Source organism: Canis aureus, chromosome Y, assembly GCF_053574225.1.
Source record: "Canis aureus isolate CA01 chromosome Y, VMU_Caureus_v.1.0, whole genome shotgun sequence".
NCBI lineage: Eukaryota > Metazoa > Chordata > Mammalia > Carnivora > Canidae > Canis > Canis aureus.
The window spans coordinates 6,102,025-6,174,113 of record NC_135650.1 but is presented as its reverse complement, the minus strand read 5'-3'; positions in this window follow the sequence as shown (position 1 = coordinate 6,174,113).

Here is a 72,089-nt window from a genome sequence, read left to right as displayed (position 1 = left end):
TTCCTGTTTCTATGCTCAGATACGTCTTCTTATGACACACACCAGTTTTACACAGCACAGCAAAGCACAAAATGGTAACTGAAAAAGACAGCATAAGGGGACCTAAAGGAATAGTCTGATTCCATTAGAATCCAAAGAAGTGGGAACCAAAACAAGATCCAGGTGCCATACTGAGAACAAACAGCCTTAGAACTGCCTCAGAGAACACATTTCAGATCAAGGGCTCTCTCTTCATGGGAGGGCCCCTCCCATGGACTCAATAGCTGCCAGGAGCAGGGCACAGGGGGCCTCTATGAACACTACCCTTGCTCAAACAACAGGAGGTTCTGAAGATGTCCTGTGGATACCGTGTGATTGCCTGTACAATGATCAATGGCCAACCAAATAAAAATAACAAAAAATATTGACTCAGTTCTTGTTAGAGCAAGGAAATCAGCTGCTATTATTTTTGTTGAGCAGAGCCCCAGCATCAGAAGGAAGATTGCAAACCAATTCTAGACAAAGGCTTCAATTATGCCTTGATGAGAAGCTATTGTATGAAGAGGCTATGGTGAGCTGTCCAGAAGTGAGGCACCCTATGTGATTATGAATGGTGATTCTTTCTGATTGCTGGGTCCTAGGTAGGAAATTGGGACAAGTGTTAGAAACAAGTGTTAGAAAATATAACATACATAGGTCTAGGTGGGACAGGTGTTATGGTGAAGAATCCTGAGCCTTTGGCGAGAGTGGTATATGGGTTCTGGGATAAAAGGCTGAGACAGTTGTTTCAATGGTTATGATGTAAACCATGCACCAGATGCTGGATATAACCTCCAAACATCATACACTCTTTATAGCCAAGGCCTTTTCCTTTGACTGCCTACAAGATAATGGGCTCAAGGATTGGCTGTGGGTCAGAAATCTCTTTGAATGAACTATCTGGCTATGATATATACTTTCAATTTTTCAAGTAGACTTGGGACCACTTACCAGGACATACTAGGGAAGTATTTGGGCAGGGAAGAAAAGAGAGATTATACATTTAAAGATCCCAAGTTGTCAAGTGCCTGGATGAGAGCAAACGCTGCAAGATTAGGATTATCAATAGGAGCATATCATTAAGAGAGAGAATGGTGGTGCCTGGTGACTCAGTAGGTTCAGTGTCTTATTCAAGGGGTTGACTCAGGTCCTGAACTCAGAGTGCTGGTCTAAGCTTCATAGCAGGATTTGCATGCAATCTTCGTGGGATTCTCTCTCACCTTCTGTGCCTCTCCCCACAGAGACTCTCCCTCTCGAAATGTAGTAAAAACTACATACAAACTACATACAAAAAATAGTTTAAAAACCATGAGAGGAATAAATTACATATGATGTTGATTTAAGGTTATGAGTCTTCAAAGTCAGTAAAATAATCTTCCTTGTGGATCAGCATAGGAATGGTGATGGGTGGCCTGAGGAAAGAATAGGGTACAGTTAAGCAGACAAGAGGATGAATCACAGCTCATAGGATCTATGTCTTCGACCCCGGAACTCAATTTTGCCTTCTGCTCTAGTCTTCTTACCTAAACACCCCTAGCAACAGCACCCTTTCAACTCTATAATGGGAATGGCCTCGAGTCTCTGTGTTTTCCCTGGTCTCAGGTTCCATATCCTGAACCTGGAAACAAGGCCTGTCATCCCATTCTTCAAAGAAGCCACCAAATTTTCTATGAATTTCTCTTCCCACGTTTTGCTCCCTCTTTCTGCTCACTCCTGCTTCACTACATCTTCCTTCTCCTAAACATTAATTGCTCATTTCGCTCCTCATTCACTTACAACAGAAATTATATTCTATGGCATGGGAATGCTCAGGGAATGATCAGCTTTTTATGCGACCCTCCTTAATCAGCTGATCAAAGAGCCAAGCCAGGCAACTCTGGAGTAGTTGCAATTGGCCTGTGGGCCTATGCACAGGGGTTGGGTGTGTCCATGAGGGTGACATCCACTGGGCTATATTGACTGCTTTGTGCTTTGGGTGCTCTTAGGTATTTGACACAAACTTAACCGTTTTATATATTTTTAAATGTTTATTTATTTAGTGTTCTGTAAATTCAATTTTCCAATGTATAGTATAGTATCCAGTGCTCATACCATCAAATACCCTCCTGACATATAAGAAATAGTGAAAGGAATTATGAGGGAAAGGAGTGGAATTGAGTGGGAAAAATTAAAGAGTTACACAAACCTTGAGAGAACACACTGAATCTGTGTTCACACAGAATCTGGAACACACTGAATCTTTAGAACAGCTCATACATATCGTAGCCCATAGAGGAAATGAATGTGATACTAGAGGTAAAATATCTTCTGCAATATCCTTTAGTCTAAATTTGGACAATGGGTTTTCTAAAGTAGGTGAGGCCACATCCATACTAGCTTGAGCCAGAATTTGCCCTGATTCTAGAAGGAATGGGCCATGGGCTCCAGGCAGGCATGAGGGAAAGTCTGAGGCTGGGCCAAAACCCTGGTATGGGGAGCAGGCTCAGCACTCTGTAGTTACAGTAGTGAAATCAGACAGGAACAGAATCACTGGTCACCCTGCCTAGAGCCTGTGTCTCACTCTGCTGGACCTTTAGCACAAATGTGTGCCAGCAGCCCAGCAGCTTTCACACAGTCCTCTAGATTCCGTGCACCCAGCAAAGTCCTAGGGTGGCTGCACTCCAGCCTCTCTCACAGGCAGGCAAGTACAGATTTTGTTCTTGTCCCAGGACTGAGGATTGTGCAAGGAGGGGAGGGGGAAACTGTGATTCTGGCCATACCTCCCACCTCACTTCTGCTGGAACCAGAGGCATGTGCTGTGAGGGACTATTTCTAGGATGCCCATCCATAGAGTGTCCTTACATCCTGGCCAGAACTGAGGGTAGCACCACACTACTATGGTGTGACACATAGACGCATAGGGAGTGGGTCCCCAGCTCTAACAGACTTGGCACCAACAGAAGCACTCTGTGCAAGTTCAGATCTGCATGGCAGTGTGCATTTCATAAGATTGGCTCCATCTAAGACAAAAGGCAATAACCTGAAACAAAACCTCTCCTGCTGTTTTCCTAAGAAATTCTAACCAAACATAAGGTAGGGCTTTAATGCTTCCCAGTGACAAAGGGAGCAGGAACTTGTCTTCAGGAATAATAGTTAAATAAAAAGAAGAATATGACCAACTGCATAACCCTATCCCAGGACAGAATGTTTCTTCTCAGTTTACCCAAGTAACCCTATTTATGATACAATAGGCCAAAGAAGAGCAACTTCGTGGCTCAGTAAGTTAATTATCTGACTGCAGCTTACATCATTATCCCAAAATCTTAAGAGCAGGACAGTGTTAGACTCACTGATCAGTGCGGAGTCTGAATTTCCCTCTCCCTCTGATTTCTCTCATAGTTAAATAAATAAATAAATAAATAAATAAATAAATAAATAAATAGGGATCCCTGGGTGGCGCAGCGGTTTAGCGCCTGCCTTTGCCCCAGGGCACGATCCTGGAGACCTGGGATCGAATCCCACATCAGGCTCCCAGTGCATGGAGCCTGCTTCTCCCTCTGCCTGTGTCTCTGCCTCTCTCTCTCTCTCTGTGACTATCATAAATAAATTCTAAAAAATTTAAAAAATAGGGGATCCCCGGGTGGTGCAGCTGTTTAGCGCCTGCCTTTGGCCCAGGGAACGATCCTGGAGACCCAGGATCGAGTCCCACGTCGGGCTCCCCGTGCATGGAGCCTGCTTCCCCCTCTGTCTGTGTCTCTGCCTCTCTCTCTGTCTCTCTCTCTCTCTGTGTGTGTGACTATCATAAATAAATAAAAATTAAAGAAAAAAAATATTTTTTTAAAAAAAATAAATAATAAATAAATAAATAAACAAGTAAATAAATACTAAATAAATACAATTGAATTACTATACTTAATCTTTATGATATCATCCCACCCAACCTCAGTCTACAAATAGCACATTTAATCCTGCTCCCAGGGACCCTCTCCATTGATTCCAGCCTCATTGTAGTTCCCTACCTAAGGATCTTCATCTGCAAGTAATTATGTTCTCAATATTCTCCACCACCCAATCTTTAGGGACACCAGCAGGAGGAAGTGATTAGAGAGTGGGACCCTGTATTCCTGCTACTCCAGCTAAGGCCTCTTTGGGAGCACTCTCAACACCTGTTTTCCTCCAGATCCTCAGACCTTCCCTGGGCTTTTGGAGTTAGAGCTCTTCAAAAAGACATTGGCCACAGTTCCATCCTTCCTTGAGGGAACAAACCTCCTACACCTGGCATTTCCCCATTTCCAGAAGATCATGAGAGCTCTCACTTGGACATGGATCCACCTGAGATCCACCTGTGATGGGTGAAGGCCACACACCAGGTTAGACGGAGTCCATGAGAGCCACTGTGTCAGACTCAGAGCTGCTGCCCAGGAGAGCCATCTGTGATGATTGAAATAATCTATGTTTACAAATACTCTACTGGGCACTGGAAATGTGGTTGTATGATAAAGGATGGAATGTGTAACTTCAATGATTTTAAGTAATTTCATCATATGCAGGCAAATCTGGCTATCAGCTGCCTCCTTGGATAGCTCAGGTATATCCAAAATTTTGGAAGCTATGACCTCCCTGACCTCGGATTTCATGAAGTGGAATTTGCTAGTCTTATATGACTGTTTATTTCTGTTGGTATCTGGCCTCCTATCCATCAGGCAGGCACAATGTGAGGTCCTGGCAACACTTAGAAAAGATGGTCCATTGTCACGTCCTAGATAAATTCCAGCACGTGCTTCTTGTGGGCATGGACAACACAATGACCCCACACAGCTGTGCTGGTTGTATTCAGATGAATGAATCAGAGAGGGGACACATCACCCTCTTCAGAAGCTCACTCTTTCTTTCCTGATACAGGCTAGAGCCTGGGTAGGTACCTAGTTTAGTGTGGGGCCCAACACCCCAGACAAGGTGAGCACGTACTTTGCAACCTGGAACTGAATCCCTGCCCAGGGGTTTTAGAACAGGAGCTTCTTAATGCTAAATAGCATGGGGAGAAGGAATGAGGGAGGTTTTGCTGATGACATTGCAGTGACAAATTGGAATCAGTGCTTCTGTCACCTTGAGTATGAGAGCACAGAATTTGGACCTGAACAATCTAAGACCACTTCAGGGAAATGCTTAAACTGCTGTCCTGTGGGCCATAAAAGGGAACAGAAAAGAGCACCTTGACTCTGTAATCAGCCTCCATCCCTTGGCTGAACTCACTGAGAACTGGAGTCCATGTCCCTCCACTTCCTCTAATCTCTATGGACACAAACTCATTACCTAAAACATCCTTGCTTGAAAAAAGATGAACATGGGTCTCCACCTGAAAGATTGCTTTTCTAGTGGTTACATTTTTGTATATATTTATATTGGAGTTTGATTTGCCAACATATGATATAGCACCCAGAGCTCATCCCATCAAGTGCACCCCTCAATCCCTATCACCCAGTCACCCCATCCTACCACCAAATCCCCTTCCAGTACCCCCAATTTTTTCCAAGCATAGGAGTCTCTCATGTTTTGCATTCTTCTGTGATGTCTCCTACTCATTTTTTTTTGTTTTTCTCTCTACACCTATGATCCTCATTCCTGTGGGAACCCAGACTCAGATTGTTGCTCCTGACTAAATACAGGAAAAACCTGGTTCCAGAATATGTACTGCTTTCACAAGTTCAGGAGGCCGCCTGCAGGTACAGGAAAGGACACCGTGATTTACCCCGGGGATCAATTCCAGTAGGTCATGATGAATAATCTTCTTAGTATTGTTGGATACTATTGGCTAGCATCTTGTTGAGAATTTTTGCATCCAGCTTCTTCATGTATATTGGCATACAATTCTCCTTTTAGTGGGATCTTTGTCTGATTTTGGAATTAACGTGATGCTGGCCATATAGAATGGCATTTTGGAAGTATTCTATTTCTTTCTATCTTTCAAAACAGCTTTAGTAGAATAGGTATGGTTTCTTCTTAAAATGTTTGATAGAATTCCCCTGGTAAGCCATCTGTCCCTGGATTTTTGTGCTTTGCGAGGTTTTTTATGACTGCTTCAATTTCCTACATGGCTATTGGCCTGTTCAAGCCTCCTACTTCTTCCTGTTCCAGTTTTGATAGTTTGTGGTTTTCCAGAAATGTGTCCAATTCTTCTAGATATCCTAATTTATTGCCGTATAATTGCTCATAATATGTTTTTAAAATCGTTTGTATTTCCTTGGTATTGGTGGTGATCTCTCATTTCTCATTCATGATTTTATTAATTTGAGTCTTTTCTCTCTTCTTTTTAATGACTGGCTAAAAGTTTATCTATCTTATTCTTTCAAATAACCAACTCCTTGTTGTGTTGATCTGTTCCACAGTTCTGGTCTCTAATTCATTGAGTTCTGCTGGAAACTTTATTAACGCTCTTCTTCTGCTGGGTGTAGGTCCTATTTTCAGTTTTATTCTCCAGCTCCTTTAGGTGCAAGGTTAGCTTTTGTATTTGAGTTCTTTTCATTTTTTGGATGGATGCTTGTATTGTGATGTAGTTCCCCCTCAGGACTGCTTTTGCTCTATCCCAAGATTTTGAATTGTTGTATCATCATTCTTCTTAGTTTTCATGAATCTTTTTAATTCTTCTCTTATTTCCTGGTTGACCCTTTCATCTTTTAGCAGGATGGACCTTAACCTCCACGTATTTGAAATCCTACCAAACTTCTTCTTGTGATTTAGTTCCAATTTCAAGCATTATGGTCTGAAAATATGCAGGGGACCATCCCAATATTTTGATACAGGTTAAGCCCTGATTTGTGGCCCAGTATGTGGTCTATTGTGAAGAAAGTTCCATGTACACATGAGAAGACTATGTATTCACTTGCGTTTGGATATAAAGTTTTATCAATATCTGCGAAATCCATCTGGTCCAGTGTATTATTAAAGCTGTGTCCTTGGAGATGTTATGCTTAGAAGATCTGTTGATTGTAGAAAACAGTATATACAAGTTACCAAGTATAAGTGTATTATTATCTAAGTATGTCTTAACTATGGTTATTAATTGACTGACATACTTGGCAGCTCCCACATTTGGGGCATAAATATTCCTGATTGTTAGATCCTCTTGTTGGATAGATCCTTTACGTATTATATAGTGTCCCTGTTCACATCTCACTTGATATAGTGTCCCTGTTCACATCTCACTATAGTCTTTGGGATAAACTTTTACTGATCTGATATAAAGATGCCCATTCCTGCTTTCTTTTGATGATCATTTGAATGGTAAATCGTTCTACAACCCTTTATTTTCAGGCTGTGGTGTCCTTAGGTCTCAAATGAGTCTCTCGAAGACATCAAATTGATGGGTCTTGATTTTTTATCCAGTCTCACACCCTGTGCTTTTTGATGGGGTCATTAGACTCAGACGCTGAAGCCCCTCCTCTGCACAGTAACCAAGGTTCCCAAGCCTGACTAATCACTGCAGTTTAGTTCTCTAATTAGAGTATGAGCTCTGGGACTACAAGCTTCGAATCATATCCTGGATCCTTAATATGGAATTCATGACCCTCAACACTGTGCCTTTCTCCACCCGAAAAGGAGGGAGAATCAACAAAACATCAAATACACGTTTGTTGAACATTGAAGGAATAAATGTAGGGATAAGGATCAGGAAAGTTAAATAGAAACTAAATATCCTGTCTGAGATCTCACATTTTACAAGTTCCAGAGATTGATTGAAATCTGGCAGTCTGAGTTCCTAGACCATTACTCTCCAACATGTAAGAGGTTTGCCTAAACACAATATTTTACCTTAAGACAATTTAGTTTTGACAGAATTAAGAGTGTCAGAAAAAAAACCTATTGTTTTCACCCCAAAATACTCGTAGGACCCCTAATCAAAAATATACATGACTGTCCTGTACAACCTTTCACTCCCTGGGTCATGATCAGCACATCAAATGAGATCAATAGGGGTGTGCAAGAAAGTAGATTCACTAAAATCAAATCTTGTGTTAAAACGTGTTAAACAATGTCATTGTGCATTATTTATTCCTCACGCACACATACATGCCTCAAAACAGTGTCTGAGAACTTGGTATGTCATAGAAACAACCATGCATTACCTTTGGAAAGAGCTCTAAAGGGCAGGTCAGAAGAACTGAGAGACGTGTTATATGAAAATCACTCTAATGAATTCTCTTTCTCTTTTCAAGTGACATTGTTAGGTGCAAATGCATGCCATTCTCCACTTCTATAAAATGTATTGTCTCTCATGTGTGTACATCACCTTTTTTTTTAATATGACCAATAAGTGCTTACATGCTTATCTTTCAGTCATTAAAGCAAATACTTAATTATCCATGTTTCAATGCAAGTAGAAAGACTGGCTATTTGTTGCAAAAATGACAAAAATATCATATTTTCTCCAGCTGACAGGTTAGGGGAGAGGAATGAGATGAGAGTTAGGATAAAATTGATATCTCTATAATGAATAAATAGGGAAAATGCCCATAGTGTAAAAAGAAATGTGTGTTTGGGACAATAATTGAAACATAGACACTCATATTCACAAGGTTACTTTGGGCAACCATTCAGAGGAAGATAACAACATGTCCCCACAAATACAGAACTTGAAACCCATTTTGGAAGACACAGTAAGGAAGATATTATAAACCATTGAAAACCAATGACAAATATCCTCCATATCAACCTTTCTGGATTCACACTTATTTCTGAAATTAATAACGTGACTATATTATTTGGGACAGTACCACAACTTGAAAATATATGTGACCATATTTCTCCCAGTCTCCTTTGTGGTGACAAATGAGGGGTGCAGGATATAGTAGGAAATAAGACATTTTTTCAAAATGGAGACACAATATTCAAGGTACCTAGTTTGGTAGAATAACCAAAAAAATCAATGGAGGACTAGAACAACAACAACAACAAATAAACCACATAGGTATAACTCTGCATGACGATTTGGGGAGAGGAAACTTTAAACAATGAGAAAAATAGTTTGAGAAAGAGTTATCTATTCAGTTGGTAGCAAAGAGCATTCAGAAGATGTTTAGGAACATACCTTCACAGTAGCAGCAATTGAGTTTGCCCATCGTCAAAGATGCTAGGTAGAGAGCTGAGAAGTCATGCAATATCAAATTGGAACTGTTCAGCTCAGAGCTGCAGTTGGGAAGAGAGGCAGAGGTATACTTCTCATCACCTTGGCAATGTGTGACATCATAGTGCTTTCAAAGTGAATGCAGCTGCACAGCAACCAACTTCTGCTGTCTGGATAGGGGTGTATCTGGGGAGATAAGGGTGGTATTTGAGAGGAAACACATGGGAAGCCTGGTTGGCTCAGCAGTTTAGCACTGTCTTTGTCACTGGGCATGATCATGGAGTCCCGGGATGGAGTCTCATGTTGGGCTCCCTGCATGGAGCCTGCTTCTCCCTCTGCCTGTGTCTCTGCCTCTTTCTCTCTCTCTCTCTCTCTGTCACTATGTGTGTGAGTCCCTCATAAATAAATAAAATGTTTTTAAAACAGAAAGGAAATACTTTGTATCAGAAAATCTATTTTAATCATCTGTAAGGCCCTGCAACCTGTTTTCCAGAATGGCAGTTCAATGACTCATTCCCATTATCAATTTCAGAGGGTACCCCTTTCTCCACATCATTGTCATCATTCATTGTTAAACTTAGCCATTTTCACCAGTGTAATGTGTATCTCATTTTTGTTTTGATTTGTATTTTCATGTTTACAAGTGATGGGGAGCATTTTTTCACGTCCTATTTGTCCACGTGTATGTCAATTTTAGAGAAATATTTGCTCCTATGATGTGCCCAGTCCTCAAGTGATATTAAAATATGTCATTAAAATATAAAAGTTTAAGAGGAAAGATTTCAAAAAAGTCGATAATACAAGAAACCAGGGGAGATGGGCTAAATGAAAAAATAGAGTACAATTTTATCTTGAAAGAAAATCAAATCATAAAAGGAAAACCTTGAGTGGCTATGCTACTTCCCTTCCAGGGTGGGTGGTTCCAGTTCTGTTTGGCCAGGAAATGTAGTGGTCTCCTGTTCTTCCAGGTGATCCTTCCAGATGGGCCTGCTGCACAGATTCTCAGGGGTCTCTGCCTGCGTGGTGTTGCACTGCACCTTGTCAGGAGGCCAGGCTCATTGCAAGATATTTGCTTTGTGAGCATTTGGTTCCCTGAAACCTTTCATGCCTCGTTTGGGGGTGAAAGGAAAATAGATCACACTTCGATCTCCAGCCCGGGAGATGAGGGAAGTGGTGATTGACAAATCTGCAGACTCCAATGTTGCCTGTGACTCCAATTCTCCCTTAGCAGATGTGGGGGGATGCTGAAATGTGCAATGTTTAAGTTTCCTCAGGAAGAGTCTTTGCCGCACATGCTACCACCTCCTACTTCTGTAAGAAGTACAGGTTTATTCCTTTCTGTGGTTGCTGGTCCCCCACAAGGAGAACATTCAACGTGGCCAATGGTCATCCAATCTGCCTGTCCCAGAGGAAGGTGGAAGCTGTAATCCAGTCCCTTTTATGGACCCAACATAGACCAGTTTCCTGGCCTGGCAGAGATCGAGATTGATGGTATCTCAAGCTTAGCATTCTCCCTGGCTTGCTGATTTAAACCCATTTCCCTGAGCCAATACTTGGGAACTCTGCTGACTCAGGCACATGGGTACTTTCTGGCCTCCAGGAATATTTAGACCACACTCACTTTCCTGTGGTTCTGCACCCTTTCACCAATGAATCCCTTTCAGGCAGGGAAGTTTCTGGAGGAGCCAACTTCTAAAGGTCCAGTTTTTGAACTTCAGGGCTCTTTCACTTTTCTGCAGCTGACTTACACATATCCCACCACCTCAACACCCATCATCCTCTGATAAATCCATTCCATTTTACTACTCCACACACCACCAGGCAAATATTTTTCATTTTTCTATTTGTAGAGTTAGCCATTCTTGGTGAGATTTCAGCTTGAATTCACTGGTATTCAGGATGGCTTGATAGTTATGTAGCTAAATTTAGGGGACCAGCTGACACAAGGACCACTACTGCATGATCTTCCATCCATGTGAAATTTGTTTTTTAAAACAAATCTGACTCAGATGGTTAGTCCAAGAGACCCGTATTTCCCAAAGAAATTCAAGTTCATTTTCAAAATATATTCAGCATTATTTAGGAACACTCAAGCTAGAGACAACTAGGCTGTCCATCTTTATACGAATGAAAAAAAATAAATAAAACCACCTTCAATTCAATCCATTCAAAGAAATACTATTCTGTAATGAGAAGCGTTTGAGCTCTTGGGGAGCCTGTATGTTTTAGTCGGTTAAGCCTCTGACACCGACATTTTGACAGATTTTATTCTTTTATTTTTTATTTTTAATTTTTAATTTTTTTATGATAGTCACAGCGAGAGAGAGAGAGAGAGAGGCAGAGACATAGGCAGAGGGAGAAGCAGGCTCCATGCACCGGGAGCCCGACGTGGGATTCAATCCCGCATCTCCAGGATCACGCCCTGGGCCAAAGGCAGGCGCCAAACCGCTGCGCCACCCAGGGATCGCAACCTTCTAAATCATAACCAGAAGCACCCAGAACCAAGGGGTATACTGTGCTGGTTCATTCTGTGAGATTCCTCATGCCCATTCTGCTCCCCTCTTTTCATCCCATTTATGTTTCGGTGTTCAATGTTGGGGCCCTATACAAGTATATCTCAATTACTAAATTTGGGACTGAATATCTTCTAACATACAGAACAAAATATACACTGAACAAAGAGGATCAAACTCTCGGACCCCTCAGGGATGCTATATTCTCCCTGAAATGCTACTTCATCACCACCACCATCTCCGAGTCACACCTCCTTTTTGATTTCTTCTATTTTTTTCTTTTTTCTTTATTTTCATCTTTCTTTTGCTTTTTTGTCTTTCATCTTTTTTCCCCCTCTTCTTCTCTGAGATTCCTGGCCTTTTCTTTTCACTACTTTGTTTTAAAATTCGTTTTCCATTTTAGTGGTCCTTTTCTTTTATTTCATTCTCACCTTTGTTTTCAAATTCTGGTCTCTGACCTTGTCAGAATTGTCTAGGGTGAAATTTACTTAGGTTATGGTTGATATTCTTGACTCAGTCCGCCCAAACAGCCACTTTTCATTCAGAAAAATGACTAGAAAAAAGAACTCACCATAAAACAAAGAATCTGAACCAGTACTCTGCCATAGACTTATAGAATTTGGGTTATAATTCATTGTCAGAAAGCCAATTTTGAATTAAAATGATAAATGTGGCTCTGGAAAAAAGCACAAAGGATTCAAGAGACATTATGAATGCAGAATTTAATCCAATTAGGCTGAAATTAAAAATCAATTAAATAAGATGCAAACCAAACTGGAGGTCCTAATGATGAGGGTTAATGGGGTAGAAGAAAGAGTGAGTGACACAGAAGATAAGATAATGGTAAGCATCGAAGTAAGTTAGAAAGAGAAAAACAATTAAAGACCATGAGGAAATGTTAAGGGAAAGAAATGGTATACTTAGAGGGAAGAATTACATATAACAGGTTCCAGAGAGTGCTGAGAGGGACAGAGGACCAGAAAGCATAGTTAAACAATTCATAGCTGAGAACTTCCCTAACATGAGGAGGGAATCAGGAATTCAGATTCAGGAGATAGAGAGGTACCCTTCTGAAATAAATAAAAAACGCTCTACATCTTGACTTTTAATAGGGAAACTTCCAATTTCCAAAGAAATAGAGAAAATCCTTAAAGTAGCAAGAGACAAGAGATCCCTGTTATATGGGGAGAAATATTGTATTAACAGAAGATCTCTCCACAAAACCTGGCTGGCCAGAAAGGGCTGGCAGGATATGTTCAGCATCCTAAATGAGAAGAACATGCAGCCCAAAATACTCTATCCGGCAAGGTTCTTATTTCAAATAGAAGGAGAGATAAAGAGCTTCCAAGATAGGCAGAAACTGAAAGGATATGTGACCACCAAATGATCTCTGAAAGAAATATTAAGGTGGACCATACAAAGAAAGAGGAAGCCCAAAGAAATAAGCCACAAAACAGGGACTGGAGAGGTATTAAAATTACTCTAAATTCATATGTTACAATAGTTACTCTGAGCATGAATTGGCTAACAGATCCCATCAAAAGACACAGGTTTTCAGACAGGATGAAAACGCAATAGCCATCTATTTTCTGTCTACAAAAGACTTATTTGAGACCTAAGGACACCTCCATCCTGAAAATGAAAGGGCAGAAAACAATTTGCCATTCAAATGAAAGTTGGTGTAGCAATTCCAATATTTGATAAATTAAAGATTATCCAATAGACTGTAGAAAAGCAATGAAGAGGGACACTGTATCATACTTAAAGGGTATAGCCAACACAAACACCTAACATGTTGAATATGTATGCCCCTAAAGTGCGAGGTGCCAAATATTTCAATCAATTAATAGCCAAAGTAAAATCATACTTATATAATAACATACTATAGGGGACTTCAACTCGACACTTTTCTACAAATGATAGAACTTCTATGTACAACATCACAAAAGAAAAAAGAGCTTTAAATGATACAAAGGATCACATAGATTTCATACATATATAAAGAGAACTCTCCATCCAAATGCAACTGAATACATATTCTTCCTAAGTGCACATGGAGCTTTCTCCAGAATAGACCACATACTGGCTCACAAATCACGTTTCAAATGCTATCAAAAGATTTGCATTTTCCCCTGACTATTTTCAGACCACAGTGCTTTGGAACTAGAACTCAACAACAAGGAAAATTTTAGATGAAACTGAAACACGTGGAGGTGAAAGAGCATCCTACTAAAAGATGAAAGGGACAATCAGGAAATAAGAGACAAATTAAAAATATTCATGGAAACTAATGAAAATAAAGATACAACTGTTCAAATATTTGGGATATAGCAAAAGCAGTCCTAAGAGGGAAAAGCATTGCAATACAATCATCCCTCAAAAAAACCTGGAAAAATTTAAGTACACAAATTAACCTCGCACCTAAAGGAACTGGAGAAAGAACAGCAAATAAAACCCACACAAAGCAGAAGATGACATATAATAAAGATTTGAGTAGAACTCAATGAAATAGAGACCAGAAGGCTTGTAGAACAGATAAACAAACCGAGGAGTTTGTTTTTGAAAGATAATAAATATATGAACCATTAACTAACATTATTAAAAAAGAAAGGAGAAAAGACTCAAATTAATAAAATCATGAATGAAAGAGAGATCACAAACAATACCAAGGGAAAACAAATTATTTTAACAATATTATGAGCAGCTATATGCCAATAAATTAGGTAATCTAGTAGTATTGGATGCATTTATGGAGAAGCACAAAAATGGAACAGGAAGCAATAGAAAACCTGGACAGAACAATAACCAGCGAAGGCATTATTACTGAGGCAATAATAAAAAACCTCCCAAGACACAATAGTCCAGGGGCGGATAGCATCCCAAGAGAATTCTATCAAACGTTTAAAGAAGAAATAATACCTATCCTACTAAAGCTGTTCGGAAAGATAGAAAGAGATGGAATACTTCCACAATCGTTCTATGAAGCTTGCATCACCTTAATTCCAAAACTAGACAAAGACTCCACCCAAAAGAATTCTAGACCAATATCCCTGATGAACAAAGAAACAAAAATTCTCAGCAAGATACTAGCTAACAGGATCCAACAGTACATTATGAAGATTGTTCACCATGACCAAGTGAGATTTATCCCCCATATGCTGGATCAACACTCATAAAACTATCAATGTGATAGATCATATCAACAAGAGAAAAAACAAGAATGACATGATCCTGTCAATAATTTGTGAAAAACATTTGACAATGTACATCATTCCTGATCTATACTCTTCAGGGTATAGGGATTTAGAGAACATTCCTCAGCATCTTAAAAGCCATATATGAAAATCCCACAGCAAATATCATTCTCAATGGGGAAACACTTGGAGGCTCTACCTAAGATTAGGAACAGGACCATGATGTCCACTCTTACCACTCTATTCAGCATAGTATTAGAAGTCCTAGCCTCAGCAATCCTCAGCAAACAGAAATACATGGCATACAAAGTGGCAAAGAAGAAGTCAAACTCTCTCTCTTTACAAATGACATGGTACTGTACACAGAAACCCCAAAAGACTCCACCCCAAGATTGCTAGAAATCATACAGCAGTTTGGCACTGTGGCAGGATACAAAATCAATGTCCAGAAATCAGTAGCATTTTTGTACACTAACAATGAGACCGAAGAAAGAGAAATTAAAGAGTCAATCCCATTTGCAATTGTACCTAAAAGCCTAAGACACCTAGGTATAGACCTCAGCAATGAAGTAAAATTCTACACCCTAAACACTATAGACCATTCTGAAGGAAATGCAGGAAGACACAAAGAGATGGAAAAATATTCCACGTTCATGAATTGTAATAATTAATATTTTAAAAATGACTTTGCTACCTATGGCATTGTACATATTCAATGCAATCCCTATCAAAATACCATGGATTTTCTTCATAGACTTGGAACATATAATCTTAAGATTTGTGTAGAATCAGAAAAAACACCGAATAGCCAGGGCAATATTGAAAGAAAACCAGAGCTGGAGGACATCGGACTGCCGGATTTCCAGCTTTACTACAAAGCTGTGATCATTAAGACAGGGTGATACTGGCAAAAATGTAGACAAAGAAATCAAGAGAGCAGAATAGAGAACTCAGAAATGTTCCTTGAATTCGATGGGTCACTAATATCCGACAAGGCAAGAAAGACTGTCTTTCTTTGGAAGAGACTGGTAAATACAGTCTCTTCCACAAATGGTGCTGGAAAAATTGGAGAGCCACGTGCTGAAGAATGAAACTAGACCATTCTCTTACACGTTATGGAAAGATAAACTCAAAATGGACATGTGATCTAAAAGTGAAACAATCAATCAGAATCCTTTGGACAACACAAGCAAAACTCTTTTGAACTTGGCCACAGAAACTTCTTGCAAGATACATCTATGAAGGCAAAGGAATCAAAAGCTAAAATGAACTACTTGGACTTCATCAAGGTAAGAGGCTTCTGCACTGCAAAAGAAACAATCAACAAAACTAAAAGATAACCTACAGAATGGAAGGAGATATTTGCCAATGGCATATGAAATAAGAGGCTAGTATTCAAGATCTATAAAGAACTTGTTAAACTCAACACTCAAGATACAAACAATCCAATCATGAAATGGGCAAGACACATGAACAGAAATATCACAGAGGAAGGCATAGACATGGCCAGCAAGCACATGAGATACTGCTCCTCATTACTGGTCATCAGGGAAATTCAGATCCAAACCACAATGAGATACTACCTCAAACTGGTGAGAACAATGAAAAATAAAAGGACAGGAAATACCAATAACATGGGGAGGATGTGGAGAAAGGGGAACCCTCTTCCACTGTTGGTGGGAATGTGAACTGGGGCAGCCACTCTGGGAAAATGTGTGGAGTTTCTTCATAGTTAAAAATAGAGCTGCCCTATGACCCAGCAATTGCACTGCTGAGGATTTACCCAATTAAACAGGTGAAGTGAAATGGCAAGACACCTGCATTCCAATGTGTACAGCAGCAATATCCACATGAACCAAACTGTGGAAGAAGCATAGGTGTCCATCGAAAGATGAATGGATAAAGAAGATGTGGTCTATGTATACAATCAATATTACTCAGCCATCAGAAAGGATGAATACAAACATTTTCTTCGACGTGGATGGAACCAGAGGGTATTATGCTGAGTGAATTTTGTCAATCAAAGAAGGATAATCATCATATGGTTTCACTCATATGAGGAATATAAAAAAATAATGAAAGTTATCAAGGTGAGAGAAAAGAAAAGCATTGGGAAGAATCTGAGAGGGTGATAAAGCATAAGAGGCTTATAAGTTTGGGAAAGGAACATGGAGTAGTGGAAGGGGAAGTAGGCGGGTGAGATGCGAAGACCGGGTGAAGTGCATGGAGGGGGGATTGTGACAGGATGAACACTAGGTGTTATATGTTGGCAAATTGAAATACAATTTTAAAAAATACCAAAAAAAAAAAAAAGATTATTCCTGATACCAAGACCAATGTAGAAAATTAGGGTCTCCCAGCCAGAGTGTAGAGATGTGGAAATTGTGCCTCCAATTGTGGTTAAATGTCCTCATCCCACAGACTGACTCTCCTTCTGCTGGTTGAGCACCTTGGCATTATTTGTAACCACTCACAGGCTTGGTTTTCACATAAGTCCAATAAATACAGCCCGTGTCTTTGTTGTGATGTAATCAACTATACTGCACTGGGGGGACAATAAAGACTGATTTAACCTGGAATTTTATTATCCCAAGGAGTGCTTAGTGAAATGGTAAGAATATGGGTATCTGACAAAAGGAAACCACACTTGAGTTAGAATTAGTGGGCCAGAGAAGAACCTCTCCTTGCACCCTTTTGAAGACCCAGAAGGAAGAAAAAGAAGTCTATCAGCAGGAAGAAAAATGTTTTCCTACCATGTCAACAGTCTAGACAATGATCCATTATGACGACTGAACGAATGAAAGGCCACTGCTCCTGAAACTCCCAAGTCAATCCAATGGGTTTTGATTTCCAACAGCCTGCCTACACCCTACACCCAGTTCCTCCTTTTTTAAAAAATTTATTTATGATAGTCACACAGAGAGAGAGAGAGGGGCAGAGACACAGGTAGAGGGAGAAGCAGGCTCCATGCACTGGGAGCCCGATGTGGGATCGATCCCGGGTCTCCAGGATCGCGCCCCAGGCCAAAGGCAGGCGCTAAACTGCTGCACCACCCAGGGATCCCCACCCAGTTCCTCCTTAAGGGAGAGATCCTCTTTTCTTTTCTTCCCTCTTGCCCATGGGTTGTTATAGTTTCCCTGTTCCTAGTTGCAAGTCCTCTGTCAGTGCCGACTCTACCCATTTTCATGGTAAAATAATCAGTTCTTCCGCATTGAAAAAGGATAGTGAAATTCCAATTTGTCCATTTTGAACACTGTGCATATCTCTGAGATGTGACAGTATTCAAACCTAGGATTTCTGGGGTGGACATGGTAGACAGTATAATGCACTTAATTAAGGTTTACAACTCGATGAATTTTGACGTATATGTCTGTAGTATAGTGCAGATTCTTTTGTGTCTCTCCCTTTGGTTCCTTCCACATTGATTCAAAAACCTATGGGTCTCCTAAGTGATCAATCTGCCCATTCAATGCCAGTGAGGTGTCTTGTCCTGGGCCCCTAGTAAGGGAAAGAACAAGTGTAGGAAGAGGTGCTTGTAACATGAGCCTAACTGACCTGTAGAGAGAAGGGTTGGAAACCCACCGAGGGCACATCTGGATGTGTCTTTGTAATACCATTGACAGTATAAATAGAGCATTTTCCTTAGTTCCATAAATTAGTTCTAGGAAGAACTGAAGTTGAGGAACCCATGAATATATAGCCAGCCTGTCAGAGACTGTGGGTGGCATCCCCACAATGCATCAGATGCCTGTTATCAGGACCATATTCTGAGGCCTTTGCCCTTATCATCTGGAGTCTCATGCTAACACAGTGTTCAAAATCAGAAACTAGATGAGAATGTCAAGATAGAGGGAGACAGCAGAATACTTCATGTCAGAAATCAGGGATGCTCAAGGACTGGCTCACTGACGCATGGGTTTAGGAGAAGTAGGGATGAGATTGTGGGTATGACATATATTTGGTTCCTGGGTGGTCTGAATGTCTTAGATGGTACTGACAAGTGGCTGTGTCTCAGTCATTTGCATACATCCAAAGTTAAAATGAAAAGTAGAGTAAAAGAATTTGGAGTGATGGGACCAAATCCTACAGAGCTGGGCTAGTGGAAAAGCGTAAGAAAGGTTGAATAATAAGGAAATAGTATGTATGCAATCCCTTGCTCATGATTATCGCTAGTATCTAAAAGGACCCAGGGTGATGTGTCAGATTTCAAGGTCAAACTAAGCTCAGACTTCCCTCTAAAGGAAATAATAAATTTGGACAACACAGAGCAGCTCTGAGACCTGGGCTGCTCAAGGCATTACAGTTTGGGGGGATGACCAAACCAAGAAATTACTGAAAGGAGGAGGTAGTGTGTGATGAAGATGTCGCATTTTAAGCATGGGTATCATCAGTTTCAAGAATACATTTTTTAAAATGGGATGTGAAAGTGACTCATTTGGGGGCTGTGTCCTTAGCTTGGAAGGCTACAGAGTGGAAGGGAATGTTTGGGCCCATATATTACCCACATCTCTCTACAGAACAATCACAGGTGGCTGTATAAGATCCATATACATTTGACTCCTAGGGAAACCATCCAGTCCGGGGATTGGAAAAATACACTGTTGGTTTTGTTCACTCTGAGGAGATAGGGGTTGCTCACAGGGCACCAGAGCAGAGAGAGGTAGGCTATCCTCCCTTCCCTCTGGGACAAGTGGAAGCTGGAAGGCTCAAGGCAGTGAAAGCTCTCCTGCTGCTAGGCACCCTTCTGTTTGAAAAATCGGTGCCCCCATGCTGGACTCTAGAAGGTCTAAGCCAGTGTGCACTTGGAGCCTTCAGTTCAGTACACAGGGAGCACTCCTAGCTTGAGGGTTGGAAATGTGGCCAGCCACAGCCATTCTTTTCTTTTTTTCTTTCATCTTTGAGAGTTGCAGCCTCTCAGGAATGAAGAAATCCTTCGAACAAGAGCTAGAGAAACAGGCAGAGGACAAACAGCTCTATGGTGAACCTGCCACCTGGCAACGGACTGGGCATCTGCCCCTAGGCACAGGCACATGAGAATCACTGCAGTAGGCCCCTCCCCAGATGGACAGCTGGAAGAACAGGGGAAGAGCAAGTTTACTGAATAGCACTGGAAAACTCCAGAGCTGAGGGAATATAGTACAGAGACCTCAAAGATGTGTCCTTATAATTCAATTCCTCTCAGATTAAAACTCTCCAATATTTTTTCTCTTTTCCTGCCTTAACTATAATATAATAACAAATCTTTGTTTTAAGATTTTCCTTTCTGTGTTTCATATTTCTACAAGTACCCATCTTCGAATTATGATCAATGTACCTAATTGATTTTTGTAGATATATGAGTTATGGGTTTGGGTGTCTTGATCATTTATTATTTGTAGAAGTTAGCACCTTCTAACATACTTACCAAGATACACTCAGAGCCATGTGGAGTCCCGTGTTTTTTATTCTACGGGTTAACCTTCTCTCTAACTTTCAATTCCATCCCTCTTTATCTTGGTTCTGCCTTTCTGGTTGCTGTTAATTCTCTATTTAAGGTTTGCTGATTAATATAAATATGGATTTAACACCTACTATAATATAAAACAACATATACTCAAAATGGAAAAGATCAACCTCTAGGTCCACTCTGTGAGATTAAATTCTCTCCCATGCACCATGGCCTCCCCACCATTTGTTTTTTAAGATATACTATTATTTAAATTTGTTTTTCACTTTTGTGGTCTTTCTGTTTCCTTTGGCTTTGTTTCTCTTTTCCATTATTTTCCAGTCCTAGACATCTTCGGGATTATCTGGATGTTCTTTTTTTTAAGATTTTATTTATTTATTCATAGAGATATATAGAGAGAGGCAGAGACACAGGCAGAGGGAGAAGGAGGCACCATACAGAGAGCCCGATGTGGGACTCGATCTGGGGTCTCCAGGATCACGCCCCAGGCTACAGGCAGTGCTAAACCACTGTGCCATCAGGCCTCCCCTATCGGGGTGTTCTTTACATAGGTCCTGGTTGATATTTTTGACTCTGCTCACTCATATACCCATTCTGCACTACACAAAAAGAGGAGAAAAATAGTTGACAAAAGCAAAAAGAACCAGAAGTAAAACTCTCCGCCACAAACCTAAGGAATATTTATTACAGTACATGTCAGAGTTAAAATTCAGAGACCCAATATTAAATCTAAAGGGGGCTCATAAAAAAAAGCAAAGAGGTCTCCTGGTATTCCCATACTGCAGAATTGGAAAAATTAGAGAGTGAGGGCAAGATGGTGAAAGAGTAGGGTCCCCAAGTCACCTGTCCCCACCAAATTACCTAGAAAGCCTTCAAATCATCCTGAAAACCTATGAATTCGGCCTGAGATTTAAAGAGAGAACAGCTGAGGTCAGTGAGAAGAGTTCACATTTCTATCAAGGTAGGAAGAAGGGGAAAAAAGAAATAAAGAATCAAAAGGCATCCAAGTGGGAGGGGCCCGTGAGGAACCAGGCTATGACTGGGGCAAGTGTCCCCAGGACAGGAAAGCCCTGGCTGTAGAAGCAGGAGTTTACCAATCTTCCCAGATGGAAAGGCACTCCCCGGAAGTTGGAGCAGGATCCCAAGAGGGGCAGGGAGGCCCTCAGGCTCTCAGGGGCACTAACAGCAGGCCACACCTCCAGAAGACAAGCTAGATGAAGAGGAAAAAAACAAATTATTGACCAAGCAGCAATGGAAAGTTCCAGGGGAATTCAGGGGACTTACAGGATACAGAACCAGAGGATATCAGAGGATACTCCCCCTCGTTTTTTTAATTTTTATTTTTTTTGTTGTTTGTTTGGTTTTTTTCGTTTTTGATTTCTGTTTGCTCCCCCCTTTTTTCACTTTTTTCTTTTTCTTCTCTCTTTTTATCCTTTTTCCTCCTTTTTTCTTCCTTTATTCTTTCTGTTTTCATTTTTCTTTCCTCATTTATTTTCTCTCTTTTTCTTGAGAGAAATTCAACTTGTTTTCAGCCACACGGCACTCAGCAAATTGACTAGAAGGAAAACCTCACCTCAAAAGAAACAATCAGAAACAGTCCTCTCTCCCACACAATTACAAAATCTGGATTAAAATTCAATGTCAGAAAGCGAAACCAGAAGCACTATCATACAGTTATTGGTGGCTCTAGAAAATAGCATAAAGGGGATCCCTGGGTGGCGCAGTGGTTTAGCGTCTGCCTTTGGCCCAGGGCGCGATCCTGGAGACCCGGGATCGAATCCCACATCGGGCTCCCAGTGCATGGAGCCTGCTTCTCTCTCTGCCTCTCTCTCTCTCTCTCTCTGTGACTATCATAAATAAATAAAAATTAAAAAATTAAAAAAAAAAGAAAAAAGAAAAAGCATAAAGGACTCAAGAGACTTCATGACTGCAGAATTTAGAGCTAATCAGGCAGAAATTAAAATCAATTGAATGAGATGCAATCCAAACTAGAAGTCCTAACGAGGTGGAAGAATGAGTAAGTGATATAGAAGACAAGCTGATGGCAAAGAGGGAAACTGAGGAAAAAAGAGACAAACAATTAAAAGATCATGAAGATAGATTAAGGGAAATAAACGACAGCCTCAGGAAGAAAAACCTACTTTTAATTGGGGTTCCCGAGGACACCAAAAGGGAGAGAAGTCCAGAATACGTATTTGAACAAATCATAGCTGAAAACTTTCCTAATCTGGGAAGGGAAACAGGCATTCAGATCCAGGAAATAGAGAGATCCCCCTCTAAAATCAATAAAAACCGTTCAACACCTCGACATTTAATAGTGAAGCTTGCAAATTCCAAAGATAAAGGGAAGATCCTTAAACCAGCAAGAGAAAAGAAATCCCTGAGATTTATGGGGAGGAGATAAGGTAACAGTAGAACTCTCCACAGAGACCTGCAGGCCAGAAATGGGCAGGCAGGATATATTCAGGGTCCTAAATGAGAAAAACATGCAACCAAGAATACTTTATCCAGAAAGGCTCTCATTCAGTATAGAAGGAGAGATAAAGAGCTTCCAAGACAGGCAGGAACTAAAAGAATATGTGACCTCCAAACAAGCTCTGCAAGAAATTTTAAGGGGACTCTTAAAATTCCCCTTTAAGAAGAAGTTCAGTGGAACAATCCACAAAAACAAGGACTGAATAGATATCATGATGACAATAAACTCATATCTGTCAGTAGTAACTCTGAATGTGAACGGGCTTAATGACACCATCAGAAGGTGCACGGTTTCAGACTGGATAAAAAAGTAAGACCTATCTATTTGCTGTCTACAAGAGACTCAGTTACACAGAAGGACACGTACAGCCTGAAAATAAAAAGTTAGAGAACCATTTGCCATTCAAATAGTCCTCAAAAGAAAGCAGGGATAACCATCCTTATATCAGAAAATCTAAACTTTACCCCGAAGACTGTAGTGAGAGATGAAGAGGGACACTATATCATATTAAAGGATCTATCCAACAAGAGGACTTAACAATCCTCAATATACATGCCCCAATTGTGGGAGCTGCCAAATATATAAATCAATTAATAACCAAAGTGAAGAAATACTTAGATAATAATACACTTATACTTCGTGACTTCAATCTAGCTCTTTCTATACTCGATAGGTCTTCTAAGCACAACACCTCCAAAGAAATAAGAGCTTTAAATGATACACTGGACCAGATGGATTACACAGATATCTACTGAACTGTACATCCAAACTCAACTGAATACACATTCTTTTAAAGTGCACATGGAACTTTCTCCAGAATAGACCACACATTGGGTCACAAAACAGGTCTGAACTGATACCGAAAGACTGGGATCATTCCCTGCATATTCTCAGACCATAATGCCTTGAAATTAGAACTAAATCACACAAAGAAATTTGGAAGGACCTCAAACACGTGGAGGTTAAGGACCATCCTGCTAAAAGATGAAAGGGTCAACCAGGAAATTAAGGAAGAATTAAAAAGATTCATGGAAACTAATGAGAATGAAGATACAACCATTCAAAATACTTGGGATCCAGCAAAAGTAGTCCAAAGGGAGAAATACATTGCAATACAATCATCCTTTCAAAAACTAGAAAGAACTCAAATACAAAAGCTAACCTTACACATAAAGGAGCTAGAGAAAAAACAGAAAATAGATCCTACACCCAGCAGAAGAGAGTAAATAAAGATTTGAGCAGAACTCAACAAAATCGGAACCAGAAGAACTGGAACAAATCAACAAAGCCAGGGTTTTGTTCTTTGAAAGAATTAATTAGATAGATAAAACATTAGCCAGCCTTATTAAAAAGAAGAGAGAGATGACTCAAATTAATAAGTTCATGAATGAGAAAGGAAAGATCACTACCAACAGCAAGGAAATACAAATGATTTTAAAAACATATTATGAATAACCTCAAGCCAATAAATTAGGCAATCTAGAAGAAATGGACACATTTCTGGAAAGCTACAAAACCCAAACTGGAACAGGATGAAATAAAAAACCTGAACAGGCCAATAACCGGGGGTGGGGGGGGGGGGGAATTGAAGCAGTCATCAAAAACTTCCCAAGGTACAAAAGTCCAGGGTCAGATGGCTTCCCAGGGGATTTCTATCAAACGTTTAAAGAAGAAACCATACCTTTTCTACTAACGGTGTTTGGAAAGATAGAAAGAGATGGAATACTTCCAAAATTGTTCTATTAGGCAGCATCACCTTAATTCCAAACCCAGAAAAGACCCCACCAAAAATGGAGAATTACAGACCAATATCCCTGATGAACATGGATGCAAAAATTCTCAACAAGATACTAGTCAATAGGATCCAACAGTACATTAAGAAAATTATTCACCATGACCAAGTAGGATTTATTCCCAGAACACAAGGCTGGTTCAACAGTCGTGAAACAATCAATGTGATGCATCATATCAGCAAGAGAAAAACCAAGAACCATATGATCCTCTCAATAGATGCACAGAAAGCATTTGACAAAATACAGCATCCATTCCTGATCAAAACTCTTCAGAGTGTAGGGATAGAGGGAACATTCCTCAACATCTTAAGAGCCATTTCCAAAAAGCCCAGAGCAAACATCATTCTCAGTGGAGACACTGGGAGCCTTTCCCCTAAGCAGAAACAAGAGAGTGATGTTCACTCTCACCACTGCTAGCCTCAGCAATCAGACAACAAAAAGACATTAAAGGCATTCAAACTGGGAAAGAAGTCAAACCCTCCCTCTTCACTAATGACATGGTACTCTACTTAGAAAACCCAAAAGCCTCCACACCAAGATTGCTAGAACTCACACAGCAATTTGGTCACTTGGCAGGATACAAAATCAATGCCGAGAAGTCAATGGCATTTCTATACACTAAAATTTAGACTGAAGAAAGAGAAATTAAGGAGTGAATCCCATTTACAATTGCACCCAAAAGCATAAGATACCTAGGAATAAACCAAACCAAAGAAGGAAAGGATCTACCCTAAAAAAAAGACAGTGTGCTACTGGCACAGAAACAGACACATAGATCAATGGAACAGAATAGAGAATCCAGAAGTGGACCCTCAACTTTATGGTCAACTAATATTTGATAAAGGAGGAAAGACTATCCACTAGAAGAAAGACAGTCCCTTCAATAAATGGTGCTGGGAAAATTGGATATCCACATGCAGAAGAATGAAACTAGACCACTATCTTGGACCATACACAAAGATAAACTCAAAATGGATGAAAGATCTAAATGGGAGACAAGAGTCCATCAAAATCCTAGAGAAGAACACAGGCAACACCCTTTTTGAACTTTACCACAGTAACTTCTTGCAAGATACATCCACAAAGGCAAAAGAAACAAAATGAAAAATGAACTATTGGTACTTCTTCAAGACAAGAAGCTTTTGCACAGCAAAAGATACAGTCAACAAAACTAACAGACAACCTACAGAATGGGAGAAGATATTTGCAAATGACGTATCAAATAAAGGGCTAGTTTCCAAGGTCTATAAAGAACTTATTAAACTCAACAGCAAAGAAACAAACAGTCCAGTCATTAAATGGGCAAAAGACATGAAGAGAGATCTCACAGAGGAAGACATAGACATGGCAAACATGCACATGAGAAAATGCTGTGCATCACTTGCTATCAGGGAAGTACAAATCAAAACCACAATGAGATACCACCTCGCACCAGTGATAATGGAGAAAATTAACAAGGCAGGAAACAACAAATGTTGGAGAGGATGCAGAGAAAAGGGAACCCCCTTACACTGTTGTTGGGAATGTGAACTGTTGCAGCCACTCTGGAAATCTGTGTGGAGGTTCCTCGAAGAGATAAAATAGAGCTGCCCTATGACCCAGCAATTGCACTGTTGGGGATTTACCCCAAATATTCAGATGCAATCAAATGCCGAGACACCTGCACCCTGATGTTTCTAGCGGCAATGTACACAATAGCCAAACTGTGGAAGGAGCCTCGGTGTCCACCGAAAGATGAATGGATAAAGAAAATGCGGTTTATGTATACAATGGAATATTACTCAGCCATTAGAAACGACAAATACTCACCATTTGCTTCAACATGGATGGAACTGGAAGGTATTTTGCTGAGTGAAGTAAGTCCATCAGAGAAGGACAAACATTGTATGTTCTCATTCATTTGGGGAATAAAAATAACAGTGAAAAGGAATATAAGGGAGGGAGAAGAAATGTGTGGGAAATATCAGGAAGGGAGAAAGAACATAAAGACTCCTAACTCTGGGAAACTAACGAGGGGTGTTGGAAGGGGAGAAGGGCGGGGGTGTGGGGGTGAATGGGTGACTGGCACTAATGGGGACACTTGACGAGATGAGCACTGGGTGGTATTCTGTATGTTGGTAATTTGAAAACCAATAAAAAATAAATTTATTAAAAAATTTTAAAAATAAACATAAAAAAGAAAGACAGTCTTTTCAATAAATGGTGCTGGGATGTCCATGTGCTGCATGGACATCCACATGCAGAAGAAGGAAACTAGAACACTCTCTTGCACCATACACAAAGATAAACTCAAAACTGATGAAAGATCTAAATGGGAGACAAGATTCCATCAAAATCCTAGAGGAGAACATGGGCAACACCCTTTTTGAACTCAGCCACAGTAACTTCTTGCAAGATACATCCATGAAGGCAAAAGAAACAGAAATGAACTATTGGGACTTTGTCAAGATAAGAAGCTTTTGCACAGCATAGGATACAGTCAATAAAACTAAAAGACAACCTACAGAATGGGAGAAGATATTTGCAAATGACGTATCAGTAAAGGACTAGTATTCAAGATCTATAAAGAACTTATTATACTGAACAGCAAAGAAACAAACAATCCAATCTTGAAATGGGCAAAAGACAGGAACAGAAATCTCACAGAGGAAGACATAGACATGGCCAATAAGCTCATAGAAAAAGCTCTGCATCACTTGCCATCAGTTAAATACAAACCAAAACCTTAATGAGATACCACCTCACACCAGTAGAATGGAGAAAATTACCAAGGCACCAAACAACAAATGTTGGAGAGGATGTGGAGAAAGGAGAACACTCTTGCTCTGTTGGTGGGAATGTGAACTGGTGCAACCACTCTGGAAAACTGTGTGGAGGGTCCTCAAATAGTTAAAAGTAGATCTGTCTTATGACCCAACAATTGCACTTTGGGATTTACCCCAAAGGTACAGATGCAATGAAACACCAGGACACCAGCACCCCAATGTTTATAGCAGCAATGTCCAGAATATCCAAACTGTGGAAGAAGACTCGGTGTCCCTCGAAAGATAAATTGATAAAGAAGATGTGGTTTATGTATTCAATGGAATAATACTCAGCCATAGGAATCGACAAATACCCACCATTTGTTTCGACATGGAAAGAACTGGAATGTGTTATGCTGAGTGAAATAAGTCAATAGGAGAAGAACAAATATTATAAGGTCTGATTCACTTGGGGAATATAAAAAATAGTGAAAGGAATAAAGGGGAAATGAGAAAAATAGAGTGGGAAATATCAGAAAGCGAGACAGAACATGAGAGTCTCCTAAATCTAGGAAATGAACTAGCGGTGTTGGAAGGGAGGTGGGCCGGGGTGGGGATGACTGGGTGATGTGCACTGAGCAGGACACTTGATGGGGTGAGCACTGGTTGATATTCTATATATTGGCAAATTGAACACCATTAAAAATAAATATATAAATATAAAATAATAAATATTAAAGTCGAAAAAATATCTTTTTAAAAATGAAACAATTAAATATATATATATATATTACCAGTGATTGATTCTTCCAGTTTTTACACCTGCTTGTCTGCTGACTTCTTGTTTTAATTCTCATTTTCCTTTTGGCTGCATTCTTTAATGCTATCTTACCTGAACATAATGACCTTGGATTAGAGATGTTTTCTTTCTACACTATGTGTCACCATTGCTGTGTCTTTTGACCTCCCTTCTCTGAGAACTCATGGTCCTTGGAACTCATATTCTATTATGGTTAATGTCTCCTTTTCCTCTACTTTCAAGATTTTTCTTTTCCCAGTTTTGTAGATCTGAATCACAGACTCATGAAATTTTCAGGCATTTGCCCCCATATATTCTTTTACAACAACTGTGTGTTCCTGTCCTAACTCCATGCTGTGTAAACAAAGTGGATCTATGGGGACACAACCCTGAACCAAACGACTTAATGCTTGGGGTAAAACGAAAATACAACCAGTAAGAGTCAATTGAAAGTAATGTGGAAAAAAAAAAAGAAAGTAACATGGAAATTCATTCCTTAAGTTGAATCAAGAAAACTTATTCCAGGGCATAGAGTTGGATCATTCAGATATGTGTCTGTCTCCTGGATTCATCTCAGGTCATGACCTCAGGTTATCAGATTATCCTAGGTTGAGCTACATGCTGATGGTGGAGCTTCCCTAATATTCTCTCTTCCTTTTCCTCTTCCTACTTAACTTTCTCTTTTACTCTCTTTACAAAAAGAAAAAGGAATCATTCTTCTACTGTGATCAGGACACCATAGTGCAAAGAATTATACTAAGCTGTATTATTTGTTTCACATGTGAAATTCTTAACTTAAATGATCAGTCATTAGTGTATACCCAAAAGGGTAAATCTGATTTTACCACCCAAATTTGATCAGATTATAAGGGAGGTTTGGTGCAGCTAATATTTGACCCTAGTTTGTGTAAAATACTAACAAAGTAAAATCTCTGATTATATTTTAATAAAGAGTGTTATTACTGAGATTATGGTTAAATTGATATCATAATGCCAGATATCATTTAAAAATTTCCGTATCAACCTATCCCTTGACAACCTATCCCTTGTCCTATGGGGACAACTCCTATGATCATACACACCTAATTTATTGTGGAAATTTTATCGCAAAGAACAAGCCAGGGTAGAGACATTATCACTGAAGTTGACCACATATATTAATGACTGCTCCGTGTTATGCATTCGTGTGTGTTTTGACAAATTCATGTCATTATGTACCCAAAGACCCTGGATACATAATGGACCCTAGATCAGGACAAGAGTCCAAAATAGATGCCCAGTCAAAGGAACCAGCCAAATGTTCACATTATTACTACTTTTAATTGAAATTGAGATGACACACAAGTTTACATTAGTGTCATGTGTACTACATAGGTTATATATAACCTATATAATACCATAATACTGTGTGGTATTATATACTTTACTGTGCACACCACAAGTGTTTATACCATATTTCCCTATAGAGCACTATTACAATTCGATTGATCATAATCCCTATGCAGTACTTTTGATTTCTATGACATCTTTAATGGATAATGGGAAGCCTGTCTCTCCCAAACATTTTCACTGCTCTAGCTATTGGCAAATGGTAAGGTTCCAGTAGCTGAATTTCTCCCAGATGGAATATTTTCATCCAAACTCAATAGTGGTGCACCTGGGTGTCTCAGTGGTTGAGTGTCTCTGTCTTTGGCTCGGGTCATAATACCATGGTCCTAGGATCATGTCTTGCAACAGTGTTCCTGAAGGTAGCCTGCTTCACCCTCTTCTTATTCTCTGCCTCTCTCTGTGTGCCTCTCATGAATAAATAAATAAAATCTTTTTAAAAAAAACCTGATTAGTGAATAAATACAGTAGAGTACTATACTAAATAGAACAAAAGAATAATTTCTAGCACTGAAACAAACCTACCAAGATTATGGGTAAATTCAAGTGAAAAAAATTACAAAAGACAGGAAAGTATATGTGGATCTACAGACACAGAAATGATTTTGCCAGATGTCCAGAGGGTAGGAACTTTTAGTTGGGTTTCGCAACAAGCTGCATGAGTTATGGGAACTCATCAATGGAATCGATGTGCAGATCAGTTCTATTCATGCAGTATGCCAGTCTCCTTGAAGTTGTCATTAACTTTTATGGAAAATTTTATTTAATTATTTGAGACAGGGAGATCATAAGAAAAGAGAAAGGCAGAGGGTAAGGGTGAAGCACATTTCGAGCTGAGCAGGTCCCCAAATATGGGATGGATCCTGGAACACTGGGACCTTGGCCTGAACTGAAGGTATTTTATCCACCAAGAAGGATGGCCCCCCACACCCTCATATGATGCTTATTAGTAACTCACTACTATACAGTCTTATTATTTATCCATATAAACAGTGATATCTCATTAATTCCTGAACACCACATCCAATGCATTGACAAGTAATCTGCGTCCTCCTAAATATTGCCAAGTGTTTGGTGCAAGAATTTTCCTCAAGAAATCAATGAAGGAGTCTCCAATTTCTTCTATGGAATGTTTGCCTGTTTTCCTGAATTAGAAATTGGACTTCTTTTCCCTTTTGGAGGGAATTCAGATATGATAAGGAACAATGTATTTCATAGGTGTGTGGACCATTTTCATGGGGGTTTGAAGGGGAGATCATAAGCTGTGTGGTAGTGGAATTTTTCTCACATGCATTTATTCCTTCTTGACTTAAGGTATTCGTGTTGCTCATTCAGTGAACTTGAGAGATGTAACTCGGGTTTCAAAAATACAAAATCTCATAGCACAGGATGTTTTAGAGTCCTAACATGATGAGTGTTCCAACTGTGGCAGTTTAGCCCATGCTTGGTAAGCAAATGCATCATGTTCAGTAGCCCTCTACTCATAGTGATTCACAGCCCCACATTATTCTTTCATTTTATTAAAATACTCCTTTATGTATTTGAGAGACAGTGAGATGGAGAGGTAAGCGGGCAGTGAGCAGGAGAGGTAAGAAGGATAGTTGGACAGGAAAAAGAATCACTGAGAAAGGAAACCCTTGGTAGGCTATATTTCAGGTCCCAGACAGCCTGATCTAAAACAAAGGCAGACTCTAAACTGACTGACAAGCTCAAGCACCCCCATCTGAGTTATTACTGAGCAGCATGACCAACGTACTGATGGGTACTCTGCGTCCTTTCAAAAGCACCCTATGATCCTTTCTGAATGTAAGTGTGCATCAAGAACAACACCGAAGAAGATCAAATATATAATGTCAAAGGGAGCTTGAGTAGCTTTGACTGGAACAAGTGTTGCTTTCTTGCTTCTTTTCCACACAAATTCTGATGAAATTCAGACACTGTCCTTTTGAGGTGAAATACAACCTAGTCCTGCTGGGAGGAGGGCTGAGTGTTTGCCTCTTGCCAACGATTAACATATTTGAGAGGATGCTCCCTTTGGCAACACCGAAGCTGGTTATAAAGAGTGTGATGGGTTACTTTCTCTAAACAGCAGTTTCTCCTGATTGTTTGAGGAATGTTGTAGTCATCATCCTGAATGGACTGGAGAGACACATTCTTCGGGACAAACAACTTCCTCCAGGTGTCCTTTCACATACCTTTGCATCATTATCTCAGACACTGTGTTCCATCTGGCTTCCTAAAGTCATTCAGAATAGTAAAGATCACTTTTATTCTAGGTGGTACCATCTATTGATTAAAAACAGTAAGAGACATATTTGCTTGTGTTTTACCTAGATTAACATCCAAATATTAGTTTAAAAATAACTATTTTTAATGATCACATTTCATTTTTAAGGCATTTTTTATTATGTTTACTTTTTATTGGTGTTCAATTTGCCAACATATAGAATAATACCCAGTGCTCATCCCATCAAGTGCCCCCCTCAGTGTCTGACACCCAGTCACCCCCAACCCCCAACCACCTCCCCTTTCACCACCCCAAGTTCATTTCCCAGTTAGGAATCTCTCATGTTCTGTCTCCCTCCCTGATAGTTCCCACTCATTCTTTTTCATTTCCCCTTTATTTCTTTTCACTATTTTTAATATTCCCCAAATGAATGAGACCTAATAATGTTTGTCCTTCTCTGATTGACTTATCTCACTCAGCATAATAACCTCCAGTTCCATCCACGTCTAAGCAAATGGTGGGTATTTGTCTTTCCTAATGGCTGTGTAATATTCAATAATATACATAAACCACGTCTTCTTTATCCATTCATCTTTCAATAGACACCGAGGCTCCTTCCACAGTTTGGTTATTGTGTACATTGCTGCTACAATCATCAGGGTACAGATGTCCAGGCATTTCATTGCATCTGTATCTTTGGGGTAAATCCCCAACAGTGCAATTGCTGGGTGGTAGAGCAGATCTATTTTAAATTCTTTGGAAACCTCCACACAGTTTTCTGGAGTGGCTGCGCCAGTTCACATACCCACCAAGAGTGCAGGAGTGTTCCCCTTTCTCTACATCTGCTCCAACATTTGTGGTTTCCTGCTGTTAATTTTCCCTATTCTCACTGCTGTGAGGTGGTACCTCATTGTGATTTGATTTGTATTTCCCTGATGGCAAGTGATGCGGAGCAGTTTTTCACGTGTTTGTTCGCCACGTCTATGTCTTCCTCTGTGAGATTTCTGTTCATGTTTTTTGCCTATTTAATGACTGGACTGTTTGTTTCTTTGCTGTTGAGTTTAATAAGTTCTTTATAGATCTTGGAAACTCACCCTTTATCTGATACACCATTTGCAAATATCTTCTCCCATTCTGTAGGTTGTCTTCTAGTTTTCTTGACCGTATCCTTTGCTGTGCAAAAACATCTTATCTTGATGAAGTCCCAATAGTTCATTTTTGCTTTTGTTTCTTTTGCCTTTGTGCATGTATCTAGCAAGAAGTTACTGTGACCGAGTTCAAAAAGGGTGTTGCCAGTGTTCTTGTCTACGATTTTGATGGAATCTTGTCTCACATTTAGATCTTTCATCCATTTTGAGTTTATCTTTGTGTATGGTGAAAGAGAGTGGTTTCATTCTTCTTCATGTGGATGACCAATTTTCCCATCACCATTTGAAGAGACTGTCTTTCTTCTAGTGGATAGTCTTTCCTCCTTTGTCAAATATTAGTTGACCATAAAGTTGAGGGTCCACTCCTGGACCCTGGACCCTGGAATGGAACTCCTGTTTCATTGATCTATGTGTCTGTCTTTGTGCCAGTACCACACTGTCTTGATGACCACAGCTTTATAGTACAACCTGAAATCTGGCATTGTGATGCCCTCAGCTATGGTTTTCTCTTTTAAAATTCCCTTGACTATTTGGGGTCTTTTCTGATTTCACACAAATCTTAAAATAATTTGTTCCAACTCTCTGAAGAAAGTCCATGGTATTTTGATAGGGATTGCATTAAACCCATAAATTGACATGGGTAACAGTGACATTTTCACAATATTAATTCTTCCAATCCATGAGCATGGAATATTTTTCCATTCCTTCGTGCCTTCTTCAATTTCTTTCCGAAGTGTTCTGTAGTTTTTAGGGTATAGATCGTTTAACTCTTTGGTTATATTTATTTCTAGGTATCTTATGCTTTTGGGTGCAATTGTAAATGGGATTGACTCTTTAACTTCTCTTTCTTCCGTTTCATTGTTAGTGTATAGAAATGCCACTGACTTCTGGTTGTTGATTTTGTATCCTGCCACACTGCCAAATTGCTGTAGGAGTTCTAGCAATCTTGGGGTGGAGTCTTTTTGTTTTTTTAAGTAGAGTATCATGTCATCAGTGAAGAGGGAGAGTTTGACTTCTTCTTTGACAATTTGATTGCCTTTTATTTCTTTTTGTTGTCTGATTGCTGAGGCTAGGACTTCCAGTACCATGTTGGATAGCAGTGGTGAGAGTGGACATCCCTGTCTTGTCCCTGATCTTAGGGGACAGGCTCCCAGTGCTTCCCCATTGAGAATGATATATGCTGTTGGGTTTTCGTAGATGGCTTTTAATATGTTGAGGAATGTTCCCTCTATTCCTACACTCTGAATAATTTTGACCAGGAATGGATGCTGTATTTTGTCAAATGCTTTCTCTTCAACTATTGAGAGGAGCATATGTTTCTTGTTTTTTCTATGCTGATATGATGAATCACATTGTGAAGTATTAGTGGAGACAGTCACTTATTTGTACACCATGGGGACAAGGCATGATCCCATGTTTAGTATTCGCTCCATTTTGTACTCCTTCCTCTTGGGTAGCTTATTTCTCTTTCTAACCTTCTCCCTTCTCATGCCTTTCTTTCCATCCCTTTTCTTCTCTCTCCCTTAAGTAAATAGATAAATGAATAAATAAATAAATAAATAAATAAATAAATAAATAATTCCTTACAAAATTTACTGACCTTGATTTGAGAATGCAATTGGACTATTCTCATTATAGACAATGTCTCAGTAGTGAATTTGAATTTTCACATGTAAAACAAAATGAATATGGCTTAATAATTTTCTCCTAAGAATGAGAAACTGAGTAAACTTTGGCAAAAAATGCTTCTTTTCTTTTTTTTTTTTTTGAGCCACAGAGAAAGAGAGAGCGTGATAACTGGAGGCAGAGAGGAAAGGGGGAAGAGAATCTTTACAGATTCCATATGCAATACAAATCTTTGGCCAAAGCTACCTCTCATGGAAATGAGAATATGAGCTAGTGCAAAATCAAGAGTTGGACACTTGAATGACTGAATCAACCAGGTGTCCCTAGAAGAGTGATATTTGAATCCATGATTGACTTTCCATAATATCTTCAATTGAGCCATTTATTTGATGTCTTTTTGCTTTCCCAGATGAAATATTCTGGCTCACCTGAGTAGGTACACAGATTTACAGCTTTGGCTATGTGTTTCTTTTGGAGGCTCTGGAATATAGACTCATTGAAATGGACTGAAATAGAATGATATGTTGACAGCTTCATGTCAGAACACCAAAAGAAGGACTGATAACCTTACTGAGCTCAAAAGTTTGATACCATTCCTAATTGTTTTCCTAGCAGAGTCACCTGATTCAGGGAATCTGATTCACTGGGGTTTTACATAGGACACAGAATTGTTGTCTGATTGCTGACAACAATTGCTGACAATTGTTGTCTGATTTTGGTATAGGCTCTATACCTAAAATATCCAAGAGAAAGTTACTAGGACATAAAATATGGAATTCCCTCAAAAAAATTAAAAAATCAACTTCAGTACACATCAATATAATGACTTTTGGTAAACGCGTCCCAAAATTGAAATCTGAACTTTAGACAGATATCTGTGCATGTTCCTCTGTGCTAATCACAAAAGGTAATATTACAGAAAGAAACTAATGTCTACTGATGATCAAATGGATAAAGAAAATGGAGTCTATGCATGCAGTGGGATATTGTTCTGCTTCATGGAAGGAAATCTTAACATTGTTGACAACATGGATGGCCCTGGAAGCCATTATGTTAAATGAAATAAACCAGGAGTTGTATGACAAATACTCCATGGTGTCACGTGTATTTGGAATCTCAAATACTCAAAGACAAAGAAGGAGAAATTCAAACAGTCCCTTGGGGAAAGAAATATAGAGAAAAAGTTGGGGATAGGAAATTAAACATGTTCAGGAAGGCCTTTTTACCACATAGATCTCTTGATTAAACAAGGGCTCACACTATTTCTGAAAGTCATTGGGATAATATTTCCAAAGGTGTGGTGCCTAAATTGAACAAGAGCAGCTCTAGCAGAAACTGTGTAAGCAAAACCTTCTATTAGCTGAAAAATAGAGAATGATGGAAAAACAGATTCATTAAGAGCATGATGTGGGTGACTTACCAAGTGTTAACAAACTGATGGCTGGTGGGTCCCAGAGGAAGAATGGAAGTGTTTCGGTTTGAAGAAGGTTCTCATAACACCTGACATGTCCCAAAGGCACCTGAGTTCATGCCAAATACCCCTTAGCCTTGATCTCTGTTGGTCTCTCCATTAAATCCTCCTGCACTAGGTTCACTGCGGGAGATATCAATATCCTGAGGGAGGTCTGTGAGCAAAAAGAAGGTGAAATCTAACTCAGGTTCCACCTCACATGCTGACAAAAACCACCATGCACCTACCCAAATAAAGCCTCTTAGAATGGCCAGACAAGCTGTTGTCAGCCTCCCCAGCATTCACAACTGTTGACAGCCTGTTGCCAGCCTCCCCAACATTCACACTACCAGCTCTCTCCCATAGAGTTCTCCTGGGGACCAGCTGAAAACTCTCAGTGACCAAGACCAGTGAGTGGTCTGCCTATATTCCAGACTGATTCAGAATCCATGACATTCCAAACCATCTGTCACATGACAGCTTTGCCTGCAAATGGCTTCCCTTCAACTGAAGAACCCTTGATGAGCACTTACTATAAATTAATTAGGAAAGTGGTTACTTGGCTGTAGATTGGGTGGTTTAATGGATAAAATATAAGCCACACAAGGTTCCACTGTCTGTGGGTCTCAGTATCTTCATAAGCAGCTAAGAATAAGGACTGCCAGGTAGTGGCCATTGGCTGCGCTTGCTCTAAGTGGGCCCCTTTTGTGTTCCTTCCTTTTCTCTCCTATTCCAGTCTCTACAGACTTCTCATCCTTCTTTTGAGCCTACTGTGTCAGGGCTCTAAGTCCAATTCTTTGAACAGGACCCTTCCTGGAGGTCTGTGTGTCTCAGGAAATTTAACAGCTGACCCTGTCTCAGTACATCAACTCAGGTTCTGGAATCCAGTCCTGTATTGGACCCACACACGATTAGGAATAGAAGTGTCCACTCATATTGGGCCATATTTAAGCAGATCGCAAACCCAAGCAAAGAATTCTCCCTTGCCATCATCTAAAGACCAAATAAACCATGGCACTTAGTAAATGTACTCATGTGTTGGTTTGTATTTCAGGTGACCACATTGCTTTCCTAAAACATAGGATCTTATATAAAGGAAGAAGAAGTCATAGAGGCAGGGGTCAGAATTTCTTATAAACTCCATTAGATTATAAAACCACCTTTTTATTTTATAGGTGGATATATCCTGAAAATGCACCTCTTCCAAAAAGGCAGTATTTTACTACAGTCATGCAAAATTAAAAAATACAAAGCAAACTAATTAAATAATCAGGCATAAAAATTCTAGGCAGACTAGGAAATGGCTTTCCATTTCATTCATGAGTAAAGAGAGGTGCTCTTGAAATAGCAATTCTTTCATCTCCTGCAGTCAACTGAGCTAAAATCAAAACTGCAGATTTTACTCATAAACATACATAAAAACGGAAATGGAGCCCTTACGTGGACCACAAGGCACTCATAGAACATTTGCAAAGGTCTTTATTACAAAAAGGAGACAAGAGGAGCATTGGAAGGGCCTGCAGGTGACACATCTTGGTGTACCACACCCCAATTGAAGTACCCAGGTCATCTGTAAACAGTGAAAACAAAATAAATACTAAAGAAAAGATACGTCTTCATGGCAAAAGAACACCAAGACTTAGAAAAATCCTCCATTTCAAAGAAATGAAGGTGTTACAAGGAAAGAGGAAGCACTCAGATTCCTCTGTTGGCTTATGGATTTAAGATAAATTATCTAGAAATAAACAGTCATTCTCATCCAATTTCTGGTAAATCCTGGCACTCCTAGTTGTTTCTGAATGCTATCCATGTTTCTCATGCTCATCTTTGGAGTAGATATATCCTGTAAGTTGTAGGTATCAAATAGCACACAGATTTTCCTTGAATCACCCCTGGGTCACCATACCCTGTGACCCCTGAACTGAAACAACTATTCTATGATTCTGTGTGTCTCCTGCCCTGCAGATTTACTTTGGAGAGACTTTGCAAATTTAATTGTATTATTGAATGTACACCATGAGGACAACGACTTGAGGTCCCATAGGTCTATTCATAACTGATATATATCTGCTCTGCATATGATTTTGCCTCCTCCATTGAAGGGAACACATAATTTCACAAGGATTTGGCAGTGTACCTGACATTCCCAGGCTACAAATCGCATCTACATAAGTAAAAGAATCAGAGCACAAAGCACAACATAGAAATGATAAGAGCCATCCAACATAACAATTACCTAAACTTCCCCAATAACTTATGAAGTGGAAAATAAGGATCAGACTTGTAATTAAAAGCCTTTTAAATAAGATTTCATATACCTTCCACTTGTGCTAGTACCATTTTTGTATTGTTAGGAAAGGCACCAAATGAAGAAAGATAGTGATTTGTTCAAGACCTCAGGATCATCAACAATTTACTTTTTCTTCCTGGTAGGTCCTCACCAGGATGCTGAACTGTTGTCAATTCTTCCAAAGCTACTTGCTTCGCTATATTGAATATTTGGTCTCGTTTCTCCATTTGTCTTTGGATCAGAGGGTTAATCCATTTTCCTCTCTCCAGAACAGCACAAAGTGTTCCTGGACAATCATGGCCTAGGAGTTTACCGAAGGCCCCTTTGGTTTTCCCCTGTGCCTAGTCAAGACTTAAAATAATTTAAGGTTCCCTTGTAATTCAGTTATTTTCATGTTTAAATATCTTATTTATTTATCCATGAGAGAGATGGAGACATTGACATAGGCAAAAGGAGAGGCTGGGTCCCTCTAGGTAGCCTAATGTGGGATTCCATGATCATTAACTAAGCTAAAGGCAGATGCTCAACAGTGAACTACTGAGCCACCCAGGCAATCCTGTAATTCTTTTCTTTTAAAGATTGTTTTTAATTTTTTATTTATGATAGTCACAGAGAGAGAGAGAGAGAGAGGCAGAGAGAGAGGCAGAGACACAGGCAGAGGGAGAAGCAGATTCCATGCACCAGGGAGCCCGACGTGGGAATCGATCCCGGGTCTCCAGGATCATGCCCTGGGCCAAAGGCAGGCGCCAAACTGCTGCGCCACCCAGGGATCCCCCTGTAATTCTTTTCGTATACAATAAGTAGACCTTCATCTGCTTTGTACAAAGAACAAGAAAAAAAGAAGTAATAAGGATCCACATATTTGCTCCCAAACAACACAGAAAGAAATATAGACATTCAAAGGAAATTGCAGTTTGCTAAATAATTCATTATTCATGACATAACTTATTTAAAGAGAGGAAATTATTTTTATACCCATTAAAATAGGCAAAATTTCAAAAACCTGTGAGTTCCCTTCGTGCAAACTGACAGTAGCAAGGACGGCTATCCAGTACATTCACTTCAGTACATACTGATTCTTTTTCTAAAAGAGTTTATTTTTTTATTATGACACTCACAGGGCGAGAGAGAGAGAGAGAGAGTCAGAAACACAGGCAGTGGGAGTAGTGGGCTCCATGCCGGGAGCCCAATGCGAGACTCGGGTATCCTAGGTGTCCAGGATTACACCCTGGACTGAAGGCAGCACTAACCCGCTGAGCCACCTGGGCTGTCCCATAGTGGTTCTTTTATTGTAAATTAGGAATTGGAAGATACATAAGTCTAGGAATTTCAGCACTCAGACTTGAAGACACTACCTTACTACATGCAAATATGGTATCATTTTAAAGAACTCTTAGGATATTACCCACATTTTTCACCACCAAGTTAAGACAAATGTTCTGCAAATAGTCCTAGCAGCCTCTCCCTACTCCTCAACAGGAGATGTTTTTGAAGGAAGAGACAAATATCAAAAACTACCCTGACACATCACTGAAAGGGAACTTGTCATGCCTATTTAAAACAAAGCAATAAAATTCTTGGAAATTCCACCTTTAATTACATTTTTAAAAAATTCAGAATTGGACAAAATAATAAGGCTCTCAACCTCCTCAGGGATCTTTTGAAACAGTCAGTCTTTGGAAAAGGCAGTTGATACAAGACTTCTAAGATAGGCAAATGATGATAGATAGTGGGCAGCTTCCACCCAAGATAATGTCCAAGATTCTTATCTAAATCTTTCTCCGTTTTCTATCCACTCAATAAAAATAATTCTTCTCTTTCCACAGATCCCTTTTGGACCTTCACCCAGATCTCCCCTTTCACTCCTTATCTTTTCTTATACTTTTTATGCTAATTATAATCATTATTAGGTCAGAACATAGCCAAACAGGTGCCATGACTCCCTGTCTTTCTGACTGTTGGACATGTCATCCACCAATGAAACTCGTGGTAAATCCCTCAGGGAAGTGTGGATTTCATCTAATGAAATGAATCACCAATGCTGGAATTTCCAACTTATATGTGAGTTCCCAAATAAGACCACAATTGTTTTTTTAAGGCACAGTACTCAGGGGAATTACCCATTATGCCAAAGATTGGAAAAATATTCCCATGTGTGAAGATTGCACAAATCGGAAAGCCTGTATACCAGCGACCTCCAATTTTGGTAATTGGTCACATGTTACTGATGATACAATATATGCCCGACATGGAATATGGATCCATCAAATCCTATTGTCATGAATAGTGACGGATTGTCACATTGCCCTAGATTTCTCAATGGGTGCATAGTGTCATATCTATCATTGTTAACACCTTCTCCTCTGGGACCAATAAAATCACAGGGCAGAACAGGATGTGAAGTGCAATAAGGAATACCCTGTCTAGCTTTTAGGCTTATTTTTTTTTTCAGGTTATTTTCATGGCTTCCAGGAACAAATCTATTGGTCTAGGTTGAGAAGATGCAGTTCCCCAGTATGAGGTAAATTTTCTTCATTCTTAACTTTTCTTTTTGTTTACTTTCATAATGGTCATAGCCCTGATCCTTTGTCTTCTATATGGAGACTTAACAGTTTTGATAGAGATGTTCTCACATGACATGAATGGTCAAGAAGATCTTATACTTCAGTTGAATATGAAGATGACTAGACCACGTGCAGCAGCAAAGCATGGGATCTCTGGTTTTCTCTGAATATGTCAACCCCTCACAAGTGAGAAAAGGACCATCAGGGACTGTGAATGGAAGTCATAAATTGGCAATGGACTGACTACAGATAAACTTGGGCTCTGTTGTGAAGTTATCAGCAACCCTCCAAGGATACCAGCAGATAATCTAGATTTTCCTACTAGTAGAAATTCATAACAGTACCTTGAGCAAGCATCCTAGAGAGGCAACCAATAATTCCTCTCATTATTTTCCTAGTCAGAGTATTATTTGTCCCTTAGGCAGTCCTTGACTGTTCTATCTTGACAACAAAAAACCACCATTAAAATAGGCCAACCTGTGACATGGGATAACCTGAAGGAAGGGTGTACAAGAAATTTTACACTGGGGAGCTGAGAAGTGGCACCATACTCCCATGATACAGGGGAGAGGGCCTGAAAAGATGAGGCATTAAGAAAAAAGACGAGTTGGAATTGGGATGAGTCGTGGAAGGAGAGGGAGAGCAAGAGATGGATGATAAGAAGGTCAAACATCATTTTTGATATTTAGGTTCCTAGTGTGGATGAGACAGAGAAGCGATCTGATCAGTCCCAAATTTTCCAGACTGTGTATGTAGAACACAATATTTACCAGAGATGTTTGAAATTTGGTGACAACTGCCAGTCCAAAGGGTAAAAAATGAGCACTTAGGATGTATCATACTCTGTACTCAGTTTAGCTACTTAAGACCCCACAGGATACTTGACAGATTGTAAGTGAAACTCCACTTTTGGGGACAACATTCCTAAAGTTCAAATAGATCTGTTATCTCCTTGGGGATGTGGGCCAAGGAATTCTGTATCTTGCGATAACAAAGGACATACCATACAAATGATTCAATTGAAGATTCCGTGGAGATTCATTCAGTTAGTTGATTCAAGATTAATTATTCAAGGGGTACGTGGATGGCTTTGTCAGTTAAGTGTTTATTGATTTTTACTCAGGTCATGATCTATGGATCTTGAAATCCAGTCCTATGTCGGACTCCGTATTGGCTATGGCAGCTGCTAAGATGTTCTCTTTTTCCTTCTGCCCTTCCTCTTTTCCTTCTCTCTCTTCCTGTCTTAAACTTAATAAAATGAATTATTATCCTAGTTTACTCAGTATGGCATAATTAAGAGCAACAGAACAAGGCATCTTATTTTTGTTTCATGTGTGTATATTTTAATTTTATGACGATTCATTAGTTTATAACCACACTAGTAAAATTTAATTTCCAACTCATATTTGATTTCGTTCCATGATAGATATTTTGCAGCCACCATTTGAGTATTAGTTTGTTGTTAAATCTTAGCAAAAATTGAGGTAATTACTTTCTAGTGAATATAATTTATTATTTAGAATAACTCAGAATACTTGAACAAGTAGTATAAACTGTATCCCTATATCCCTATTCCCTGGCACAGATTTGTCACAATTATTAAAACTTGCATCATTGGGATCCCTGGGTGGCGCAGCGGTTTGGCGCCTGCCTTTGGCCCAGGGCGCAATCCTGGAGACCCAGGATCGAATCCCACGTCGGGCTCCCGATGCATGGAGCCTGCTTCTCCCTCTGCCTGTGTCTCTGCCTCTCTCTCTCACTGTGTGCCTATCATAAATAAATAATAAAAAAAAATTAAAAAAAAAACTTGCATCATTGTGGAACATTTGTCATGAAGAAGAAATCAGTGGAGTTATTTTGTTTTTCATTGAAGCCTACCATTTCTACGAAGGTCAGCTCTGTATTGTGCCAATAGTGCAGGGTTTGACAAATGAATATCATGCATGCAACATGTGCATTGTAGTTTCACTGCCTTAATTCCTATTATTCAACTATTCATGCTGTTGCACTTTCTGTAGAAATCTTAGCAACCATTTAGCTTTTGTCATCCATATAGATTTTTTTTTTCAAAAATGGAGCCATAAAAAGTGTTGTTGTTTTTGAAGTCCCTACATTTTTCAATTTTATCTATTATTTAACATTCATCCATGTCTTTTTGTGGCTTAATAGGTCAAATATTTTTATATTAATATTTTTAGAGGTATAGACTGCAATGTATGGGGAAAGCAGAGGAAGAGGGAGAGAGGATCTTAAGCAGGCTCCAGGCACAGCACATGGCTGTCATGAAGCCTGATCTCATGAACCAGAGGACATGAACCTGAGGCATAATCAAGAGTCAGAAGCTTAACACACTGAAACACATAGGCTCTCTAGGAGCTTAATTGCTTTTTATTACAGAATAATATTTCTTTGTATGGTTTAAATTGAAGTTTCTTTTTCATTCCTTTAAGAGTGACTGCTTAGCTGTCTCTAGTTTCAGTAATCCTAAATAAAGCTGAATTTATTTATAAAGCATACTGGAATACCTTGGGGGAAAGCCAGTTTCAGGGGATCCCTGGGTGGCTCAGCAGTTTGGCTCCTGCCTTTGGCCCAGGGCACGAACCTGGAGTCCCAGGATCAAGTCCCACATCAGGCCCCCAGAATGGAGCCTGCTTCTCCTTTCTCCTGTGTCTCTGCCTCTTTCTCTCTCCCTGGGAGTCTTTCATAAATATAAATAAATAAATTTTTTTTAAAAAAAATGAACGAAAGCCAGTTTCATAGGCTAACCTCCTGAATCAGTTTGGATTAGGTCCATTAAAAATCTAATTTCAAAGGGATATAGGATTGTAGAGTATAATTCCTGTCAGCTTGTCCCCTAAATTTACCTACATAACTTTCAAGCCATCCCAAACAACATTGAATTCAAGCTGAGATGTAAGCAAGAACGGCTGTCTCTGAAAATAAAAAGTTGAAAACATGCATGGTGGAGTATGGAGAAATAAAAAATAAGTGATATATGAGAGAATAATGGGCAGGTTGGGGGTGGGTTCATGTGTTAGCCAGCTGCAGGATAGTTAAAGAACACTGAAGTTCAAAATATGGAACTTTAGAAATCTGCTCCTCAATAGACTTCCCTGGCTGAAAGAGCTCATTGGTAAAAAGGAAAGGAACCACAGGTAATTGAGTGGGGTCTCAATTTCCTGGAGGCCAGAAGGACTGGGTGCCTGAGCCAACAGAGTTCCCATGTATTGGTTCAGGGCAATTGGTTTAGATCAGCAAGAGTTGGAGCATGTTTAGCTTTGGTGCCATCAACCAGGTTCCCAGGCTGGGCCTGAACTGCAGTCCATGTTGGGTCCATACAAGGGACTGGAACACAGCCTACATCTTCCTCTTAGAGAGGCAGAGCAGGTGTCCATTGGGGTGATTGAATGTTCACTTACGGTGCCCAGCAAGCACAGAAAGGGACAAAACTTTCCTTCATCCAGGAAGAGGGGGTGAGAGGAAGAGTGGCTAAGACTCTGAGGAAACCTAAACATCGCTCATTTCAGTGCCCCCCCCCCAGATACCCTAGGGGACAATTGGGGTAGGCAGGCAGCATTGGAGACTGCAGATTTGTTAATCACCACATCACACATCTCCAGGCCTGGAGATGGAGGTGTGGCCTTCTTTCCACTCAGACCCAAAAAAGGCATAAGGGGTTTTAAGGAACAAACAGCTTATAATGTGCCTGGCCTCCTGACAAGGTTAGGGCAACACCAACCAGGCAGAGACCCTTGAGAATCTGTGCAGCAGGACCTTCCTTGGGGCATCATTTGGAAAAACAGGTGACCAGAACATTTCCTGATGGAAATAACAGAAAACTCCAGCCAGGGGGAACATTGCATAGCAACTCAAGGCTTTCCATTCTTGATTCGTTTTATTGTTTGTTTGTTTGTTTGTTTGTTTTTTCAAGATAAAATTGTCCTTTTTTTTTCATTTACTTATGATAGTCACACAGAGAGAGAGAGAGAGAGCCAGAGACATAGACAGAGGGAGAAGCATGCTCCATGCACTGGGAGCCTGACGTGGGATTCGATCCCGGGTCCGCAGGATTGCGCCCTGGGCCAAAGGCAGGCGCTAAACCACTGCACCACCCAGGGATCCCTGTCCTTTATTTTTTAGTTTATTACAATCTCACCTATTTTCTTGTTTTATCAACTCTTCTTTTTAAAACTTTAATGACATATTTTAATATCACCTGAGAAATGAGCAGAGCATACGAGCAGGCATTTTTTGGAAGAGGACGATATGTGGTCAAAAGGCATGTGAAACAATGTCCTCCATCACTTGTAAACAGTAAAATAAAAATCAAAACCACCATGAGGACAGCCCCTGTGGCTCAGCGGTTTAGCGCTGCCTTCAGCTCAGGGTGTGTGATCCTGAAGACTCAGGATCCAGTCTCATGTTGGGCTCCCTCTGTGGAGCCTCCTTCTCCCTCTGCCTGTGTCTGTGCTCTCCCGATCTCTCTTGTGTCTCTCATAAACAAACAAACAAAAACAAACAGACAAATGGTAATAAATAAATAAATAAATAAATAAATAAATAAATAAATAAACAAATAAATAAAATCTTAAAAAAAAAACCACAATGAGGCACCAAATCACACTGGTGAGAATGGCTAAATTTACAGCTAACGATGACAAGGATGTGGAGAAAGGCACCAAATCACACTGGTGAGAATGGCTAAATTTGCAGCTAACGATGACAAGGATGACACTGATGGGAATGAAACTTGAAACAGCCACTCTGGAAAATAGTTTGGAGGGTCCTACAAAAGCTTCTGATACAAAGTAATTGCTCTGAAATACCTCTCTTGTCTCCCCAGATACACCCCCGTCTAGACAGCAGAAGTTGGTAGCTGTGCAGCTGCATTCACTATGAAAGGACTATGATGTCACACATTGCCAAGGTGACTAGAAATATACCTGTGCCTCTCTTTCTAAATGACACCCTTGAGCTGAGTAGATCAAAGTTGATATTGAGGGAGTTCTCCCCTCTCTACCTAACTTATTTGAAAATGGGCAAACTCAATTGTTACTGCTGTGAAGGTATGTTCATAAAGATCTTCTGAATGCTCTTTGTTACTAACTGGATACTTACCTGTTTCTCAAACTTTTTTTCTCATTGTTTGAAGTTTCCTCTCCCTGTATTGTCATGGGGACTTTACCTATGTGTTTTTGTTTGTTCTAGTCCCTCATTTCTATTTTTGATTATTCTACCAAACTAGTTGCCTTGAAAATTTGGCCTCCATTTCAAAAAAAAATGTCTTACTCACTATTATATCTTGCATCCCTCATTTGTCACTACAAAGATCCTCACAGGGGGAAATATGGTTATGTTTATTTTCAGGATTTGTTAGTGTCCAAATTTATATATTCAATCTATTCATTTTAATAATTCAGTGTGAATCCAGAAAGGTTGATATGGAGGATATTTGTCATTGTTTTATCAATGGTTCACAATGTCTTCCTTACTGTTTCTCCCAAATTTGGGATCAAATTCTGTATTTGCAGGGACATGTTGCTACCTTCATCTGAATGGTTGCCCAAAAGTCACTCTGTGAATATGTGTGTCTATGTTTCAATGTATGTCCTCTAATACACATTTCCTTTTACACTTTGGGCATTATCCAAATATCCAAAATAAGACTTTATAGAGATATCAATTTTATCCTAACCTTAATCAAATAATTCCTCCCCTCTTCAGGTGTAAGCATGGTGAGAATATAGTGATAGTTTTCTCAATTATGCTGCAAATAGTCAGTCTTTCTATTTGCACAGAAGATTGGATAATTGGTTAATAAATTAATGACTGAGAGATAAACATGTAAACATTTATTAGTCATACTAAAAAATAGGTGATGTACACATATGAGTAGAGAAAGGACATCTTACAGAAGTGGAGAATGGCAAGTATTTACATTTGGAAGGCCAGTAGAAAACAGGAGAGTTCATTAGAATGGTTTTTATATAAAGTATTACACAGTTCTCCTGAACTGCCCTCCAGAACTCTGTCCAAAGCTAAGCTATGGTTTATTCTAGGACATGTCAAGGTCTCAGGCACAGTTTTGAAGCATGTATATGTGAGTGAGGAATAAATAATGCATAATGACATTGTTTCATAGGTTTTAAAACACAAGACTTGATACTAGTGAGTCTACTTTCCTGCAACTACTATTCATCACATTTGATGTGCTGATCATGACTCAAGAATTGGAACGTTCTACAGGATAGTCATGTATATTTTGATCAAGAGTCCCAGGAGTATATTTGGGGAGGTAGCAAACAATTTCCCTTTCTTTATTTTTTGAGACCTTAATTCTGTCAAAAATACATTGTTTTAAGGTAAAATACTTGTATTTAGGCAAAGCCACTTTGCGTAAAAGAGAATAGTCTGGGAAGTCATATTCTTAGATTTTAATCCAGCTCTGGAACTTGTGAAATGTGAGATCTCAGACATGATATTTAGCTTCTACTTAGACTTCATGATCATTATCCATACATTTATTCATTCAATGCTCATCAAACGTATACCTAATGTTTTGTTGACTCCATCCTCCTCAGGTGGATAAATAGAGGCACACTAATGAGTTTCATGAACTCGAATTCAGGAGCTAGGATATGAATCCAAGCTTGTAGTGTGAAATCTCATACTCTTATTATTGAATTACATTGCAGTGATTATTCAGTCATAAGATTATTGGTTACTGTGTAAAGGAGATTTAGCTTCTGTGTGTATATCAGGAACAACCTGCGCCAAGGGAAATCCCAAAATTTTCACCATTATGAGGTCATTTCAGTAGTTATATAGCTCAGGGAAGCTCTTGAGCTGTAGTGGGAGAGATCTTTCTATAGTCACTAATAGGAATGTGCACAGAAGCCTGGTCAGTCCTAAGTCACAGATCTGGTCAGTTCAAAGCATTATTATGGTCCATTTAAAGCTATGATAGTGTTAATTCAAGCCATGGTTTGGTTTGCAGATTCTGAGGGTTTGGAGGCACCATTAGAAACCCTGGTCAGGAAGAGAAGTCTGTCATTGTTGAGCTGTTCCTCAGCACGTGACCTCAATCTGCTCAGAATCGAGGAGTTTCTTTCATGATGGCTTTGTCTGTATGGTGAGGCTAGTAATGCTGAAATCCTGTAAGCCTACCCCTGGGACAATGAAAGATAGACAAAAGGGCCAGTTTATGGTTAGCTTGCTATCATCACACCTTTGCTATTCACTTGTACAGGTGAGATACAATGCTGATCAATGCCTGGCCAATCAGTGTCATGGCACGGTCTGACTTCAGGATGTGGCCCAAAAATACTAAGAATTGGAAGCAGAATGGCGAGTGCCTGGATGGATCATTGATGAAGAATGCGACTCTTGATCTAGAGTCATGTGCCCTTGTCTATGTTGGGCATGGTGCCTTATTAAGAAAAAAAATAGTATCGGACACATATGGTAATATGTCTGAAAATACATTCAACCTGAGACCTAAAACATGCCTGAATGACATGAATTAACAATAACTGTTCATCATGGCTGGTTAGTTTAAGGGAAGCTACGTCTTGGCAGAGCCCTCATGGGACAGTATGCTTGGAAGCTCCTGGGTTCTGAATCACCTTGGGAGCAGTCCACTTGTAATTGGGGCTAGTCCCCTGGTGTCCAGGAAGGCTCCACTTGAGACAACTGGCAGTATGAATGCTTGAGGTTGACCACATTTTGGGTTCCCATTGACATTCCAGAGTTTGACTTGGGGACAACTGCTTTGTGTTTTTGGTCAGGGATTGAAACCAGGATTGGATGATTTAGATAGGATTTGTACTTTACTATTCGCTCAGGCCATCTCCATGTTATGAAATGTCATGCACAGAGAACTTAGGGCAGGAGGATTTGAGAAAGAGACTGAGGCAGCTCTTGGTTCAGGCGTGCAGAGCATGATCTTTGGGACCTTAGGCAATTCACAGACCTCTCTCCACTGTGATCCAACTCACGTCATGTCTCAGTCCCCTTATTCATCAGTTATGTAACTCTTGGCATAATCAACATCATGTCTTGTGCTCTCAATGACTGTGTTGTTCTTTCTATATTGTCTCACCTAAAGAAAGGTATGTCCCCACATAGTGTCTGCTAACTATTTTCTTGTTTTCTGACATTAAGTGCATTTGATATCATCTAATCTTTTCATGATTTTCAAACATATAATACAGTGTTGCTTATCACGGGCGCTTGTCTGCAGATGGAATTTCAGAACACATTGAATTTGTATCACTGAAACTTTGGACCCTACCTGCAACATTTCCCCCTTTGTCCCTCCTTTAGGCTCCTACTCTTTTCTCTTATGCCGTGTATTGGCTTTCCTAGGTTAGGAACATAAGTATCATTCAGTATTTGTCTCACACTACCTGCTTATTCCTCTTAACATAAGGGCCTCCGGTCCCATCCATGTTATCATTATTATTGTGATTTCCTTCCTTTTAAAGTGGGATAATATTTACCACTTTAGTGGGAAAGTGGGATAAGAAATAATATTTCCTTGTGGAGACAGACTAATTTTTTTATCCTTTTGTTCATCAATGGAAGTGAAATCCTTTCTTTTTTTCTTGGGTGTTGTGAATGATGTTGCAGATCATGTGCAGATAACTCTGTGACAGTCAGATTTCAACTCTTTGAGACATATTTGCCAAAACTCAGATTACTAGATTATATGACAGATCTTTTTAAATATTAGAGGGGGGACTCCATGTTTTTTCATCGTGACTTTGTTTATTTTATCATTATTATTTTTTTTTACTTTATCTGTTTAGACTCTCAGTTGGATACTTTAAGAATATGGCTTCTCTGAAGATTTTCTGCACCCCACTGTGACTCAGGTTTCTCTGCAAGGCAAATGACCAGTATTGGAATCAAATTTTGAATTTTGATAATCTTATCACTCTTTTTGGATGGTCTTCTCACATAAAGATATCAACAGCTCTTACTATGGTCATCCATTTCCCAGGATCTAGAGTTAAAAACCAAAACCCAAAACTATTTATGAAACCAGCTGGATACATCTGAACTGAGAAGTAAGCAAAAATATTTCAAGTTTTCAGAAACAGAAAAATCACCCATAAAAGGTATCAATGGAAGATACAATGAAAATTCATTCATTAAATTGACTCAAGAAATATTGTCATTGGGGCATCTAGGTGTTTTTGTCAGTTAAATTTCCTCCTCCTGGTTTTCACCTCTGGTCATGATCTCAAGGTCATCATAATAACCCATATTCAGCATGGAGCCTGCTTGGTATTCTCTCTTCCTTTCCCTCTGTCCCTCTCCTCCTTACACTTTCTCTTTTGCTTTCTTTACAGAAAAAAAGAACAATTATGCAATTTTGCTCAGGGTGCTATTATAAAGACAAATATACCAAGCCATATTCTTTATATTTTTTGTTTGAAAATCTTAATTTAAATGGTCAGTCATTAGTTTATACCCAAAATAGTAAAGAACTCTGTTAGTCAGACATAATGGTAGGTGTTGTGAAGCTAACATTTGCATACTTAATCCGTGTTAAATGTTTGCAAATAAACCTCTTATTATATTTTAATAAATAGACCGTGTTACTGACATTGCGGTTAGGGTGAAGTCATAGTGCAGCATATAATATTAAAATAACCCTATCACCCTATGCCTTGGCACATAATCTCCACAATTATTCACACCTACACCTGTGTGGAGCATTTATCACATTTAACAAGCTGGTGTAAATATATTATCAACATTGACTTTGACCACTTATATTAAGGACTGCTCTGCATTAGGGAATGTTTTGACACATGCATAATAGTATGTAACTCAGGATCCTGGGAACATGACCTGAGCCAAAGGTAGTTGCTGATCCAAAGGAGCCACCCTCCTGACCACATATTACTGATTTTAATTCAGGTGAAGATGACCCACTAGGTTACATTAGTTTTAGGTGTACCACCTGTAATTGTCACTTATGTTTATTGAAAATGCACTCACCCCAAACATAGATACCATGTGTCCCCATAGAGCACTATTACCATTCCACTGATCATATTCCTTTCACCCTCTCTCTTTTTTAATGGACGTGGAAGTCTGTCCCCTGTACTCTTCTTCACAACTATGACTATTTGTAAATTATATAAATTCAGTTTTTTTTTTTAATATTTTTTATTTATTTATGGTAGTCACAGAGAGAGAGAGAGAGAGAGGCAGAGACATAGGCAGAGGGAGAAGCAGGCTCCATGCACCAGGAGCCCGACGTGGGATTCGATCCCGGGTCTCCAGGATCGCGCCCTGGGCCAAAGGCAGGCGCTAAACCGCTGCGCCACCCAGGGATCCCAAATTCAGTTTTTAAATCTCTCACATACTGGATGATTTTGTAACAATAGATTAGAGAATAAATACAATAGACTAATAGACTAAATAGAACAGAAAAAAATTTCCCTATGGGGCACTCGATACTGGGACTCCAGGATCACACTCTGAATCAAAGATGCTCAACTGCTGAGCAACCCCGGCATCCCTTGCTCTTTTTTTATTTTTAGTTTTATAAAGCTTATTTCTGACACTACACTACAGGTAAGTACCGTGCTACTAGTTCAACACAGCAGCCCATTTTATCTTTCCTGTCTGGGACCTCAGTTGTCCAGTTTTGTACTGCACTCACTGATGTGCTACCAGAATGGAAAGTCTACCAACTGCTCTCACAGTCATCAATTGCACCTGATGTGGACTTTGTGAGGTCCACAAAGTGTGTTTTGTGTGTGACAATCCGTGTGTTTCCCATTCTGCACACAAGGAAACTTAGGTCCATGAAATGGAGTAAGGACTGACATATCTGAGGTTACAGAGCCAGGGAGGACACAAAAGCAGAAGGAAAAACACACAAGGAGCTCAGATGCGACCACCAGCATGATGTATTTGGAGAATTGCATGTTGTTGTGGAAAGACTTGAATATTGGGGTATGGGGTACTGGGGTGGTCTAGGGAGATGTGGAGCCCAGTAAGAAAGGCAGCACCACGTGGTGGTTAAGATCACAGTCTCTGGTCAGACATACACATAACTGAACCTCATCCCTGCTACTTCCTCACTGTGTAACCTTCATCTTGACCTTTATAATTCCTGGCCTTTTTGCTTGTATATAAATGGGGATAACAATGATCACACTAAGCTGTTGTGAGGATGAGATGGACACCAAGTTACTTGGTGTCATTCCCAAAATTTAGAAAATGCTCCAGAAATAGGAGCCTTTAGAATGTGGATCCCCCAATTCTGAATGGCCTAGCACAACCATTGAGTTGAGGCTGCGCTGGGTCACATGACCACATCTACTCCAATCAACTGCAGCCAGAGAGCAGAGGTTACCTGCTTCTGTGGTCATTGCTGTTCCCAAGACTTATGGAGGGAGTCTCCCTGGAATGAGTCCATAGCTCCTGGTGTCTCCCTATGGAGGCCAAGAGAGCACATGAGAAAAATATTTCTTTCCAGGGATCTGTTTGAGCCCCATATGTCCTTGATGATTGCTCTTAGTTCCCTTGTCATTCTCCTTGGAACAGCTTTCCTTACCTAACTCCATACCTTGGTTTTTGTATCTGCAAAATGGGAGCTATGGTAGTTCTGCTGATCTGCCTTCTGGTGCACCTGTGAGGATGGGCATATAGTGGCGTCATGTGTAGGTGGATTTCCAGTGTAAACGCCATGTGAACAGGTAGAATTGTTCATTGACTGAAGAAGTCGTGTACCTGTTCCATCAGGCAGCTACACACCAATCACAATTAACTCTATGGAGACAGAAAAGTCACTCCCTCTAAGTGGATGCCAACATATGGGGGGATTTTATAGAAAAAGCAGGTCAGACAACATCCCGCCTCTTCTATCAGGGCTTTGTGAGGGCAGTTGATGTTGTCCTAGCTGTACACCTGTAGCATTTCTCTTCTTTGTTGGTGGGCCTAGTGACTGGGAGGAAGACTTAACTACAAACATTTCAGTAGTGTTTATTTTCTTACACTTCTTTGAAAATTATTCTTTTGTAAGCAAGAGAACTAATATGGGGAGGGGAAGAGGAGGAGGGAGAATCAACATCACTGTTGGGCAGGGAGAACAATGTGGCGCTAGAACTCTGGGATCATGACTTGAGCAAAGGCAGATGCATAACTAACTAAGCCTCCCAGACATCCCTGGTAGTTTGCTTTCTTAACGTTATAAAGAGAGTGACATTTTCACAAAAAAATAACATAGTTATTATGATATAGATTCTAGGTGGTATTTCAACAGGAGTTGAAAGTACTGGCCTGTTTTGTGAGTCTTGTCTCCTTGTGAAATATTGGTCTCTTGGGGAGCCTAGTTTCTTATATTGGAAGCTGATTTTAAAAACAAGATCTGGCACTAAATTTGGGGGTTTCTGCTGGGGCATTGTTGCCTCTATGTAAAATCAGCAATAAGTGTGTGTGTGTTCACCTGTAGATATTCATTAAACTAAATATGAGTTCACGGTGGCATCTGTAGTCCTTCACCAGGTGGATCAATCGAGCCTCCTCCTTTGCTCAAACACCAGGCTCAAAGTACCTGACTCCACACTTCTGCCACACATTTACTTGATAAGACTGGACACTCTATCCACATCCACTCTCTCCACGCTGGATTATATGCAAGGGCATTCTTGTGAATTATGTGAAGGAAAAACAACAGAGGATTTGTTTATAAGACACACAGAAGACAGACGAGGGTTACAGGAGGAAAACAAGGGGGAAGCAGAAGAACCGTAGGTGTCAGGGGGAATCCACCTGTTCCAGGTTTGCAGAGAAATGGGCCCAGGGCCTCCTTCTCAAGTTACATTAGATCCATGGGGTCTCACACTTGCCAAACCTGGGGCAAAACCTCAGGGAAGGCAGTGTGAGTGGAATGCTGTGTGTCTGACCATATGTGGTGGGAGGAGTGCATCTATTGTAGCAGCACCCTGGGATCCCCAAGCAGAGTTCCCAGGGCTAGGCTGGATTTTGGGCATCTCCCCAGATATTCCATCAAGGACCTGGTGAGGAACATACACCTGAACCTGAGGAAGAAGGCCAAGGGATGGGGCACAGAGGAAGGAGACTTTCTCTATATGAGGTCAAGCAAGGCAGAAGTTAAGACAGGCTCATGTCCTCCTTACAATGATGCAAGGACAAGAATATTTTCCCTCCTGATTTCAGGCCAGGATGGCCTCCAGTGACGACCAGGATATGATGCTCTGACTGGTTCCCATGGCAGTGAGGATGAACGTGGCAGGATAGGCCAGGTTGGGAATACAGAAGCATCGCTCTTAGGCTCTGTGGTGGAATTCACACTGCAAAGGGTGGACTTCTATCTGGCTCATTTGCCTCCCCCTCCTCCCTGTCCCTCAGAGGCTTGGTTCTCCAATATTCTGAAGAAATGTAGACATGGGAGATGAGTGGTGCTAGAAGCATGAATGGGGTACAAGATGCAGAAACCTGGGCAACAGCTATCTTTCAAGCAACCTGCCCTTTCCTTATTTAATTTCATAATATACCCATGAGAGATACAGAAAGAGCCAGAAACATAAGCAGAGGGAGAAGTAGGCTCCATTGGGAGCCCACTGCAGGACTCAATCCCAGGACCCCAGGAGCACCCCCTGAGTGGAAAGTATATGTGTCACTAGCCACCCAGACATCCCACCACCTGCCCTTTCAGGTCAGATTTGCTTCCCAGCAAAATCCCCATTGTTGTAGATCTGGAACCTGAAGGAAGTGAGCTTATTGATGGATATTTCTATGTCCAGCCTAGGCCTGGGCAGGTGGTTGGGGAGAGACCCTGACAGCTAGGCTCTTCCTCATGGTGTTCAGTGTGGATGCACAACTGCTAGGCTAAATGCAGGGACATAATAGTGCACAAGCTCAGCCTTGCCTTTGATGGCACTGGGTCCTCTACTCCCCAATAATGGGACTCTACCCAGATAGGACTCCAGGATTCTGACTGAAGGTAAGGGCCCTGAGACCTCCAAACACCAAGCTATTGTTAGTTAACACTGGGTCCTCTGGTCGCCATGCAGGTGCTTGGGTGAGAGGGTCCCGGGTGTTCAGACCCAAGCCTCCTGGAGGCCACGTATAGTGCTCATGACCCTACCCCTCTCTGCTCTAATGCACAGTGCTCTAAAGGCACAGCTCACATCTGGGGCAGATCTGCCAAACAGAGAAAACAAGAGCCACCCCAAATCAATAGTCTCCTCTCCAAGGATCCATACTGGTGACATCTGGTGTACTTCCCTATGGCTTATTTTTAGGTGAGTTCCCACTACTCCACACCATTAAACCATTAGAGAGAGAGTCCTTAAGCATTCTGGAGCTCAAAGGGTTCTCTCAACAACTGGATTGAGAAAAGCAAAGGACAGTTTGGGAGAAGATACATTGTCCTGAAAATAGCTCAGGGTAAAGTTTTGGAGACTTAAAGAGGTGACTTGGTGCAATCAGAAAAAAAGTAAAGAAATTAAACTTTGTGAGTAGTTATTTTTTGGAAGATGGACTGCTGCTCATACACATGGGTGGTATACACTAGTGTGTTTCCAGCTATTTGAAGGAATATTCCTATAGTGATATTTTGGAGGTCATTGATACATATCCAATTAATTTTGTAAATGTCTTAATTCCACACCAATGCTTCATTGCTATTTGTTGGAACTCCTTCAGTCAAAATTCCTGTGAATCTCGCCACATAGATGGAAGTATGACTGGCCCAGGAAAACTGGTTTAAATATTTTATTTTTTTAATTATTTATTTTTAAACATTTTATAACTATTCATGCATGAGACACACACACACACAGAAAGAGAGAGGCAGAGACACAGGCAGAGGGAGAAGCAGGCTTCATGTATCGACGTGGGATTCGATCCCGGGTTCCAGGAACACGCCCTGGGCCAAAGGCAGGCGCCAAACTGCTGCGCCACCCAGGGATCCCTGTTTAAAAGATTTTAAAAATGCCTTTGTGGGTTTTATTAAAATAATTTGATATTAATGATATCTGTAAAGAATTTGAGTAAGAAGAATCATTTTCTAAATGTGAAAGGTATAACAGCAATAACTGTATTTTACATGATATTCAATGTAAATATATCATTGCATCTAAATGAATAAATATCATGGTACACATTAGATTTTACTAAAGGTTTATATTATTAAGACTAGCGACAAAATCTATACCTACTTGATGGAAAAGTATTTTTTGTTACATCACTGGAAGCTGGACTTAGATTTGGGATTAGCATATATTGGGGTATTAAGAAGTCTGGAGTATATGGTACCAATCCTTTAATAATCTACTTTGTAAGCTTAGCATATTTTAATTATAGTACTGTTTATATCCACAAGATCCTTGAAGTGCACTGGAAGTGCTGTCAGAAAGGAATTTACATGATCATGCGGGTGCTCTTCTCTCACTGATGATGATCTGAAGATGCAGTACTTGCTTCTGCTTCTGGAATACCCCTTGTGTGTATGTACATATGCTTCATGCTTTCCACAACTCTCACTCACCCATCAGAACTTGGTGGTGGTGGTGTGCCTAAATCCCTGCCCTTGGTGGCAGTCAAGGACAGGGGAGAAAACTGGCTTGTTCTGGATTATTTCACCCAAAGGTGGAGGGGGTGGGGCTGTGCGCAGGGGCACCAGAGGAGGCAGGACAATGGGGAAAGATGGAAGTGATAGTATGATGAGTATCCTGCAGAGCCAGAAACCCAAGGACCTGGAGTCAGGGGGACACAGGCCTAGCTGTGGATGAGTGGCCTGGAGCCTGGAGATGCCCTGGTTGTGTCTTGTATCGAGGCCACTACTTCATTGGTAATGTGATTGTGAAGACTTGGGGGCCGTGGTGGAGGTAGTGTCCTTAGCTGGACACAGCACAGATGGAGCAGAACATGAAGGATAGGCATCTGAGCCCATGGAGCAGGAGACCCAGCTTCAATGAGGCCAGAGGGGAGGGAGAATGTCACTCCTCCATTGGCACTGAGTCCTGGATCCCATCAAGGGGATCATGCCTGACCTCCCATGCACATATGGGTCACTTCCCTGGCATCTATGCTAACATTTGTCCCTGTGTTTAGAACTTTCTATACCAAATGTCCCTGTGACACTGTCTCTTATTCTTTCCTTCCACTAGATGCTGCTCTACAGCCACCACAACAACCCGCATTTCTGATTCCTCAGTCCCAGTGTGGACAAGGAAGAGAGAAGATCTGGTGAGCCCTCCTCAATCTCCAGAAGGCAAATGGGGATCCGAGTGTTTACCTGGGCTCTTTGACGTTAAGGTGACAGTATTAAACAGCTATAGCTTGTGGAACACTCAGCGTGTGTCAGGCTCCTTTTGCCAAGTAGCTTTTCTCTCTTTTAAAAAGATTTTATTTATTTACTTCAGAGAGAAGATTGTGTGCACAAGTATAGGCTCTGTGGGGAGGTAAAGGCAGAGAAGGATGGAGGGGGCGGGGGAAAGAATTTCCAGCTGACTCCTTGGTGACCAGAGAGCCTGACTCAGGGTGCAATTTCAGTACCATGATTCTGACCTAAGCTGAAACCAAGAGTCCAACAATCAACCAGCAGAGGCACCCAGGCACTCCTTCATGAATTAGTCTCTTAACTGACCCCAGGATTCTTGAAGTTTGTTCTCACCCTACATGATGAGAAATAGAATCTCCGGGAGATGACGTGACCTCTCCAGAGTCACACAGCATATAGGTAGAGAAGCTGTGATTCGAATTGACGTCCCCAGAATCCAAATGTCACAGACTTAACAACTCTCCTGACCCACTGCCTAAGGCAGTTGCTAATTATTGAGTTTCTATGATGTGCTGGAGAATACAGAGATAAATAAGACAGACTCACACTCTAAATGGTTTGTGCTGTGTCCACACTCCTGGGAAACCTGTCCTCATTTCTCTCCAGGATCTAGCACACAGCCTGGAACAGAGTAAGACCTCAGTTACTATGGAAAAAATGATTTGCACTTATGTCAAATCCTTTTTTATTTTTAATAAGATTTTATTATTTATTCATGCGAGACACACAGAAAGAGACAGAGGGAGAAGCAGTCATCCTGAGGGAAGCTGGATGTGGGACTGGATCCCAAGACTCCCAGGATCATGACCTGAGCTGGAGCTAGATGCTCAACCAGTGAGGTATTCAGACAACCCTATCAGATTTTCTGTGGTTCATACCCGAGATTGTAGAACACAGAGGATGTCCTGGGACCTCATATTTCTCCTATCCAGGCATCTTTTTGAGTCCTTTCTTTTGGGCGGTTGGCTGAACCCCACTGTGCCATCCCAATGGTCCCTTCTGGTCCTGGAGTATTACTCTATATAAAATGGTGGTTTAGGATGATTTTTTCCAGTGGCACATGCTTCTTCATTTTCTCCATGTTCCTAGGTTTCTTTGGCGCCTTAAACCCTGTGCAGAATATGTTAAGTTGTCTAGATCCCTTCCCCTGAAAAATACATTTACACCTAGCTTTTGCATCCAGTTTCCAAGCCTTCCTAAACCTGAAATTAAGTGACTCTGCTGCAGAGGATTCTTGGAGGCTGAAGACCTCTCAAACCAACAGAATCACTTCCTAATGGGAGGGGGGGGTTACTCAATCAGAAAAGTCATAAATTGCTGCCATGTGCTGTGCATCACACCAGGTGCTGGGGACCACAGGGGACAGCTGCAGTATCCAGCTGAGTTAGGAGGCCACTCAGGGAAGTAAGAGTAACCCCTGGCCTCTCAGACCACAGCTTCAGACTGGCCTCTGGGGCTTCTGTAGATTCCTACCTCCCTGGGGGTGCCTGGGCTTTTCTCCCTCCTGGCCTCTCAATTAGAGTCTACTGTAACAGGCTTATCCAAGATAAGCAGGATGACTCCTAGTAAGGTTCCTTAGTGCTTCTGCTCCAGAGTATATCCTACAGCCATGCAAACTCAGCTGCTGTTTGTTACAAGTTCAAAGCAACCCTCATTCTAACTTCCTCAGCAGAATGTCAGAAACCTCTTCCTCCCCTTTTTGCTGCTAATAACAATAATAACAGCCAATAATAACAAAAAGTTTAGTCATTCATTGGGCACATATATATGGAGCACTGTGGGTCCCCTGGGCCTGCGGGGTGAACAAGATCACATGTTTGGCTGAGACATGGGGTGGCCCCCCACGATGAGATAATGCCTGGCTGCCAAGTACTAATCCTCATTTTTCAGGGTCTGAATATTCCCCAATTTTTAGACTGCTTTGAGGAAAAAATATAAACTTCAAAAACAAGTTTTGCTTCTAAAGTGGCAGTCTGCAGAATTAAGAAAACTTTGAAATATTGATGGATCACAAAACTCAGAAAATAACATGTTTGGTATTGACTTCCATCTCTGTACCACCTCTTCCTGAATTTCTTATTTACTTATTTGTTGGCATAGTCTTTGATCACTTCTCCATAGGACATAAATGTTTCTTTTAACAGAGAACGAGCAGTGTCTGTGAGGTGTTAGGGAGCAGAAGAGGGGGAGGGAGGGGAACAAGCAGATTCCCTCCTGACACAAAGCCTAACATAGGGCTTCAACAATGACCCTGAGATCATGACCTGAGCAGAAATCAAAAGTCAGATGTTTAACCTACCTAAGCACCCCACGGGAGTGCTTTTTCTAATATAACCCTTTTTCAAAAAGAAATATTTATTTATTTATTTATTTATTTATTTATTTATTTATTTATTTATTTATGAGAGACACACACAGAGAGAGAGAGAGAGAGAGGCAGAGACACCGGCAGAGGGAGAAGGAGGCTCCACGCAGGGCTCCTGATGTTGAATTTGATCCTGGATTTGGGATCATGCCCTTAACCCGAAAGCAGATGCCCAACCTCTGAGCCACCCAGGCATCTCTCTAATATGTTCTATTCAACAAGTAAAATAGACATCAGTCTTCCTTCTAACAGAAAAGAGTGAAATTGGTTCTTTCTTAGCCATAGTTTAGAAAAGGATGTGTCACATGTCCTCAGTTGTGACACTATCTAACTTTTTGAAATTGTTGTCATATGTGGGACAGATACTGAACTTCTGTCAGTAATATCCATCATCTGAATATTTTGAGTTTTCTTTGTGAACTGATTAAATTTTAATACTCTGAAGGAAGGTCAGTCATTAATTAGTTTTTCAATGTAAAGAGTTTTGTAAAGAGTTTTCCATTGACTTGATTTTGTGAGAAACCAGGTAGAAACTCTTTTTTTTGCATTTTTTTAAATGGTTTTATTTATTTATGATAGTCATACAGAGAGAGAGAGAGAGAGGCAGAGACACAGGCAGAGGGAGAAGCAGGCTCCATGCACCGGGAGCCCGACGCGGGACTCGATCCCGGGTCTCCAGGATCGCGCCCTGGGCCAAAGGCAGGCGCCAAACCGCTGTGCCACCCAGGGATCCCCAGAAACTCTTTTTATTGTTCAAGATCTTTAATATTTAATTCCTTTCTTAATTTTATTCATTTACAAATAAAGTTCAGTAAGTTTCAGAATGGATTTTATTTATTTATGTATTTATTTGTTGTTTGTTTATTTATTATCTATTTATTTATTTGAGGGAGAGAATGGAAAGGGATGGAAAGAGAGAGAGAACATAGCTGGGGGGAGAGTTAGAAGGAGAAGTAGACTACCCATGAAGAGGGAGCACAACATGGAGCAAATCCTGAACATGGGATCATGCCCTGTCCCCAAGGAGTTCAATTAAGAGTTTCCACTAATAACCTACAAATCAAATATGATCATCATTAAATTCACTTATTGTGAATCTATTATTTGGATGTAAACCTACTGTAAAACATCAATAGATGTTTTAATCAATTGATGATATTTTAATCAATAGATTTATTACCTAGAATAAAAGTGATCTTTACTACTATTAATGATTTTAGAAAGCCAGATGGAACATAGTGTTTGAATAATGTCTCACAAAGTCAGTGAAAGGACATCTGGAGGAAATTTTTTGTCCCTAAGGATGTGTCTCTCCAGTCCATTCAGGATGGTTACTACAACATTCCTCAACAAAGCAGGAGTAAATGTAGTTGAGAGAAAATACCCCACCACAATCTGTAACAAGCTTCGCTGTCTCCAATGGCAACATCCTCTTAAATAAGGTAATTCTTGGTAAGAGACAACCACTCAGCACTCTTCCCAAATGGACATTGACTGATTTTCATCAGAATCTGTGTGCAAAGCCACCAAGAAAGCGACATTCATTCCTTGGTCAAAAATACTCAAACTCACTTTGACAATGTTTATGAAATCTTCTTCTGTGATGTTCTTGATAAACATTTTCTTTAAGAATGGATCATAGGAAGAAGCCTGGGTGACTCAGCGGTTGAGCCTCTTCCTTTGGATTGGGGCATGATCCAGGGTCTGGGGATCAAGTCCCATTTCAGGCTCCTTGCAGGGAGCCTGCTTTTCCCTCTCCCTGTGTCTCTGTTTCTCTGTGTGTGTGTCTGCTAAATAAATAATAAATAAATAAATAAATAAATAAATAAATAAATAAATAAATAAATAAATAAATAAACAAACAAGATGGCAGAAGAGTACGGTCCCCAAATCACCTGTCTCCACCAAATAACCTAGAAAACTTTCAAATCATCCTGATAATCTACAAATTCGACCTGAGATTTAAAGATAGACCAGCTGGAACGCTACAGTGAGAAGAGTTCACGGTTCTCTCAAGGTAGGAACACAGGGAAAAACAAATAAAGAAACAAAAGGCATCCAAGGGGGAGGGGCCCTGCGAGATGCTGGGCTAAGGCTGGAGCGAGTGCCCCCAGGACAGGAAAGCCCCATCCTGGAAAAACAGGAGCTGCACCAGCCTTCTGGGGCAGAAAGGCGCCTGCAGGGAGTTAGAGCAGGAACGGGAGGGTGGGGATGCCCTCGGGCTCCCTGGGACACTAACAGACACCTGTGCGCCCAGGAGGGTGCACCATACCCAAGGCCTCCCTAAAAGACTGCAGTATGCACGGCAGGACCCAGGAGCAGCTCAGAAGGGCTCTGGTGGCGACTCTGCGGAAGGGGCTGCGAGGCCGGGAGCAGCTCAGAGGCAGTTCCAGCAGAGGAAGAGGCTCCATGAGGAGAGGCCTGCATGGCTCCAGGAGCAGATCGGAGGGGCTCAGGTGGCAGTTCTGTGGAGGGGACTGCATGGCCGGAGCACAAATCCAACAGCACAGGCCAAGGAGACCAGGGCGCCGGGGACAAAAAACTGGGATCCGACCTCCCCACAACAGGCAGAGGCTGGAAGGGCCCAGGACTGCAAGGACGCTACTGCCCCAAGCTGAGCAGAGGAGCGGCCCCTCCCCCCGGAGCCTCCAGGTGTTGCAGGTGGAGTGTTTCAGAATTCCTGTGGGGGCTGAATCCAGGTTTCCAGAGCTGCCGACGCCACCATGGTTGTTCCTCCTAGGGCCTCACAGAGTAAACAACACCCACTGAACCCTGTACCAGACAGGGGGAAGAGCAGCTCCCCCAAGTGCTGACACCTGAAAATCATCAAAACAGGCCCCTACCTCAGAAGACCAGCTAGACGGACAAGTTCCAGGGGAAGTCAAGGGACTTAAAGTGTACAGAATTAGAAGATACTCTCCCATGTTTTTTATTTTTTTGCTTTTTTTATTTCTGTTTGCTTCTCCCATGCTTTTATTCCTTTCATTCTTTTTCTTTCTCTCTTTCTTCTCTTATTTTCTTTTTTTCTTCCTTTTTTTCTTTTTTCATTTTCTCTTTTCTATCCTTCTTTCTCTTTTTCTCCTTTTCCCAATACAACTTGTTTTTGGCCATTCAGCATTGAGCAAAATGATTAGAAGGAAAACCTCACCTCAAAAGAAAGAATCAGAAACAGTCCTCTCTCACACTCAGTTACAAAATCTGGATTACAATTCAATGTCAGAAAGCCAATTCAGAAGCACTATCATACAGCTACTGGTGGTTCTAGAAAAAAGCATAAAGGACTCAAGAGACTTCATGACTGAGGAATTTAGATCCAATCAGGCAGAAATTAAAAATCAATTGAATGAGAAGCAATCCAAACTAGAAGTCCTAACGATGAGGGTTAATGAGGTGGAAGAATGAGTGAGTGACATAGAAGACAAGTTGATGGCAAAGAAGGAAACTGAGGAAAAAAGAGACAGACAATTAATAGACCATAAGGTTAGATTAATGGAAATAAACAACAGCCTGAGGAAGAAAAACCTACAGTTAATTGGGGTTGCTGACAGCTCCAAAAGGGACAGAGGGCCGAAATAAATATTTAAACAAATCATAGCTGAAAACTTTCCTAATCTGGGAAGGGAAACAGGCATTCAGATCCAGGAAATAGAAAGATCCCAAATAAAATCAATAAAAAACGTTCAACACCTCAACATCTAATAGTGAAGTTTGAAATGCCAAAGATAAAGAGAAGATCCTTAAAGGAACAAGAGACAAAAAATCCTGATTTTATGGGGAGGAGTATTAGGGTAACAGCAGACCTCTCCACAGAGACCTGGCAGGCCAGAAAGTGCTGGCAGGATATATTCAGGGTCCTAAATGAGAAGAACATGCAAACAAGAATACTTTATCCAGCAAGGCTCTCATTCAAAATGGAAGGAGAGATAAAGAGCTTCTAAGACAGGCAGGAACTGAAAGAATATGTGACATTCAAACCAGCTCTGCAAGAAAATTTAAGGGGGGACTCTTAAAATTTCCCTTAAAGAAGAAGTGCAGTGGAACAATCCACAAAAACAAGGACTGAATAGATATCATGATGACACAAAACTCATATCTGTCAATAGTAACTCTGAACGTGAATGGGCTTAATGACCCCATCAAAAGGCACAGGCTTTCAGACTGGCTAAAAAAGCAGGACCAATCTATTTGCTGTCTACAAGAGACTCATTTTAGACAGAAGTATACCTACAGCCTGAAAATAAAAGGTTGGAGAACAATTTACCATTCAAACAGTCCTCAAAAGAAAGCAGGGGTAGCCATCCTTATATCAGATAAACTAAAATTTACTCCAAAGACTGTAGTGACAGATGAAGAGGAACAGTATCTCATACTTAAAGGATCTATCCAACAAGAGGACTTAACAATCCTCAACATATATGCACCGAATGTGGGAGCTGCCAAATATTTAAACCAATTAATAACCAAAGTGAAGAAATACTGAGATAATAATACACTTATATTGGTGACTTCAATCTAGCTCTTTCTACCTTCTATAGGTCTTCTAAGCACAACATCTCCAAAGAAACGAGAGCTTTAAATGATACACTGGATCAAATGGATTTCACAGATATCCACAGAACTTTACATCCAAACTCAACTGAATACATATTATTCTCCAGTGCACATGGAATATTTTCCAGAATAGACCACATACTGTGTCACAAATTGGGTCTGAACAGATACCAAAAGATTGGGATCGTCCCCTGCATATTCTCAGACCATAATGCCTTGAAATTAGAACTAAATCACAATGAGAAGTTTGGAAGGACCTCAAACACGTGGAGGTTAAGGACCATCCTGCTAAAAGATGAAAGGGTCAACCAGGAAATTAAGGAAGAATTAAAAAGATTCATGGAAACTAATGAGAAAGAAGATACAACCGTTCCAAATCTTTGGGATACAACCAAAGCAGTCCTAAGGCAGAAATAATCGCAATAAAAGCATCCATTCAAACACTGGAAAAAACTCAAATACAAAAGCTAACCTTACACATAAAGGAGCTAGAGAAAAAACAGCAAATAGATCCTACACCCAAGAGAAGAAGGGAGTTAAAAAAGATTCAAGCAGAACTCAACGAAATCGAGACCAGAAGAACTGTGGAACAGATCAACAAAACCAGGAGTTGGTTCTTTGAAAGGATTAATAAGATAGATAAACCATTAGCCAGCCTTATTAAAAAGAAGAGACAGAAGACTCAAATTAATAAAATCATGAATGAGAAAGGAGAGATCACTACCAACACCAAGGAAATACAAAAGATTTTAAAAACATATTATGAACAGCTATACACCAATAAATTAGGCAATCTAGAAGAAATGGACGCATTCCTGGAAAACCACAAACTACCAAAACTCGAACAGGAAGAAATAGAAAACATGAAGAGGCCAGTAACCAGGGAGGAAATTGAAGCAGACATCAAAAACCTCCCAAGACACAAGAGTCCAGTGCCAGATGGCTTCCCAGGGGAATTCTATACAACGTTTAAAGAAGAAATCATACCTATTCTACTAAAGCTGTTTGGAAAAATAGAAAGAGATGGAGTACTTCCAAATTCGTTCTATGAGACGAGCATCACGTTAATTCCAAAACCAGATAAAGACCCCACCAAAAAGGAGAATTACAGACCAATATCACTGATGAACATGGACGCAAAAATTCTCAACAACATACTAGCCAATAGGATCCAACAGTACATTAGAAAATTATTCACCAAGACAAAGTAGGATTTATCCCCAGGACACAAGGCTGGTTCAACACTCATAAAACACTCAATGTTATTCATCATATCAGCAAGAGAAAAACCAAGAACCATAGGATCCTCTCATTTGAGGAATCATTTGACAAAATACAGCATCCATTCTTGATCAAAACTCTTCAGAGTGTAGGGATAGAGGGAACTTCCCTGGACATCTTAAAAGCCATCTACGTAAAGCCCACAGCAAATATCATTCTCAATGAGGAAGCACTGGGAGCCTTTCCCCTAAGATCAGGAACAAGACAGGGATGTCCACTCTCACCACTGCTATTCAACATAGTATTGGAAGTCGTAGCCTCAGCAATCAGGCAACAAAAAGATATTAAAGGCATTCAAATTGGCAAAGAAGCAGTCAAACTCACCCTCTTCGCCGATGACATAATACTCTACATAGAAAACCCAAAAGCCTCCACCCCAAGATTGATAGAACTCATAACAACAATTTGGTAGCGTGGCAGGATACAAAATTAATGCCCAGAAATATGTGGCATTTCTGTACATTAACAATGAGACTGAAGAAAGAGAAATTAAGGAGTCAATCCCATTTACAATTGCACCCAAAAGCATAAAATACCTAGCAATAAACCTAACAAAGAGGTAAAGGATCTATACCCTAAAAACTATAAAACACTTCTGAATGAAATTGAGGAAGACACAGAGATGGAAAAATATTCTATGCTCATGGATTGGCAGAATTAATATTGTGAAAATGTCAATGTTATCCAGGGAATTTACACGGATAATACAATCCCTATCAAAATACCATGGACTTTCTTCAGAGAGTTAGAACAAATTATTTTATGATTTGTGTGGAAGCAGAAAAGACCCCGAATAGCTAGGGGAATTTTAAAGAAGAAAACCATATCTGGGGGCATCACAATGCCAGATTTTAGGTTGTACTATAAAGCTGTGGTCATCAAGACAGTGTGGTACTGGAACAAAAACAGACACATAGATCAATGGAACAGAATAGAGAATCCAGAAGTGGACCCTGAACTTTATGGTCAACTGATATTCGATAAAGGAGGAAAGACTATCCATGGAAGAAAGACAGTCTCTTCAATAAATGGTGCTAGGAAAATTGGACATCCACATGCAGTAGAATGAAACTAGACCACTCTCTTTCACCATACACAAAGATAAACTCAAAATGGATAAAGATCTAAATGTGAGACAAGATTTCATCAAAATCCTAGAGGAGAACACAGGCAACACCCTTTTTAAACTTGGCCACAGTAACTTATTGCAAGATACATCCACGAAGGCAAAAGAAAGAAAAGCAAAAATGAACTATTGGGACTTCATCAAGATAAGAAGCTTTTGCACAGCAAAGGATACAGTCAACAAAACTAAAAGACAACCTACAGAATGGGAGAAGATATTTGCAAATGACGTATCAGATAGGTTTTCCAAAACCTATAAAGAACTTCTTAAACTCAACACCAAAGAAACAATCCAATCATGAAATGGGCAAAAGACATGAACAGAAATCTCACAGAGGAAGACATAGCCATGGCCAACATGCACATGAGAAAATGCTCTGCTTCACTTGCCATCAGGGAAATACAAATCAAAACCACAATGAGATACCACCTCACACCAGTGAGAATGGGGAAAATTAACAAGGCAGGAAACCACAAATGTTGGAGAGGATGCAGAGAAAAGGGAACACTCTTACACCCTTGGTGGGAATGTGAACTGGTGCAGCCACTCTGGAAAACTGTGTGTAGCTTCCTCAAAGAGTTAAAAATACACCTGTCCTATGACCCAGCAATTTGATTTACCCCAAAGATTCAGATACAGTAAAACACCAGGACACCTGCACACCCCGATGTTTCTAGCGGCAATGTCCACAATAGCCAAACTGTGGAAGGAGCCTCGGTGTCCATCGAAAAATGAATGGATAAAGAAGATGTGGTTTATGTATACAATGGAATATTACTCAGCCATTAGAAATGACAGATACCCACAATTTGCTTCACCTGGGTGGAACTGGAGGGTATTATGCTGATTGAAGTAAGTCAATTGAAGAAGGGCAGACAGTGTATGTTCTCATTCCTTTGGGGATTATAAATAATAGTGAAAGAGAATATAAGGGAAGGGAGAATAAATGTGTGGGAAATACCAGAAAGGGAGACAACATAAAGACTCCTAAGTCTGGGAAACGAACTAGGGGTGGTGGGAGGGGAGGAGGTTGGTGGTGGGGGTGAATGGGTGATGGGCACTGAGGGGACACTTGACCGGATGAGCACTGGGTGTTATTCTGTATGTTGGTAAATTGAACACCAATAAAAATTAATTTATTAAAAAATAATAAATAAATAATAAATAAATAAATAAATAAATAAATAATAAATACAATTTAAAATTTATTAACTAAAAAGACTGTATCATAGGGTGCTTCTAGCAGGATACACAGTACCCATCATTTTGGTCATACCGCTCAGAAATAACTCAGGCAGGAGTGCATGAGTTGGTGAGTTATGAGTCTCCCTTTGGTTCAGATCAGCCTTTCTGGGACCTGAAATCAAGCCTTGTGTTGTTCTCCTTATTAGTGAGATTTTTTGCCCTCTGTCCAACTACACCTCTCACCTCTCCTGCTCACTCTCTCAAATACATAAATAATGATTTTAATAAAATAAAAGAGTAATTCTGGGACTGTGCATCATTATGAGTAGAGGGCTACTGAACCTAATGGCATTTGGTTACCAAGCATGAGCTAAACCTGCACTGTAGAGCCACTCATGCTGTTACGACTATAAAATATCCTGATTTATGAGATTTTTTATTTTTGAGAATAATGAGAGAAGTCATCATGCAGTGTCACTGGTATATGTGTCCCAGAGAACGCTCTTATTCTTTCTCCTGTCTTTCTCCATATATCTGTGTCTTTATCTGAGGCTTATTCTCCCTTTCTCTCAATTCACTGACTCAGTGTCAAAAATACAAGCATACACAACTCTGTCACACTGCACAGAGTTAAACCAGTCACTCAACCCTAAGCTTCATGTACTCACAATCACAAGTCACAGGGAAGACACTAACTTCCTAGTGTTGTAGAAGCATGGACATATGCTTTTTATATTTAGTATAGTACTCTGCTGTATTTATTCACTAATCATGTTGTTTAATATTTAATTTATTTATTCACAAGACAAACACAGAGAGAGGCAGAGACATAGGAAGAGGGTGAAGCAGGCTCCCTAAGTGGAGTCCAATGCAGGTCTTGTTCCTAGGCTCACAGGACCATGACCTGATACAAAGGCAGACACAAAACCACTAAGATACCCAGGTGCACCACTATCTAGTTTGGATGAAAATATTCCATATGGGGGAGATTTAACTATTGGAAGTATACCATTTTCCAATAGTGATAGCTGTGAAGAGAAGTGGAATGGATGGGCTTCCCATTATTCATTAAAGAAGTCAGAGAGATCAAAAGTACTACATAGGGAATATGATCAATGGAATTTTAATAGTGCTTGATGGGGACACATGATATCTACACTTGTGGTGTGCACAGTATTAACTTATAGAAGTATCAAATCCCTATGTGGTGCACTTGAAGTGAATGTAAACCTGTGTGCCATCCCAACTTCAATCAAAACAGTAATAATGTGGGCACCAGGCTGGTTCCTTTGGTTGGGGATCTACTTTGGGCTTATGTCATGATCTCAGGGCCCTTGGAGACATACTATTATGCAGTCGTCAAAACCCACATGAATGCATAAAACAGAGAAATCATTAATATATGTGGTCAACTTCAATAATACTAATGTCTCTACACTAGTTTTTTCTTTGCGATAAAATTTCCACGCTAAAATAGGCATGTATGATTATGGGAATTTTGTGCCGAGAGATAGGGTGATAAGATAACTTGTATTCTGCATTATGATATCAATTTAACCCTAATCTAGTAATAAGGACTATTAAAACATAATTAGAGATTTTATGTTGTTAATATTTTACTCACACTAGGGTCCAAATGTTAGCTTCACAACACTTCCCATTTAATCTGACCAAATTTGAGTGGTAAAAGCAGTTTTATTATTTTGGATATTAACTCAGGACTGACCATTTAAATCATGAATTTCACAACTGAAACATAAATAATATGGCTTAGGGTGGTATTTTTTGGTATAGTATAATGATTACAGTAGAAGAATATTTTTTTTGTTACAAGAGCAAAAGAAAAAGTGTAAGGTGGAGAGGGGAAAGGAAATGCAAAAGAGAATATTAAGGAGGCTCCATCCTCAACATGTAGCCCAACCTAGGATAATCTGATGACCTGAAGTCATGAACTGAGATGAAACCAGGAGGCACACATACCTAAATGAACCAACTTAATGTCCATGAAATAAGTTTTCTTGAATCAACTTAAGGGATAAATTTCCACATTACTTTCAATTGAGTCTTTTACTCATTGTATTTTGTTTTTCCCCAAGCATGAAGTCGTTTGGTCCAGGTTTGTATCCATGTAGATAACTTCCTTTCCACAGCATGAAGTTCCTACATGAACAAACAGTCGGTGTAGAAGTAGGTATGGGGGCAAAATGATTGAAAATATAAAGTATGTGACTGAAAGTTCTTTGAGCTTTAGGGGTGGAAGGTGAAAGTCCAAACACCCGTGGCAGAGTTAAAGAAACTGAGGGTCAGAGAGGGTCAGGAAGCCACTGGATATCAGAGGACACATGAGCAGTAAGAATGAAAATGAATTTTCCACCCAAAAATAACATTACCTGGAATCTGTCATTCCAATGAAGCGGTTGATCTTCCTGTTGGATCTTGGGAATAGGGGTCCTCCCTGGGGGAATGGGGACTTAAGAGCCTCCCAGTATCCCCTTGGGGCCACAGTGGAGACACTGCACTTAGAGGGTGACAGATACACAAGGCCCAAAGACTAAAACCTCACCCTGGAGCCACAGGTCTTGTTCCTAGGCCCACAGGGAGACACAAGAAGGGACAGACATACTCACCTCCAGGCAAGGAGGATTGGACCCTCAAAGGCCACATGGGCTGCTAAGTCTCTATGTCCCTGTGTAGATGGCTGGAGCCGACCTGGTAGCCTGTGTGAGAAAGCCTGGTGAGCCTCTATGTGCTGCTTTGTGGAGTGGGTGAAGAAAGGCCATGCAGGTTCAACCTGCCCCTGGAAATCTTGTGCCATCCTGAAGCCAAGATACTCCTCCTGAAGGAAGGCATGGAAAGCTTTTGTCAACCAGTGGTGGTTTGGTTGGGTGGGTGACATGAGACTTGACCCTCTGGAGCTTTGAGTCTTGTAAGGACTTCCAAGGCCTAGAGATGCTGGCATTTTCACCTCTTATCTTTTCCAGATTGAAGAAGGCCTATTGATTGAAGAAGGCCTATTGATTGAAGAAGGCCTATTGATTGATCTCCAGAAGCCTAAGGACTCACTGTATATCCTTGCATTGTACCCTCTCACTGCATTCTTCCAAAAGCTTACTTGGGGCTGTAGACAAGGGCCTCCTGAGGCAGGGAGTATGAACTTCCTTTATCCAATATATTCTTGGTAAATTGGAGTCACCTTTCTGAGCCCAGGGTCCCTCTGCTGCTAAATGGGGACAATAGCACTTATTGGAGTTCTTAGGATTTAATGAGAAAACATGGCCCTGGGTAATGGACTATAAATATTGCTTCCCCACCCCAAGTGCCTCCTCAGGCTTAGGAGGCCCCTATCTGATGTAACCAGAAGGCCAGCCCTGCTGGTTGTTTTGGGGCAGAGCAGCGAGAATAGCTCACACGTGGATCCAGCATGATTCATCCTGTGAGAAATTGGACATGTCCCTGGCCTCCCTGAGGTAGAGCTTGTACATCTATGAAAGTAGGAGCTTCACTGCCAAAACGGAGACAGCAGTACTTGGTCTATTCATCCAGCACAAACTGTATGATCCAGCTTTCATTGTCTTCTCAACAATTTCAGGGGCACCAGTGCTATAGAAAGCCCTTGGTCCATGAACCATTGTGCAGAGTGGTGGAGTGACGTGTCCACAGGCACCAAGCAAGGAATAATGATGCTATCCTGAGCCTCACTCTCCTCTCTGTGTAGCTCCCTTTCATTGGATAACAGTTCTCACACTGGAGGTACTTCCTCTCCCACTCAAATTTCCCTACTTCCTTTCTAGGGCCTGTGGAGTGGTGATACCTGGATGTGAGGCTACTGGCTCATCTCCTAAAGGCTCAGCACAGAGGCTGTGATAGGATCACAACTTCATTTGCACCTACTTGGAACTGCAATGGAGAAAAACCCCAGAGCCAGCCCACGTAGGGATGGAATTCTGGGAGTTGCTTCGACTCCCTGGGCCCAGAGCCCAACAGAAATGGATTTTTTGCCTTCAACAATCTGAGCACCTACTTTCTCCTGGCACAGAGCAATGCACTGGTGTCACATAGCAGGGGGAGATCTCATGTCAATTCACATAACCCATTATTATGGTGGACTTTCTACAAGAGCTTGCTATGTGGACTCTCCTTTAGGTCTCACCATACCAAGTGATAGGTGGTGTTATTCCCAATGACAGATCTGGAAAACAAGGTCCAGAGAAGGCAAGTGATTTGTCTGAATCCACACAGCCAGTTGCTGGTGGAGGTGAGAATCAGAATCCTTCCCTTTATGCGGACCAACTATTATGTGGCATTGAACTTCTAAAGACAGAAGATGCCTTCGGACTCCATGTATATCTGGCTTACTATTTATTTAAATGCCTCAGTTGTGTTTCTTGTTCACTAGGCTTTTCCTCATATAGGTTTCCAAAATGTTCATCCAAATAATGTCCCATAATCCTGAGAAAACATACATGGTTGT